This window comes from Equus asinus, chromosome 17, assembly GCF_041296235.1.
Source record: "Equus asinus isolate D_3611 breed Donkey chromosome 17, EquAss-T2T_v2, whole genome shotgun sequence".
NCBI classification, from domain to species: domain Eukaryota; kingdom Metazoa; phylum Chordata; class Mammalia; order Perissodactyla; family Equidae; genus Equus; species Equus asinus.
Window position 1 is genome coordinate 49712214 of NC_091806.1, and position 70364 is coordinate 49782577.

Consider the following 70364-nt stretch of genomic DNA (forward strand, 5'->3'; position numbering starts at 1 on the left):
GGTGGAGGAGAATAGGTGAGGAAGAGGGGAGGAGGAGGAGGAGGAGGAGGAGGAGGAGGAGGAGGAACAGGGAAGTCGCGGAGGAGGTAGAGGAGGAGGATGCAGAGGATAGCGGGGGAGGATGGATGATCTGCAGGATGGAGGAGAGGGAGGATGGAGGAGGAGGAGGAAGAGGAGGAGGAGGTAAGTAGGGGAGGGGGGTGGAAGGGGGAGTAAGGTGGAGGAGGATGGAGCTGGAGGAGGAGGATGGTTGACCAACATGGAGGAATACATGGAGGAGGAGGAGGAGGAGGAGGGTTAGGGGGTGGATGTACGAGGGGAGTCGAGGAGGAGGAGCAGGAGGAGAGAGGAGTGATGGGTGAGGAGGGGGTGGATGCAGTGGGTGGATGGGGATGATTGAGTAGCAGCAGGAGGCTGGAAGAGGATGGAGAAGGAAGACGCAGGAGGAGGAAGGAGGACGTAGCTGGAAGGGCAGGAGGAGAAGGAGGATGGGGGAGATGGGAGGAGGAGGAGGAGGACTGAGGAGTGATGAGAGAGCGTGGGGAGGACCAAAAGGAGGAGGATGAGGTGGATAGTGGAGGAGGTGGAGGAGGAGAGGGTGGAGCAGGGCAGTAGGGACAGGAGGAGTATGAAAGAGGTTGGAGTCCATTTAAAACGAGGAGGAGGAGGATGACTGGGAAGCATGGAGGAGGAAGATCAAGGGGTAGGAGAGAAATGGTGGATGGACATGGAGGAGGAGAGGAGGAGGATGGAGAACGTGGGAGGAGGAGGATCAAGGAGTGATGAGAGAGGATGGGGAGGGCGGCCCAGGAGGTGGACGAGATGGACGGAGGTGGCGGATGAGACGGTGCCGAAGGAGAACCAGGAGAAAGAGGATGTGAAGCTGGAGGAAGCAGACGGGAAGGCTGGAGGACATGAAGGAGGGTGGGGAAGGATGGAGGAGAACGGAGCAGGGGGCGCGTGTTGGAGAAGGAGAGGGAGAGGCAGAGGGAGAGGAGGAGGGCAGATGAGAAAGGGCAGGCGGAGGAGGGTGGAGGAGGATGCAGGGGCAGGGTGAAGGAGGATGGAGCAGGAGGAGAGAGGAAGAGCAGAGGCCCCAGGCAGGCCCAGAGCAGACAGTGAGAGGCCAGGGTGGGGTCCCAGTGGAGGTCGTAGCCCTGTGAGGCCTGGGTCGGTCGTCAGACTGGAAACCGCGGGGAAGCTGGATGAGGCTGGTGTGGGAACGTGCTGTACTGAGTTTGAGTTCCAGACGGAAGGTGTGCAACATGGACGCCGGTCGGCTCCACGTACAGCCAACAGGCAGGGGGGAGCGGAGGAGGGAAGGATGGCCAGGGTTCTGGGGACGGGGCTCATCCCGCAGGGGACCGTGGTCATGTGCGCCCGGGTGCTTTGCCGACCATGTTACTGCTCTCCCTCCTGACCCGTCCCTGCGTGGTGACGGGACCCTCCGCCTGGGGCCCTTGACCTTCAGGGGTTAAGGGCTAACTCGGGCCCAGCTCTGCTGACCCGCACGCTGACCCGGGGGCCCATTGTCGGGTGGAACGGCAGCGCCCCCAAGTTCCCCCCGCTGCCCGGCAACCTGTCTGCTCTTGTCCCTAGCAGTTGGAGGCACTCGTGCCCTCTGTGAGCGGCTCTGCCGTCTCGCACTGCCCACCTCGACGCGAGTGTCGAGTTCGTGGAGGAGGCGCAGCTCGCGCCCGCGACTGGTCAGTCAGGTGAGCGTGACTTTGGGGACAGTGGCCGCCAGGGGTGGTGCCACGGGCCTCCCTTGGCTGTAGGCGAGGTGACACCGACCCCCGAGCCCCGATGGAGAGCCGGGCTCAGACAGCCGTCCCCGGTCCATGGGGTGAGGGTGCTGCTCGCATTGCCCCTGCCCGTGGGAGGAGGCTGAGGTCAGAGGTTGGACAGCTGGGCCCGAGGTGGAGGAGGGAGAGGAGGAGGAGGAGAGGAAGAGGGAGGTGAATAGATGAGGGAGGGGCGGGTGGGGAACGATGGAGGAGGAGGAGGGGATTGCAGGTGGAGGAGGGGTAGGATGAGGAGGAGGGAGAGAGAGGAGGAGGGAGGAGGATAGAGGAGAAAAGAGGAGGAGGGTGGTGGAGGAGGAGAACAGGAGGAGATTATGGGGTAGATGGGTGAGCAGGAGAGGGATGCCGGAGGAGGAGGGGGAGGGAAGAAGAGAGCAGGGATGATGCAGATGGAGGAGCCGAAGGAAAGGGTGGAGGAGAATAGGTGAGGAAGAGGGGAGGAGGAGGAGGAGGAGGAGGAGGAGGAGGAGGAGGAGGAACAGGGCAGTCGCGGAGGAGGTAGAGGAGGAGGATGCAGAGGATAGCGGGGGAGGATGGATGATCTGCAGGATGGAGGAGAGGGAGGATGGAGGAGGAGGAGGAAGAGGAGGAGGAGGTAAGTAGGGGAGGGGGGTGGAAGGGGGAGTAAGGTGGAGGAGGATGGAGCTGGAGGAGGAGGATGGTTGACCAACATGGAGGAATACATGGAGGAGGAGGAGGAGGAGGGTTAGGGGGTGGATGTACGAGGGGAGTCGAGGAGGAGGAGCAGGAGGAGAGAGGAGTGATGGGTGAGGAGGGGGTGGATGCAGTGGGTGGATGGGGATGATTGAGTAGCAGCAGGAGGCTGGAAGAGGATGGAGAAGGAAGACGCAGGAGGAGGAAGGAGGACGTAGCTGGAAGGGCAGGAGGAGAAGGAGGATGGGGGAGATGGGAGGAGGAGGAGGAGGACTGAGGAGTGATGAGAGAGCGTGGGGAGGACCAAAAGGAGGAGGATGAGGTGGATAGTGGAGGAGGTGGAGGAGGAGAGGGTGGAGCAGGGCAGTAGGGACAGGAGGAGTATGAAAGAGGTTGGAGTCCATTTAAAACGAGGAGGAGGAGGATGACTGGGAAGCATGGAGGAGGAAGATCAAGGGGTAGGAGAGAAATGGTGGATGGACATGGAGGAGGAGAGGAGGAGGATGGAGAACGTGGGAGGAGGAGGATCAAGGAGTGATGAGAGAGGATGGGGAGGGCGGCCCAGGAGGTGGACGAGATGGACGGAGGTGGCGGATGAGACGGTGCCGAAGGAGAACCAGGAGAAAGAGGATGTGAAGCTGGAGGAAGCAGACGGGAAGGCTGGAGGACATGAAGGAGGGTGGGGAAGGATGGAGGAGAACGGAGCAGGGGGCGCGTGTTGGAGAAGGAGAGGGAGAGGCAGAGGGAGAGGAGGAGGGCAGATGAGAAAGGGCAGGCGGAGGAGGGTGGAGGAGGATGCAGGGGCAGGGTGAAGGAGGATGGAGCAGGAGGAGAGAGGAAGAGCAGAGGCCCCAGGCAGGCCCAGAGCAGACAGTGAGAGGCCAGGGTGGGGTCCCAGTGGAGGTCGTAGCCCTGTGAGGCCTGGGTCGGTCGTCAGACTGGAAACCGCGGGGAAGCTGGATGAGGCTGGTGTGGGAACGTGCTGTACTGAGTTTGAGTTCCAGACGGAAGGTGTGCAACATGGACGCCGGTCGGCTCCACGTACAGCCAACAGGCAGGGGGGAGCGGAGGAGGGAAGGATGGCCAGGGTTCTGGGGACGGGGCTCATCCCGCAGGGGACCGTGGTCATGTGCGCCCGGGTGCTTTGCCGACCATGTTACTGCTCTCCCTCCTGACCCGTCCCTGCGTGGTGACGGGACCCTCCGCCTGGGGCCCTTGACCTTCAGGGGTTAAGGGCTAACTCGGGCCCAGCTCCGCTGACCCGCACGCTGACCCGGGGGCCCCATTGTCGGGTGGAACGGCAGCGCCCCCAAGTTCCCCCCGCTGCCCGGCAACCTGTCTGCTCTTGTCCCTAGCAGTTGGAGGCACTCGTGCCCTCTGTGAGCGGCTCTGCCGTCTCGCACTGCCCACCTCGACGCGAGTGTCGAGTTCGTGGAGGAGGCGCAGCTCGCGCCCGCGACTGGTCAGTCAGGTGAGCGTGACTTTGGGGACAGTGGCCGCCAGGGGTGGTGCCACGGGCCTCCCTTGGCTGTAGGCGAGGTGACACCGACCCCCGAGCCCCGATGGAGAGCCGGGCTCAGACAGCCGTCCCCGGTCCATGGGGTGAGGGTGCTGCTCGCATTGCCCCTGCCCGTGGGAGGAGGCTGAGGTCAGAGGTTGGACAGCTGGGCCCGAGGTGGAGGAGGGAGAGGAGGAGGAGGAGAGGAAGAGGGAGGTGAATAGATGAGGGAGGGGCGGGTGGGGAACGATGGAGGAGGAGGAGGGGATTGCAGGTGGAGGAGGGGTAGGATGAGGAGGAGGGAGAGAGAGGAGGAGGGAGGAGGATAGAGGAGAAAAGAGGAGGAGGGTGGTGGAGGAGGAGAACAGGAGGAGATTATGGGGTAGATGGGTGAGCAGGAGAGGGATGCCGGAGGAGGAGGGGGAGGGAAGAAGAGAGCAGGGATGATGCAGATGGAGGAGCCGAAGGAAAGGGTGGAGGAGAATAGGTGAGGAAGAGGGGAGGAGGAGGAGGAGGAGGAGGAGGAGGAACAGGGCAGTCGCGGAGGAGGTAGAGGAGGAGGATGCAGAGGATAGCGGGGGAGGATGGATGATCTGCAGGATGGAGGAGAGGGAGGATGGAGGAGGAGGAGGAAGAGGAGGAGGAGGTAAGTAGGGGAGGGGGGTGGAAGGGGGAGTAAGGTGGAGGAGGATGGAGCTGGAGGAGGAGGATGGTTGACCAACATGGAGGAATACATGGAGGAGGAGGAGGAGGAGGAGGGTTAGGGGGTGGATGTACGAGGGGAGTCGAGGAGGAGGAGCAGGAGGAGAGAGGAGTGATGGGTGAGGAGGGGGTGGATGCAGTGGGTGGATGGGGATGATTGAGTAGCAGCAGGAGGCTGGAAGAGGATGGAGAAGGAAGACGCAGGAGGAGGAAGGAGGACGTAGCTGGAAGGGCAGGAGGAGAAGGAGGATGGGGGAGATGGGAGGAGGAGGAGGAGGACTGAGGAGTGATGAGAGAGCGTGGGGAGGACCAAAAGGAGGAGGATGAGGTGGATAGTGGAGGAGGTGGAGGAGGAGAGGGTGGAGCAGGGCAGTAGGGACAGGAGGAGTATGAAAGAGGTTGGAGTCCATTTAAAACGAGGAGGAGGAGGATGACTGGGAAGCATGGAGGAGGAAGATCAAGGGGTAGGAGAGAAATGGTGGATGGACATGGAGGAGGAGAGGAGGAGGATGGAGAACGTGGGAGGAGGAGGATCAAGGAGTGATGAGAGAGGATGGGGAGGGCGGCCCAGGAGGTGGACGAGATGGACGGAGGTGGCGGATGAGACGGTGCCGAAGGAGAACCAGGAGAAAGAGGATGTGAAGCTGGAGGAAGCAGACGGGAAGGCTGGAGGACATGAAGGAGGGTGGGGAAGGATGGAGGAGAACGGAGCAGGGGGCGCGTGTTGGAGAAGGAGAGGGAGAGGCAGAGGGAGAGGAGGAGGGCAGATGAGAAAGGGCAGGCGGAGGAGGGTGGAGGAGGATGCAGGGGCAGGGTGAAGGAGGATGGAGCAGGAGGAGAGAGGAAGAGCAGAGGCCCCAGGCAGGCCCAGAGCAGACAGTGAGAGGCCAGGGTGGGGTCCCAGTGGAGGTCGTAGCCCTGTGAGGCCTGGGTCGGTCGTCAGACTGGAAACCGCGGGGAAGCTGGATGAGGCTGGTGCGGGAACGTGCTGTACTGAGTTTGAGTTCCAGACGGAAGGTGTGCAACATGGACGCCGGTCGGCTCCACGTACAGCCAACAGGCAGGGGGGAGCGGAGGAGGGAAGGATGGCCAGGGTTCTGGGGACGGGGCTCATCCCGCAGGGGACCGTGGTCATGTGCGCCCGGGTGCTTTGCCGACCATGTTACTGCTCTCCCTCCTGACCCGTCCCTGCGTGGTGACGGGACCCTCCGCCTGGGGCCCTTGACCTTCAGGGGTTAAGGGCTAACTCGGGCCCAGCTCCGCTGACCCGCACGCTGACCCGGGGGCCCCATTGTCGGGTGGAACGGCAGCGCCCCCAAGTTCCCCCCGCTGCCCGGCAACCTGTCTGCTCTTGTCCCTAGCAGTTGGAGGCACTCGTGCCCTCTGTGAGCGGCTCTGCCGTCTCGCACTGCCCACCTCGACGCGAGTGTCGAGTTCGTGGAGGAGGCGCAGCTCGCGCCCGCGACTGGTCAGTCAGGTGAGCGTGACTTTGGGGACAGTGGCCGCCAGGGGTGGTGCCACGGGCCTCCCTTGGCTGTAGGCGAGGTGACACCGACCCCCGAGCCCCGATGGAGAGCCGGGCTCAGACAGCCGTCCCCGGTCCATGGGGTGAGGGTGCTGCTCGCATTGCCCCTGCCCGTGGGAGGAGGCTGAGGTCAGAGGTTGGACAGCTGGGCCCGAGGTGGAGGAGGGAGAGGAGGAGGAGGAGAGGAAGAGGGAGGTGAATAGATGAGGGAGGGGCGGGTGGGGAACGATGGAGGAGGAGGAGGGGATTGCAGGTGGAGGAGGGGTAGGATGAGGAGGAGGGAGAGAGAGGAGGAGGGAGGAGGATAGAGGAGAAAAGAGGAGGAGGGTGGTGGAGGAGGAGAACAGGAGGAGATTATGGGGTAGATGGGTGAGCAGGAGAGGGATGCCGGAGGAGGAGGGGGAGGGAAGAAGAGAGCAGGGATGATGCAGATGGAGGAGCCGAAGGAAAGGGTGGAGGAGAATAGGTGAGGAAGAGGGGAGGAGGAGGAGGAGGAGGAGGAGGAGGAGGAGGAGGAGGAACAGGGCAGTCGCGGAGGAGGTAGAGGAGGAGGATGCAGAGGATAGCGGGGGAGGATGGATGATCTGCAGGATGGAGGAGAGGGAGGATGGAGGAGGAGGAGGAAGAGGAGGAGGAGGTAAGTAGGGGAGGGGGGTGGAAGGGGGAGTAAGGTGGAGGAGGATGGAGCTGGAGGAGGAGGATGGTTGACCAACATGGAGGAATACATGGAGGAGGAGGAGGAGGAGGAGGGTTAGGGGGTGGATGTACGAGGGGAGTCGAGGAGGAGGAGCAGGAGGAGAGAGGAGTGATGGGTGAGGAGGGGGTGGATGCAGTGGGTGGATGGGGATGATTGAGTAGCAGCAGGAGGCTGGAAGAGGATGGAGAAGGAAGACGCAGGAGGAGGAAGGAGGACGTAGCTGGAAGGGCAGGAGGAGAAGGAGGATGGGGGAGATGGGAGGAGGAGGAGGAGGACTGAGGAGTGATGAGAGAGCGTGGGGAGGACCAAAAGGAGGAGGATGAGGTGGATAGTGGAGGAGGTGGAGGAGGAGAGGGTGGAGCAGGGCAGTAGGGACAGGAGGAGTATGAAAGAGGTTGGAGTCCATTTAAAACGAGGAGGAGGAGGATGACTGGGAAGCATGGAGGAGGAAGATCAAGGGGTAGGAGAGAAATGGTGGATGGACATGGAGGAGGAGAGGAGGAGGATGGAGAACGTGGGAGGAGGAGGATCAAGGAGTGATGAGAGAGGATGGGGAGGGCGGCCCAGGAGGTGGACGAGATGGACGGAGGTGGCGGATGAGACGGTGCCGAAGGAGAACCAGGAGAAAGAGGATGTGAAGCTGGAGGAAGCAGACGGGAAGGCTGGAGGACATGAAGGAGGGTGGGGAAGGATGGAGGAGAACGGAGCAGGGGGCGCGTGTTGGAGAAGGAGAGGGAGAGGCAGAGGGAGAGGAGGAGGGCAGATGAGAAAGGGCAGGCGGAGGAGGGTGGAGGAGGATGCAGGGGCAGGGTGAAGGAGGATGGAGCAGGAGGAGAGAGGAAGAGCAGAGGCCCCAGGCAGGCCCAGAGCAGACAGTGAGAGGCCAGGGTGGGGTCCCAGTGGAGGTCGTAGCCCTGTGAGGCCTGGGTCGGTCGTCAGACTGGAAACCGCGGGGAAGCTGGATGAGGCTGGTGCGGGAACGTGCTGTACTGAGTTTGAGTTCCAGACGGAAGGTGTGCAACATGGACGCCGGTCGGCTCCACGTACAGCCAACAGGCAGGGGGGAGCGGAGGAGGGAAGGATGGCCAGGGTTCTGGGGACGGGGCTCATCCCGCAGGGGACCGTGGTCATGTGCGCCCGGGTGCTTTGCCGACCATGTTACTGCTCTCCCTCCTGACCCGTCCCTGCGTGGTGACGGGACCCTCCGCCTGGGGCCCTTGACCTTCAGGGGTTAAGGGCTAACTCGGGCCCAGCTCCGCTGACCCGCACGCTGACCCGGGGGCCCCATTGTCGGGTGGAACGGCAGCGCCCCCAAGTTCCCCCCGCTGCCCGGCAACCTGTCTGCTCTTGTCCCTAGCAGTTGGAGGCACTCGTGCCCTCTGTGAGCGGCTCTGCCGTCTCGCACTGCCCACCTCGACGCGAGTGTCGAGTTCGTGGAGGAGGCGCAGCTCGCGCCCGCGACTGGTCAGTCAGGTGAGCGTGACTTTGGGGACAGTGGCCGCCAGGGGTGGTGCCACGGGCCTCCCTTGGCTGTAGGCGAGGTGACACCGACCCCCGAGCCCCGATGGAGAGCCGGGCTCAGACAGCCGTCCCCGGTCCATGGGGTGAGGGTGCTGCTCGCATTGCCCCTGCCCGTGGGAGGAGGCTGAGGTCAGAGGTTGGACAGCTGGGCCCGAGGTGGAGGAGGGAGAGGAGGAGGAGGAGAGGAAGAGGGAGGTGAATAGATGAGGGAGGGGCGGGTGGGGAACGATGGAGGAGGAGGAGGGGATTGCAGGTGGAGGAGGGGTAGGATGAGGAGGAGGGAGAGAGAGGAGGAGGGAGGAGGATAGAGGAGAAAAGAGGAGGAGGGTGGTGGAGGAGGAGAACAGGAGGAGATTATGGGGTAGATGGGTGAGCAGGAGAGGGATGCCGGAGGAGGAGGGGGAGGGAAGAAGAGAGCAGGGATGATGCAGATGGAGGAGCCGAAGGAAAGGGTGGAGGAGAATAGGTGAGGAAGAGGGGAGGAGGAGGAGGAGGAGGAGGAGGAGGAGGAGGAGGAACAGGGCAGTCGCGGAGGAGGTAGAGGAGGAGGATGCAGAGGATAGCGGGGGAGGATGGATGATCTGCAGGATGGAGGAGAGGGAGGATGGAGGAGGAGGAGGAAGAGGAGGAGGAGGTAAGTAGGGGAGGGGGGTGGAAGGGGGAGTAAGGTGGAGGAGGATGGAGCTGGAGGAGGAGGATGGTTGACCAACATGGAGGAATACATGGAGGAGGAGGAGGAGGAGGAGGGTTAGGGGGTGGATGTACGAGGGGAGTCGAGGAGGAGGAGCAGGAGGAGAGAGGAGTGATGGGTGAGGAGGGGGTGGATGCAGTGGGTGGATGGGGATGATTGAGTAGCAGCAGGAGGCTGGAAGAGGATGGAGAAGGAAGACGCAGGAGGAGGAAGGAGGACGTAGCTGGAAGGGCAGGAGGAGAAGGAGGATGGGGGAGATGGGAGGAGGAGGAGGAGGACTGAGGAGTGATGAGAGAGCGTGGGGAGGACCAAAAGGAGGAGGATGAGGTGGATAGTGGAGGAGGTGGAGGAGGAGAGGGTGGAGCAGGGCAGTAGGGACAGGAGGAGTATGAAAGAGGTTGGAGTCCATTTAAAACGAGGAGGAGGAGGATGACTGGGAAGCATGGAGGAGGAAGATCAAGGGGTAGGAGAGAAATGGTGGATGGACATGGAGGAGGAGAGGAGGAGGATGGAGAACGTGGGAGGAGGAGGATCAAGGAGTGATGAGAGAGGATGGGGAGGGCGGCCCAGGAGGTGGACGAGATGGACGGAGGTGGCGGATGAGACGGTGCCGAAGGAGAACCAGGAGAAAGAGGATGTGAAGCTGGAGGAAGCAGACGGGAAGGCTGGAGGACATGAAGGAGGGTGGGGAAGGATGGAGGAGAACGGAGCAGGGGGCGCGTGTTGGAGAAGGAGAGGGAGAGGCAGAGGGAGAGGAGGAGGGCAGATGAGAAAGGGCAGGCGGAGGAGGGTGGAGGAGGATGCAGGGGCAGGGTGAAGGAGGATGGAGCAGGAGGAGAGAGGAAGAGCAGAGGCCCCAGGCAGGCCCAGAGCAGACAGTGAGAGGCCAGGGTGGGGTCCCAGTGGAGGTCGTAGCCCTGTGAGGCCTGGGTCGGTCGTCAGACTGGAAACCGCGGGGAAGCTGGATGAGGCTGGTGTGGGAACGTGCTGTACTGAGTTTGAGTTCCAGACGGAAGGTGTGCAACATGGACGCCGGTCGGCTCCACGTACAGCCAACAGGCAGGGGGGAGCGGAGGAGGGAAGGATGGCCAGGGTTCTGGGGACGGGGCTCATCCCGCAGGGGACCGTGGTCATGTGCGCCCGGGTGCTTTGCCGACCATGTTACTGCTCTCCCTCCTGACCCGTCCCTGCGTGGTGACGGGACCCTCCGCCTGGGGCCCTTGACCTTCAGGGGTTAAGGGCTAACTCGGGCCCAGCTCCGCTGACCCGCACGCTGACCCGGGGGCCCCATTGTCGGGTGGAACGGCAGCGCCCCCAAGTTCCCCCCGCTGCCCGGCAACCTGTCTGCTCTTGTCCCTAGCAGTTGGAGGCACTCGTGCCCTCTGTGAGCGGCTCTGCCGTCTCGCACTGCCCACCTCGACGCGAGTGTCGAGTTCGTGGAGGAGGCGCAGCTCGCGCCCGCGACTGGTCAGTCAGGTGAGCGTGACTTTGGGGACAGTGGCCGCCAGGGGTGGTGCCACGGGCCTCCCTTGGCTGTAGGCGAGGTGACACCGACCCCCGAGCCCCGATGGAGAGCCGGGCTCAGACAGCCGTCCCCGGTCCATGGGGTGAGGGTGCTGCTCGCATTGCCCCTGCCCGTGGGAGGAGGCTGAGGTCAGAGGTTGGACAGCTGGGCCCGAGGTGGAGGAGGGAGAGGAGGAGGAGGAGAGGAAGAGGGAGGTGAATAGATGAGGGAGGGGCGGGTGGGGAACGATGGAGGAGGAGGAGGGGATTGCAGGTGGAGGAGGGGTAGGATGAGGAGGAGGGAGAGAGAGGAGGAGGGAGGAGGATAGAGGAGAAAAGAGGAGGAGGGTGGTGGAGGAGGAGAACAGGAGGAGATTATGGGGTAGATGGGTGAGCAGGAGAGGGATGCCGGAGGAGGAGGGGGAGGGAAGAAGAGAGCAGGGATGATGCAGATGGAGGAGCCGAAGGAAAGGGTGGAGGAGAATAGGTGAGGAAGAGGGGAGGAGGAGGAGGAGGAGGAGGAGGAGGAGGAGGAGGAGGAACAGGGCAGTCGCGGAGGAGGTAGAGGAGGAGGATGCAGAGGATAGCGGGGGAGGATGGATGATCTGCAGGATGGAGGAGAGGGAGGATGGAGGAGGAGGAGGAAGAGGAGGAGGAGGTAAGTAGGGGAGGGGGGTGGAAGGGGGAGTAAGGTGGAGGAGGATGGAGCTGGAGGAGGAGGATGGTTGACCAACATGGAGGAATACATGGAGGAGGAGGAGGAGGAGGAGGGTTAGGGGGTGGATGTACGAGGGGAGTCGAGGAGGAGGAGCAGGAGGAGAGAGGAGTGATGGGTGAGGAGGGGGTGGATGCAGTGGGTGGATGGGGATGATTGAGTAGCAGCAGGAGGCTGGAAGAGGATGGAGAAGGAAGACGCAGGAGGAGGAAGGAGGACGTAGCTGGAAGGGCAGGAGGAGAAGGAGGATGGGGGAGATGGGAGGAGGAGGAGGAGGACTGAGGAGTGATGAGAGAGCGTGGGGAGGACCAAAAGGAGGAGGATGAGGTGGATAGTGGAGGAGGTGGAGGAGGAGAGGGTGGAGCAGGGCAGTAGGGACAGGAGGAGTATGAAAGAGGTTGGAGTCCATTTAAAACGAGGAGGAGGAGGATGACTGGGAAGCATGGAGGAGGAAGATCAAGGGGTAGGAGAGAAATGGTGGATGGACATGGAGGAGGAGAGGAGGAGGATGGAGAACGTGGGAGGAGGAGGATCAAGGAGTGATGAGAGAGGATGGGGAGGGCGGCCCAGGAGGTGGACGAGATGGACGGAGGTGGCGGATGAGACGGTGCCGAAGGAGAACCAGGAGAAAGAGGATGTGAAGCTGGAGGAAGCAGACGGGAAGGCTGGAGGACATGAAGGAGGGTGGGGAAGGATGGAGGAGAACGGAGCAGGGGGCGCGTGTTGGAGAAGGAGAGGGAGAGGCAGAGGGAGAGGAGGAGGGCAGATGAGAAAGGGCAGGCGGAGGAGGGTGGAGGAGGATGCAGGGGCAGGGTGAAGGAGGATGGAGCAGGAGGAGAGAGGAAGAGCAGAGGCCCCAGGCAGGCCCAGAGCAGACAGTGAGAGGCCAGGGTGGGGTCCCAGTGGAGGTCGTAGCCCTGTGAGGCCTGGGTCGGTCGTCAGACTGGAAACCGCGGGGAAGCTGGATGAGGCTGGTGTGGGAACGTGCTGTACTGAGTTTGAGTTCCAGACGGAAGGTGTGCAACATGGACGCCGGTCGGCTCCACGTACAGCCAACAGGCAGGGGGGAGCGGAGGAGGGAAGGATGGCCAGGGTTCTGGGGACGGGGCTCATCCCGCAGGGGACCGTGGTCATGTGCGCCCGGGTGCTTTGCCGACCATGTTACTGCTCTCCCTCCTGACCCGTCCCTGCGTGGTGACGGGACCCTCCGCCTGGGGCCCTTGACCTTCAGGGGTTAAGGGCTAACTCGGGCCCAGCTCCGCTGACCCGCACGCTGACCCGGGGGCCCCATTGTCGGGTGGAACGGCAGCGCCCCCAAGTTCCCCCCGCTGCCCGGCAACCTGTCTGCTCTTGTCCCTAGCAGTTGGAGGCACTCGTGCCCTCTGTGAGCGGCTCTGCCGTCTCGCACTGCCCACCTCGACGCGAGTGTCGAGTTCGTGGAGGAGGCGCAGCTCGCGCCCGCGACTGGTCAGTCAGGTGAGCGTGACTTTGGGGACAGTGGCCGCCAGGGGTGGTGCCACGGGCCTCCCTTGGCTGTAGGCGAGGTGACACCGACCCCCGAGCCCCGATGGAGAGCCGGGCTCAGACAGCCGTCCCCGGTCCATGGGGTGAGGGTGCTGCTCGCATTGCCCCTGCCCGTGGGAGGAGGCTGAGGTCAGAGGTTGGACAGCTGGGCCCGAGGTGGAGGAGGGAGAGGAGGAGGAGGAGAGGAAGAGGGAGGTGAATAGATGAGGGAGGGGCGGGTGGGGAACGATGGAGGAGGAGGAGGGGATTGCAGGTGGAGGAGGGGTAGGATGAGGAGGAGGGAGAGAGAGGAGGAGGGAGGAGGATAGAGGAGAAAAGAGGAGGAGGGTGGTGGAGGAGGAGAACAGGAGGAGATTATGGGGTAGATGGGTGAGCAGGAGAGGGATGCCGGAGGAGGAGGGGGAGGGAAGAAGAGAGCAGGGATGATGCAGATGGAGGAGCCGAAGGAAAGGGTGGAGGAGAATAGGTGAGGAAGAGGGGAGGAGGAGGAGGAGGAGGAGGAGGAGGAGGAGGAGGAGGAACAGGGCAGTCGCGGAGGAGGTAGAGGAGGAGGATGCAGAGGATAGCGGGGGAGGATGGATGATCTGCAGGATGGAGGAGAGGGAGGATGGAGGAGGAGGAGGAAGAGGAGGAGGAGGTAAGTAGGGGAGGGGGGTGGAAGGGGGAGTAAGGTGGAGGAGGATGGAGCTGGAGGAGGAGGATGGTTGACCAACATGGAGGAATACATGGAGGAGGAGGAGGAGGAGGAGGGTTAGGGGGTGGATGTACGAGGGGAGTCGAGGAGGAGGAGCAGGAGGAGAGAGGAGTGATGGGTGAGGAGGGGGTGGATGCAGTGGGTGGATGGGGATGATTGAGTAGCAGCAGGAGGCTGGAAGAGGATGGAGAAGGAAGAAGCAGGAGGAGGAAGGAGGACGTAGCTGGAAGGGCAGGAGGAGAAGGAGGATGGGGGAGATGGAGAGGACTGAGGAGTGATGAGAGAGCGTGGGGAAGACCAAAAGGAGGAGGATGAGGTGGATAGTGGAGGAGGTGGAGGAGGAGAGGGTGGAGCAGGGCAGTAGGGACAGGAGGAGTATGAAAGAGGTTGGAGTCCATTTAAAACGAGGAGGAGGAGGATGACTGGGAAGCATGGAGGAGGAAGATCAAGGGGTAGGAGAGAAATGGTGGATGGACATGGAGGAGGAGAGGAGGAGGATGGAGAACGTGGGAGGAGGAGGATCAAGGAGTGATGAGAGAGGATGGGGAGGGCGGCCCAGGAGGTGGACGAGATGGACGGAGGTGGCGGATGAGACGGTGCCGAAGGAGAACCAGGAGAAAGAGGATGTGAAGCTGGAGGAAGCAGACGGGAAGGCTGGAGGACATGAAGGAGGGTGGGGAAGGATGGAGGAGAACGGAGCAGGGGGCGCGTGTTGGAGAAGGAGAGGGAGAGGCAGAGGGAGAGGAGGAGGGCAGATGAGAAAGGGCAGGCGGAGGAGGGTGGAGGAGGATGCAGGGGCAGGGTGAAGGAGGATGGAGCAGGAGGAGAGAGGAAGAGCAGAGGCCCCAGGCAGGCCCAGAGCAGACAGTGAGAGGCCAGGGTGGGGTCCCAGTGGAGGTCGTAGCCCTGTGAGGCCTGGGTCGGTCGTCAGACTGGAAACCGCGGGGAAGCTGGATGAGGCTGGTGTGGGAACGTGCTGTACTGAGTTTGAGTTCCAGACGGAAGGTGTGCAACATGGACGCCGGTCGGCTCCACGTACAGCCAACAGGCAGGGGGGAGCGGAGGAGGGAAGGATGGCCAGGGTTCTGGGGACGGGGCTCATCCCGCAGGGGACCGTGGTCATGTGCGCCCGGGTGCTTTGCCGACCATGTTACTGCTCTCCCTCCTGACCCGTCCCTGCGTGGTGACGGGACCCTCCGCCTGGGGCCCTTGACCTTCAGGGGTTAAGGGCTAACTCGGGCCCAGCTCCGCTGACCCGCACGCTGACCCGGGGGCCCCATTGTCGGGTGGAACGGCAGCGCCCCCAAGTTCCCCCCGCTGCCCGGCAACCTGTCTGCTCTTGTCCCTAGCAGTTGGAGGCACTCGTGCCCTCTGTGAGCGGCTCTGCCGTCTCGCACTGCCCACCTCGACGCGAGTGTCGAGTTCGTGGAGGAGGCGCAGCTCGCGCCCGCGACTGGTCAGTCAGGTGAGCGTGACTTTGGGGACAGTGGCCGCCAGGGGTGGTGCCACGGGCCTCCCTTGGCTGTAGGCGAGGTGACACCGACCCCCGAGCCCCGATGGAGAGCCGGGCTCAGACAGCCGTCCCCGGTCCATGGGGTGAGGGTGCTGCTCGCATTGCCCCTGCCCGTGGGAGGAGGCTGAGGTCAGAGGTTGGACAGCTGGGCCCGAGGTGGAGGAGGGAGAGGAGGAGGAGGAGAGGAAGAGGGAGGTGAATAGATGAGGGAGGGGCGGGTGGGGAACGATGGAGGAGGAGGAGGGGATTGCAGGTGGAGGAGGGGTAGGATGAGGAGGAGGGAGAGAGAGGAGGAGGGAGGAGGATAGAGGAGAAAAGAGGAGGAGGGTGGTGGAGGAGGAGAACAGGAGGAGATTATGGGGTAGATGGGTGAGCAGGAGAGGGATGCCGGAGGAGGAGGGGGAGGGAAGAAGAGAGCAGGGATGATGCAGATGGAGGAGCCGAAGGAAAGGGTGGAGGAGAATAGGTGAGGAAGAGGGGAGGAGGAGGAGGAGGAGGAGGAGGAGGAGGAGGAGGAGGAACAGGGCAGTCGCGGAGGAGGTAGAGGAGGAGGATGCAGAGGATAGCAGGGGAGGATGGATGATCTGCAGGATGGAGGAGAGGGAGGATGGAGGAGGAGGAGGAAGAGGAGGAGGAGGTAAGTAGGGGAGGGGGGTGGAAGGGGGAGTAAGGTGGAGGAGGATGGAGCTGGAGGAGGAGGATGGTTGACCAACATGGAGGAATACATGGAGGAGGAGGAGGAGGAGGAGGGTTAGGGGGTGGATGTACGAGGGGAGTCGAGGAGGAGGAGCAGGAGGAGAGAGGAGTGATGGGTGAGGAGGGGGTGGATGCAGTGGGTGGATGGGGATGATTGAGTAGCAGCAGGAGGCTGGAAGAGGATGGAGAAGGAAGAAGCAGGAGGAGGAAGGAGGACGTAGCTGGAAGGGCAGGAGGAGAAGGAGGATGGGGGAGATGGAGAGGACTGAGGAGTGATGAGAGAGCGTGGGGAAGACCAAAAGGAGGAGGATGAGGTGGATAGTGGAGGAGGTGGAGGAGGAGAGGGTGGAGCAGGGCAGTAGGGACAGGAGGAGTATGAAAGAGGTTGGAGTCCATTTAAAACGAGGAGGAGGAGGATGACTGGGAAGCATGGAGGAGGAAGATCAAGGGGTAGGAGAGAAATGGTGGATGGACATGGAGGAGGAGAGGAGGAGGATGGAGAACGTGGGAGGAGGAGGATCAAGGAGTGATGAGAGAGGATGGGGAGGGCGGCCCAGGAGGTGGACGAGATGGACGGAGGTGGCGGATGAGACGGTGCCGAAGGAGAACCAGGAGAAAGAGGATGTGAAGCTGGAGGAAGCAGACGGGAAGGCTGGAGGACATGAAGGAGGGTGGGGAAGGATGGAGGAGAACGGAGCAGGGGGCGCGTGTTGGAGAAGGAGAGGGAGAGGCAGAGGGAGAGGAGGAGGGCAGATGAGAAAGGGCAGGCGGAGGAGGGTGGAGGAGGATGCAGGGGCAGGGTGAAGGAGGATGGAGCAGGAGGAGAGAGGAAGAGCAGAGGCCCCAGGCAGGCCCAGAGCAGACAGTGAGAGGCCAGGGTGGGGTCCCAGTGGAGGTCGTAGCCCTGTGAGGCCTGGGTCGGTCGTCAGACTGGAAACCGCGGGGAAGCTGGATGAGGCTGGTGTGGGAACGTGCTGTACTGAGTTTGAGTTCCAGACGGAAGGTGTGCAACATGGACGCCGGTCGGCTCCACGTACAGCCAACAGGCAGGGGGGAGCGGAGGAGGGAAGGATGGCCAGGGTTCTGGGGACGGGGCTCATCCCGCAGGGGACCGTGGTCATGTGCGCCCGGGTGCTTTGCCGACCATGTTACTGCTCTCCCTCCTGACCCGTCCCTGCGTGGTGACGGGACCCTCCGCCTGGGGCCCTTGACCTTCAGGGGTTAAGGGCTAACTCGGGCCCAGCTCCGCTGACCCGCACGCTGACCCGGGGGCCCCATTGTCGGGTGGAACGACAGCGCCCCCAAGTTCACACCAAACCCCAGACAAGGTCACATCAAACCCCGAGTCCTGATGCATTGCCGTGCTCAGACAGCCTTCCATGGCTTTCGTGTGAGGTGCTGCCCGCGCCGCCCCTGTCCTTGGCAGCAGTTGATGTAGAGCCGGGACACTAGCCAAGCCCACCTGCTCTCTCTGACCTCTGCCCTGTGTGATGCTAGTGTTGAGGCCTTCCACTGTACAGCCTCTCGTTAATCTGGACACACATCCCGCTGATGATCATCTGTCCTGCAGGGTGGGGCTTCGGCACGAGGCCTCCCCCAATGTCACCTTGTCCCTGCTTCTCTAGAGGCTTATCGCCCTGGCCCCTGGTTCTGTAAGCTTACAGGCCCTCCTGTCCAAGCTGCTGTTTTCCTTCCATGTGAGGGGGAAATGGAGCCCCTCCTTCTGGTGCCCAGTCAGATCCGGGAACCCGGGGTCCCTCCACTTGAGAGAAGGTCTCACAGGCACAGAGGTGGCTGGAGGTCAGACATGTGATCCTTTCCCCAAACCCAATCTCCTATCGCCTAACTGGCTGGTGGTGTTGTCTAAGCTCGTTCACCAGCCAGAACCAGTTACTGTTTAGTGGATGGCATCAATGTGGGAGTTTTGTGTCCTGTGAAGGACCGGGTGTGACCTGGTCTGTGGAAGCTCCCAGAGGCTCGAGCCAGGGGCCTCTGGCCTCCAGACCCCCACAGTGGGTACATCCCGGGTTGGTGTGGCCCAGGGAGGAGCTACGAGGGCAGGAGCAAAGGGGCTTCTGTGGCCAGGAGCGCCCCTGACGGCTCTCTCAGTCTCCATGCTATTTCCCAGCTCCCCTGTCGCGGTCCCAGGGCTGAGCCAGTGGGAGCCCAGCTCTGAGAGCAGCTTTTCCTAACGTCACCAACCATCAGACTCAGCTGTTAAAGTAGGCAGTTGAGTGGTTTTCAGAGTATTTAAGAGCTGTGCAACCTTCACCACTATTTCCACGACGTTTCAGGGCCCCATAAAGAACTCTCTTGCCTGTGAGCAGGTACCCCCATTCTCCCTCCACGAGCCCCTGGCGACCACCGACCCCTCTCTGTCTCTGTGGGTCTGACTATTCTGCACATCTCACGTGAGTGGAATCCTGTAACATGGGTCTTTTTTGTCTGGCTTCTTTTGCTCAGCACCGTGTCCATCGTGCTGTAGCAGGAGCAGGATTTCACTCCTTTCTGTGGTGGGTAAGACTCCATTGCACAGAGTGGAGCCCATTGTGTCTGTTCCTTCATCCGTGCATGGACGCTCACATTGTTTCCACCTATTTGCAACTGTGAGAAGGTCTTCATGAACACGCGTGTGCAAATATTGGCTTGAGGACCCGTGTTCACTTCCCTTGGGCGAGTGCCTAGGAGTGGAATTGCTGGGTCACGTGGTAACTCTACGTGTAACTTCTGAGGAACCACGAAACCGGTCTCCGCAGCAGCTGCACCATTTGACATTCCCACCAGCAACGCGGAGGCTCCAGGTCCTCCCCCACCCCCACTCGTTCTGTCCATCTGTTGGTGAGAGCCGGTCCAGTGGGCGGGAAGTGGGGTCTCATGGTTTCCGTCTGCATTTCCCTGGGGGCCAGTGCCGTTGAGCACCTCCTCACGGGCTTGTCGGCCGTTTGTACATCACGTTGGAGAAATGTCCCTCCGACCTTTGTCCTCTTTCGAATTGGGCTATTTGTCGTTTGTTGGGGAGTTTTATATATTCTGCACAGCAGGCCCTGATCAGACAGGTGATTGGCAGACATCTTCGTTCCTCGTGCGGGCTATCTCTGCTCTCCTCGATGGTGTCGTCTGAAGCACAGCAGTTTGCGTGTTGCTGACGTCCCGTTGACTCATCTGCTCTTGTGTTGCTTGTGCTTTTGGTGTCTCAGAGCACAGTCGGATTCCCAGTGCGCCTGCGGGAATCATCAGCCAGCAGCCGCACGCTCCTTTGCTCAGTGCCAACCTGGGCCCGGAGCACGCACACCGGGCTGCCGGTCAGCAGGTCATCTGAGCCCCTGGGTCCACCTTCTCCCTCCTCATAAGCTGAAGAGAACGCTGATCTCATGAGGACAGAAGTCCCAGGGGGCTGGGAGGGTAGCCCCTAAGCGGGAGTGCGAGAAAGTGTGAGTGTGAACCTGTGTTCCACCAAGCCGGATGCCGCCCGCCCTGCCTGCGGGTTTGCCCGCTCTCTGATCAGACAGACCGGGGGGCTGGCAGCGGGGCACACAGGTTGCTCTCTGAAGCTCTGAGTGCAGTGCTACATTTGGATTTTTTTGTCTTGCATATTAGACATGAAGGAAGACCCAGAGACCCTGCTGGCCCTGGAAAGAGCAAAAATAATTGCCCAGTATGATCAGGTGAGGCCCAGGAGGAGATCCGAGCTCTAGGAATAGGTACGGCCCAGGCGGGGGACCCCATGGCTGGCAGGAGCAGGTGAGGTCCAGGCGAGAATCATAGGGAGCAGAGGCAGGTGAGGCCCAGGTGGGGATCCCACAGCAAGAGCAGTGATGTCCCAGATGAGGATCACAGCTCCAGGAGCAGGTGGGACCCAGGGTGGGAATCATACAGCAGGAGCAGGTGGGTCCCAGGTGGGATCACACTGCAGGAGCAGGTGGGGCCCAGGTGGGGATCACACTGCAGGAGCAGGTGGGGCCCAGGGGGGATCACACAGCAGGAATAGGTAGGGCCCAGGGGGGATCACACAGCAGGAGCACTGATGTCCCAGATAAGGATCATAGCTCAAGGAGCAGGTGGGGCCCAGGTGGGATCACACAGCAGGAGCAGGTGGACCCAGGTGGGATCACACTGTAGGAGCACTGATGTCCCAGATAAGGATCACAGCTCCAGGAGCAGGTGGGGCCCAGTTGAGATCACACAGCAGGAACAGTCATGTCCCAGATGAGGATCACAGTTCCAGGAGCAGATGGGGCCCAGGTGGGATCACAGCTCCAGGAGCAGGTGGGCCCCAGGTTGGATCACACAGCAGGAGCAGGGGAGGCTGTCAGGCTGCTCCCATTCGGGAAGATGCATCCTCATCCCTCAGGTTGTGCCCATTGTCACAGGTTCCAGAGCTCCCTCAGGACATGGGAGGGAGGAGTCACCCTGTGCCCTCCTGCCCTAGATCCCTGGCTCTGGTGTGCCCTCACCACATTGCCCCCTCTGGGTTGCAGGGACGCCAAGCAGGGGTTCCAGTGGATCCTCAGGAAGACCCTGAGCTCCCCCTTTTCAAGGTCACCGACCGCCTCGGTTTCCTGCAGTGAGTTACCTGGACGCCCGTTCTTTTCATCTCAGGGATGGTTTCTGTTGGTGGAAACATCTCTCTGGAGGCAGGACCCATCTCCCCAGCTCAGAGCCTCGTCCTCTGGTGCCCACTGCAGTCCAGGGTCTACAGTCGGCTCCAGCTGAGAGACCAGAAGGGGCCTCAGAGCGGTGGGCAGGGGTGGAGCAGGGCCCTGGCCGGGCTGGGACACTCAGCAGTGTGGCCTCCACGCCTGCATGAGGGAGGGCGTGATGGTGTCCACCTCCTACAGTCAGAGTGCATGTCCAGCCTGGCCAGCAGTGGCTCCACAGGGTGTGACCACAGAGTGAGGGGCGCCTGGCCCAGCCTGTGGCAGCTGTCCAGCAGGTCTCCAAGGGCACAGGTGGTTCCAGTGTAGCGGCCACATGGGCACAGGCACAAGGGGCAGCGAGGGATGTGGCCTCTGGCGTTGACAGGATGGGCAGGGGGCGCATTCAGATAGGACCTGGCCTGGGAACCTCCTGGGAAGGGGACAGAGGCAGGCAGAGTTGGAAGGCAGCTGAAGACAGCCTGACCCCCGGTCTGGGGCTGGGAGGAGATTGGGGATGGAGGCCGGGCCTTGGTGGCGACAGAGAGGAGAGGAGGCTGGAGGGAGATGGGACTGGGTGGGGCATGTGCCCCTGGACGGAGCCAGCCTGGGACAGGACCGAAGGTGCTGGGCTCCTGGGATGGGGCCTCCTCTCTGGGGGAGGACAGCCCAGAGCAGGGCAAGGCCCGGGGGAGGCGCTCACCTGAGACGCCTGAGCCAGGGCCTCTGTCAGCCCCGAGTTCTCTGCGGTGCTCTCTGGAGACACCACCAGTCAGACCTGCAGGGGAGAAGCCAGCGAGGAGGTGCCTGATCAGGAGAGGAGGGAAGGGAGGGTGTGGAGCATGGAGAGTGGAGGAGCAGCCTGGCAGGTGGAGGGAGGACAGAGAGGAGGCGCCGTGGGAGTGCAGCATGAAGGTGGAGGGTGCAGCAGGCCATGTGGTGACACTGCCTGGAAGGGCCAGAGGCTGCAGACATGGTGTGGGGCCAATCTGGCTGCCCGCGGGCCTCAGTCACTGCCCATCACCCAGTGGACAACCAGCCGTTTGGACCCATCAGGGGCGGGTCCTGCTCAGAGGTTCTGACAGCACAAGCATTAAAAGGTGGGCCCGAGTAGCTGAAGTGACGACAAGAAACGGGTGACATCAGGGATAGGAGGGTGGGCGGCTGGGGAGGGAGAGGCAGGCTGGACGCTGGACAGGCAGACTCTGTGGGAGGCGTGCGGACCTCAGCAGGATGGCCACGGGGGCACCCTGGCTCACCCGGTGGTTCTCAGGCCAGCCCGACTCCAGGACAATGGCAGGTCACCTCCTGTGGGGCTGCTGTCTGGGCGCAGCCCACCCCCGCGCCAGCACTGGTCCTTCTCAGGCACCCAAGGAGGGCTCTGCCTCCAGCCACAGGCACCTGGCCGCCCTGCCCTCCTCTGCCCTGTGTCTGGGCTCCCTCCTAGGTCAGCCCTCCCTCCGCAGAATCCAGGGCCCAGACTTGGGGACTGGGGGCGGACCCTGTCCTTCTATGGCCCCTGGCCTGGTGCAGGGCCTCAGGGCTCTGCTTCTCTTGCCTTCCAGTGAGAAGGAGCTGCCCAGCCTCACCACCCAGGAGGCGAAGGTAAGAGCCTGTCCTTGCTGCGCAGGCGGGAGGTGGCCGTGGGTGCGGGGCCGCGGTTCCTGCCACCCCCAACCCCAGAACTGTCCTGAGGGGATGTGGTTTACCGAACCTACCTGTCCCAGAACCTCACACCCAGCTTAGGGCTCACTGCCTGCTAGCTGCCAGGACCCCACCTCAAGGCTGGGACCAGGGCAGGCCCGGGGGTCTGTGGGAGAGGGTCGGCGCCTTTTCTGGCCCCTTTGAGTTCCCTCATGTCAGGGCACCTGATGTGACCTGATGCACTAGGGCCCCTCTAGGAAGCAGGCAGCTGGGCTCTCACCACCATTTCTCATTTTCCAGCACAAACGCCGAGACATCAGGCGAGCCGACAAGTGGCTGAAGATGCTGAGGGACTGGGGGCAGTACCAAGGCAGCAAGAAGGTAGGACCTGAGCGCTTGGCAGGCTGCACCCTGTCCTGAGCCCAAAGGACCACGGGCCTGTGTCCCCAGGGCAGCCCACAGCCTCCCTGCCCACCCCACAGGGTCACCTCACCTGGAGAGAATCTGAGGCCAGAGCCGAGGCCACCCCAGGGCAGGGCCCCGTAGGGAGGGATAAGCCGGGACCGCTGTCCACCTTGTCCCCTGAGGCCTCGTCCACTCCTAGTTGTGGGAGACGGGGCCCAGGTCTAGGTAGACCCACTGTCTCCCGAGAAACTGTGACCGAACTCAGTGGGTTTGTCTCTTGGTGAGTGCGGAGCCGAAAAGCCCACCAAAGCAGAAGTAGGGGAGAAAGGTTTCTCGCTTGCACGAGCGCTGGAGAACAGCGGGGACTCCCAGAGCAGCGTCTCCCGAGCTCGGTGCCCGTGGAGACGTTATACACAAGAGCGGAGGAGAACAGGTTTATTTGTAACAACTGTGGCCATTTAGGGCGTGCAGAGCAGGTAAACTCGCTCCTGCTGCATCGCCTGCTCCAAAAGCGGCTGCTTGGCCCTCCCAGTGAGAGAATTTAAGACGTTAATGAGAGAAAGTGGCTGTAGGATGCTTGGTGCTGAACCGTTGGCAGGGGTCTTGCTGCAAATACGTGAGTGTCTCTGCGAGACAGCAACGTCTGCCAAACGGGGACATCAGCTTCTGCAAAGCAGAGCACAGAGCTGCCTCTTGTCTGAAAGACGTTTGAGGGACTGTGTCAGTTGTTGCCCAGACCCTCCATAACCCTTTCTGGGCCTGGTTCCTGGTCACAGAACCACGGAACCAGAGGCCAGAATTTTCCAGATGCCTCCCACTCCATCTCGTGCGCGGGGTCGCCCTGCGGCCTGGTCACCAGAGCTTTCTGCTTCCCGTAGATGCACAAGCGGGTCTTTAAGGGGATCCCCCCGCAGGTGCGGGGTCGAGTGTGGTCGCTGCTGTTGGACCTGGAGAAGGTGAAGGCGGAGAATAAAGGCAAATACGAGGTACGGCCCTTCCACATTCGGCAGAGGCAGCGCCCACAGGCCCGGCCTTTCAGGAGCTGGGGGAGCCGGCGGGTGGTCATGCGCCATGGGACCCTCTCACCTGGCCTCAGCTCTTTCCTGGCCCGTACTGGACTCACGGGCCCAGGACACTCCCGCCAGGAAGGCCCTGCCCGTCCCCCCACTGCCTGGGCCTCCATTACCTTCAGCTTGACCCAGTGCAAACACTGGAGCCAGAGACAGACAGACGCCACATGAATCCGACTACGGCCCACAGCCCTGAGTAGGGGACAGTCACACAGCAAAGGACAGAAACCAGGGAAAGAGCAAGGAAGCACACCCATAGGACCCACAAAATGAGAAAAGCAACCAAGCCCACGAAATCACAGACAGGAGTGCCGTTGGGTAGAAAGGAAGAGACTTAATGGGACCAGGAACTGGTCTTTTCCTGTCCCCCCAGCGGGGACCCGGCACCTGGCTGGTTCCCAAGGCTCAGCCCTGTCTCCACCCGAGGGTCCCCCAGGTCACATGGCCCAGGGAGGGGGCTCTGTGCACACTTGACTATGCAGGGCAGCGATGTGCCCAGACTGAGTGGGACGGGCGCAGCAAAGCCTGGACAAGAGGAGATGCAGCCCGAGGGGGTGTGATGGGGTCACAGTTCAGCAAGCAGCCGGGAATTATGTGGTGAATATGTCCACACGTGTGCATCCGCTGACGACTGTGGAACAACAGCCAGCATCGTGCTCAATCGTGAGACCCTCCAAGGGCCCCACAGACCAGGACGAGAGGAGGCTGTAGTTGTCAAGCAGGCAGCGTGTCCCTGTGGTCCCGCAGGAGACAGGGAAGGAGGTGTGGAGAGAAGAGGCGGGATGAGTTTGGCTGTGGAGTCCTGTTCCAGCGGGGGCTGAGCCCAGACCCCTCCCGCCGCCCCGTGCAGGGCCAGGCGAGGCCAGCTCCTTCCCGGGAGCGGAGGGGCAGCACTGACATCGCACCCGCCTGCTCCCGCATCCGGGCCCCCAGGCTCCCTGCACAGTTGCCCAGACTCCCCCGAGCCCCTGACAGCCGAGTCCGCTTCTGAACTCGTGACCAGGAGCCCGCCAGATGCAGCCGGATTCGGGTGAAAACCCAGACAAACTGCCCCACAGCTGCCGCTGCCCGTGTGTAGAGACACGAGGGACTCAGCTGAGAGCCCAGTTGGCCACAGGAGAGGGGACTGAAGGAGCAGGTGGTCACTCCGCACAGCACACACGGTTGTAGTTTGTATTACACAGTGTGCCACGGACATCAGGGAAACCATCGTCTTATTGACCAGCTACTGTGTAAATGTTCTAAGAAAAATGTTCTGTTCACCATAGCACCAAAACTTTAGACCCAAGGACATGAAAATTGGAACGACAAATTATGTAACAGACCATGAGAAGCCCCCCAAAACAGTGTTTTATTTTCTAAAAAACAGACATTAACGAACTATGTATTCAACCTTAAAATTTTTTTAAAAATTAGGAAAAGAATAAGAGGGAGTTTAAAAATGCAAAATGAAATAGAAACCCAAAAGATGTAGAAAAGATAAATAAAACCAGGAACTGGTCCTTTGAAAAACCAGTTTTACAGCTAAACTTCTCCCGGGCCTGAGTAAGGGAGAGAGGGGAGGGTGCGGGGCGTTCAGGGAAGCGGGCCTGGCCGCAGGCAGGACGGGCTCAAAGAACTACAGGGAGGGCCGTGCCCGGCTGGGGCGGCCTTTGAACAGAGGATTTCCCAGCAGCATCAGCCCGTGTGGAGGGAGGAGAGAAGCCTGAGGTGAAGGAGAAGCGGAGCCGAGCCAAGAGCGCAGTCCGTGGAGGCCGCTGCTCCCGGTACAGTGGACGCGGCTCCTCGGCCCGGGCTCAGGTCGGGCGAAAGGGAAGCTCCATCTTCGTGACGCTTCGGCCCCACTTCAGAGCCTCGTGCAGAGTGCCCGGGGAAGACCTTCCATCCATCACACACTCGCCGTGGATGCACGAGTCTAGATATGATCCTCACAGGGGAGACGTACAGGATCTTAAAGGAATGACCCCATGACCCAGGACAGTGCCTTCCAGAGCCAGCCCGTGGGGACCAAACCGCATGTTGGACACGTAAAAGGGGAAAGTCATCCATGACATCAGCGGATTCAGAAAGCCAGTGAATACAGTTCAGCAGCCACTTCTCCGTTGGTAAAAATCATGAGAAATAGAAGAATAGAAATAAACTGAGTATTTCTAAAATTGTTGAAGAAAAACCAACAGCAAATATTCTGAGGGGCCGGAAATGCTGGAGCCATTTCCATCCACATCAGAAGAACGAACCAGAGCCATCTGCTGTCACCACTGATTCAGAATTGCTCTGGCAGTTTTAACTCATACAGTCAGACAAGAAAATAAAAAAAAAACCATCACACAGATGAAGAAGAAACAAAATGACCTTCGCTTGCAGGTGATCTGATCACGGACAGAAACTCAAGACATTCTGCAGACGCCTACGAGTCAGAATGAGTAACTGATGTAGAAAGTCGGTGGGTCCAGGGGGAGATGCAGAAGTCAAGCGTTCCCTCCACTTGAGCACAAGGAGCTTTAAAGTGGGAAACACGCGGCTCAGGGAGGCCTGCATGGAACCCCAAGGATGCTTCTCTGCCTCCCTAACCAGGGGGCTGAAAGTGGGGGTGTCAGGGCCGTGGGGCTCCGTGCGCCCCCTGGGCAGTTTTAAGATCAGGGCAATGGGAGCGGGTGCCACAGACGGGCCTGGAGCCCCCGCAGCCCTCTAGTCACCCAGCGCCCTGAGGGTTGGCCAGGTGGGCTGGTGCTGGATCCCTGTGTGGTGAACAGAATTAGCTAGCGGGTGAAGGTAGAGGGTGCAGAGAGAGTGGCCTCGTCTCGCTGTCTGGCTGCAGAACTCAGGCGGGTGTCAGGGAGCTGAGGCCGAGCCGCCCTCCCGCCTCCCAAGGGCCCTGAGCAGCCGGTGCCCTGGGAGCAGGTTCCAGGGAGCTGCCTCCCGGGGGCGAGCTCAGAGCCCAGGCAGGCGCTGTCACCCTGGACGGGCCCCCGTGCAGGGCAGGGAAGAGCGGTCAGGGGCCTGGACCTGCCTATTTGATGGGTGGGGGTCTGGGCTTGGAGGAGCCCATGGGCTGACCATCGGGGTTCCCTCCCCGGGGCTGCTGGGCATCACGTGGGCCTCACGGGCGTGGTGGGCACTTGGGACCCTCCCTGGCTTCAGAGATGAGGTTCCTGCGGAAAAACTCAGGTTCCAGCCAGGAGCGCTCGCTCTGCTCAGGGTGCAGCTGGTGGCAGGGAGTGTTCCGTGTCTCTGATGCCGGCTCCTCCTGGTTCCCCCACAGAGAATGAAGGAGCAGGCCAGGCTGTTCTCACGTGACATCAAACAGATTGACCTGGATGTGAACCGAACATTCCGGAACCATATCATGTACTGGGACCGCTATGGCATCAAGTGAGGCCACTGGGCAGGCAGGGTCCCCAGGGGGACATGGGGGATCCCAGGGGAGAAGGGGGTCCCAGATGGGATGCAGGGGTCCTGTAGGAGAAGGGAGGTGACAACAGCAAACAAAATAATGTTGCATGGTGAAAGATGGAACTTTGACGTACACAAACTAAAAGACCAAGAATGAAGATAAAAACTCATCAGACTGTCCCCCTGAGGTATCTGCATTTCATCGCGTGTAGACTTCACCCCAAAATGTTGTTAAACACGGAGGCGCCCTGAAGACGTCAGCTTCTTAGCTGACTTCTTAACCACACCTGTTCTGTCGTCGGTGTTTGTCACAGAACGAACCCGACGGCATCAGCACCGCCCCCTGTCGTCCTTTCCTAGGCAGCAAGCCCTGTTCCATGTGCTCGCAGCCTATTCTGTTTACAACACCGTGAGTATCCCGCCCCCAGGCCCAGGATCCCACACTGTCCTTGCCTCTTAAAATCGAGTGTCCGTGACCAGACAGGAGGCACGCGTCAGGCCTCCAGCTCACAGGGTCACAGAGACGCAGCGAGGGGCTCTCTCCCCTGACGCTGAGGCGGACGGGACTGGACGCAGACTCCACTTCCAGGACCAGAAGGGGGCCCTCACCCCCGGCGCTGCCCGGCCCACGAGCTCAGTGGGGCTGCCGGACGCCCGTCTCGGTGGGGCTGTGTCATCAGTCAGTGTGGGGCCTCAGGGGCATCGCTTTTGTCGTCACACTTGAGTTTTGATCCTGAAGCCACCACATTATTCATCAGAAACCAGCAGGGAGGAAGGTCCCCATCAACCCGACTCCCTAAGAGTGAGGCAGACAGGGAGGCGGCTCCAGGGGCGGCTGCTCCCCTTTCCAGAACTTTCCCTCAAGAACCACCAGCTCAGCCGACTCCACGGGTGGCCCACAGCGGGGTATGGCCCAGCCGCCATCCTGCACCTGGTCAGGCTCCAGCCAGCAGTCGTGGCGGGGTCTCCAGATCTCGCGGGTCCCTGTCACCCTGGTGGGCCTCACGGAGGCACCTCTCCCTCGTCTGAGAAAGGGGACCCCAGGGGGACACCCCAGAGCTCGGGCACGGGGCTGCCGTGGTGCTGGCGCCGGAGCTGCTGCAGCAGGTCTCCCGGCCGACATCTCGGGGGCTCCACGTGAGCCTCCCCTCCCCTCTGGGCCCTGAGAGCCTGGGCCGGGCAGGGGTCTGTCCAGGGGCTCCTAGACGCTGAGATGGGAGCACAGGGCAGGGAGAGGCGGCCTCGGGTCATCCTTCCATGCGGTCTGGCTCTTGTAGGAGGTGGGCTACTGCCAGGGCATGAGCGAGGTCGTGGCCGTCCTGCTAATGTTCCTGGGCGAGGAGGACGCCTTCTGGGCGCTGGCCCAGCTCATGGTCAGCGAGAGGCACGCCATGCATGGTAGGTGGGCACTGCGAACATCTGGACATAACTTAGCGCCCAGCAGGGTCTGCCTGCACAGCCCCCCAGCAGCAGGGCTGCCTGGGGACCCCCACCGCATCCACGTCCCCTCAGGGAGGGCACTGCAGCCCCATGCTGCCCTCTCGGTCTGTAGCCATGGCCCCCGGCTCTGTCCTCGTCAGACGATTCTTACATCCCTGCTGGTCCTTCCTCACATCTGCCCCCCGGCCCAGCCTCCTTCCATGCCCACGGCGAGACAAAGCCCAGATGGCAGCGTCTCCCCCTCCTGCAGGCCCCAGCCTGACTCCCGAGCCCAGGAGATGGCCATGCACACCCCATCACCCGCCATGTGGGACCCCCATGGCCCCGCTGTGGGGAGTGGGGAGCCAAGGGGATGCCGGAGCAGGGACATCTGCCTGACCCCCAGCACAGGGCGCCAGCCATGTGAGCCTCCGTGAGGGGCTCCTGTCCCTGGCCACCCCGGGCCTCAGGGCATTCTGCTCCCTGGTAGAGGGTGTCCAGCCAGCATTAGGGAGGCTGTGGGCGCATGTGGGGTCACTGCGGGTGAGAGGAGGCCTTGGGCTCAGCGGGGGCACCTGCCAGCGCCCAACCCCGCTGGGAGCTGGCTCTGATTGGCGGGGCCGGGGGCTTCTCAGGCTTCTTCGTTCCGGGATTCCCGAAACTGCTCAGGTTCCAGGCCCACCATGAGCAGGTCCTCACCAAAGGGCTCCCGAAGCTAAAGCAGCACCTGGTGAGTAGGAGCGTCCCGCCTCGTCCCGGGCGCTGGCCCAGGGTGGGGACTGGGGAGGGGCCAGGCCCCCTGCTGCCTAGAGAGTTTGGACTCATCCTGCTCGTCCGGTGGCCAGGGGCAGCCGGGGCTGAGCGGGGCTTCGGGAGGAGCATCCACTCGACCCCCAGGAGTGGCTGCCAAGGCCCCGCATAGGGAGGTTTGCGCACCAGGCAGGCCCTGAGCCCTCTGCCCTCCCGTAGGACGAGGAGCACATGTGCACCGGCATCTACACGGCCAAGTGGTTCCTGCAATGCTTCATAGACCGGGTGAGGCTGCCAGGGACCCGTCCTGGGACGCTCCCTGCCCCCGGCGTCGGGGAGGGCCGAGCTCAACTTCAGCCCAGACAGGCCAGGCCCTACTGAGGGGTGAATGGGGCCAGGACCCCTCCCGGGGAGCCCAGAGCCCACTCCAGGATGGGCACCTCAGGGCTCCGGGGCCGGGCTGTTTCCACCTGGGCTCTGGAGGGAAGGCCAGGTCAGCCCAGGGTGTGGACGAGCCTTTGTCCCACATTGCAGATAGTGTTGTTCCTTTAAGGTGTGTTCCCCTGGGTGGGGGGCCATCCCTGTTGCCCGCCAGGTCAGCAGTCATGCAGGCCAGCCCCTTAGGTCCCTGTGTGGCCTGGCGGGGAGCACCTTCGTCCAGCAACCATGTCCCCATGGGGATGAGTCCTCCCAGATGAGGAGCTGCGGGACCTTGTCAGACGCAGGGACCAGAGGCACAAGGGGTTCTCACCCCATGCTGGGACCCCAGTGGCTCTGCTAAAGCTGCGCCCTCATGCCTGCTGTCCCCACAGACCCCCTTCTCCCTCACCCTGAAGCTCTGGGACACTTACATCTTGGAGGGTGAGCGTGTGCTCACGGCCATGGCCTACACCGTGCTCAAACTGCACAAAAGTAAGTGAGCCCGTGAAGCCCGAGTGTGCCCGGGGGTGGTGGCCCTTGCTCCAGCCCGGCCAGGGCAGGGCACCCTCTGAGAAGTGATGGGAATGGGGCGGGGCCTTTGTGGGCCAAGCCTCGAGGGCCTCCTGGTCCATGATCCTGCCCGTGGCCCTCCTAGGCACAGCGGGACCCCCAGGGGTGGTGGCCCCTCCAGAACACAGCCGCGTCCACACAAGGTGCCTGGGGGGCAGGGTGAGCCCGTGGCCTGACGCGCACCCCCTTGCCTAGAACGCCTCCTGAAGCTGCCTCTGGAAGGCCTGCGGGAGTTCCTGCAGGACGGGCTGTGCCAGCCCTGGGCCCTGGAGGATGACGCGGTGCTCAGGCACCTCCAGGCCTCGATGGTGGAGCTGCAGAGGATGAAATGTGACCTGCCTCCCCCAGGTGGGCTCACAGGCCCGGTCCCCTCCCGACTCTCCATCTGGGGGCCGTGAAAAGTGGGGAGCCCCCAGGGCCTCCCCCCATCTCCTCTTCTGCTCTGAGAAGCTTCGGCAGCCAGGCTGGGCTGGCTGTGAGGGCAGATGCTGCAGACACGGCATCAGCACCTGGACGGTTGTTCTCGGTGTTGGGCCAGGGCTGCCACCCAGGGAGCCATGAGGACACCACGGGGCCCCACCCTGCACGGGCCAGATGGCCTGATGCAGAAGTTAACCCAATCTGCTCACTTTCAGCCAAACCGGAGGAGTTCCCCACCTTGCCCCTGGGCCTGGAGCGAGCGTCCCCGGAGCCCAGGCCTGTCCTCGCCTCTCCCGGCTGTGAGAAGCTGCCCAGTGAGGCCGGGCTGACCCTCCCCCACCTACCCGTCGAGCACGAGCGGCCAGGACCCTCGCCTGCGCAGGTTGTCCCCGAGGCCGAGGAGCCACAGAATGAGGGGGCCTCCACAGGGCCCACAGCTGCTCACACCTCTCTCGGGGCCCCAGAGGCTCCGGGTCTGGCCTGCCTGCCCCCGGCCCAGGACAGCTCTAGGGATCGGCTGCAGCCACAGCGTTTCACTTCCCTCCCGAACCTCCCAGGGAATCACGAAGCCGCGGACAGGTGGCCCCCAGCCGTGGGCTCTGAGCTGGAACGCTGGGCGTCTCTCCCTTTACTGCCCGCCTGGGCCACCCCCAGGGCCACAGGACAGGCTCAGCCCTGCATCCCCACTGGGGTCCCAGTGACAGGCCCCATCCAGCCTGACGAGGACCAAGCCACAGGGCCCAGGACACCCCTCCTGCCCTGTGACGCCTGCAGCCGATGCCCCTCTCAGGGTGGTGAAGGGCACAGTGGAGATGAAGCCCTGGCAAGGCCCGGCGAGCTACCCCGAGGCCCCGACTGTCCCCTCCACCCCCTGACCTCCATGTCTGCAAGGAAGCTGGAGGCTTGGCACCCTCTAGAGGGGAGTGTGATGGAGAGGGCGATGGCCCTGAAGCGCCCGGCATCCAGCAGCAGCGTGCCCCAGGTCTTCATGCTGGCCTTCCTGGAGGACGGTGCCCCCCTCCCACAGAGGGGCCTGGCCTGGCCCGAACCCAGGTCCTGGGAAGACAGGGGCACCATGAGTGCTCCCCCAGCCGGGATGAAGACAGTGGGGACCGAACCCCCCCATGTCCCTGGCCAGTCCTGGTCTCTGGCCAAAGCAGGGCCAGGTCTCTCTGAGGAGTGTGTGGCCACCTGGGGCCTGGGCATGCCCCACAGGGCCACATCGGTGATCTGAGGCAGCTCTAGGAGCATCAGGCCACCCCAGCAAGGGGGTGGCAGGGGCAGGCGGGCCAGTCCCACCCTCCCGCCCCAGAGGTGGCAGGGACTGCCAGACGCCGGGCCCCCGAGCGGCCACCTGGCAGTGAGCCCGAGGCCGAGCTGATGGCGCTGGGCCTGCTCCAAGAACCCGAGAGCTGCTGCTCCAGGACGGGCCGGAGGACACTGTGGGAGGCCGGTTCCCCCCTCTTAAAGTTCAATAAAGCGTTTTCATGGTTAAAATGCAAGACCAGCCTGTCCTTGCATTGCCTAGAACTCTCTGCAGGATGGACCAGACGCCCTGCGACGCAGAGGATGGTGCAGCCCGGGCCCCCCGACCAGCCTCTGCCAGCTGTCCCCACAGAGGGGCCGAGGGCCAGATGGAGCTGCGGTTCCCGCCATACCTGGTGTGAGGCCACACGCACCGCAGCCCCACAGCCGCGTGGGGTCGCTCAGCTTGCACGCCTGTGCTGCTGGGTGTCTCACACCAGTGTGTAGATAGCGTCCCCACGCCCTGGGAAGAAGAGTCCCCTGCCATAGGCTCAAGCAGAATCCCAGCCCCTTCCCCACCCCTGCACCTCTTCAGTGACTTCTTCCAGATGCCATTTATTCACTCCTTGGTGATGTCACCAAGCAGGGTTCTTGATGCTGTCATGGGTGCAATCCTTCGAGAACTGCATCAGTGTCTTCTTAGCATCTTCCTTAGCTGCAGAAAGAGCCTGGGCCAAGGTCCTCCTCAGGTAGTAGCTTTAAAGGCTGCCAGGACTCAAAGATCCATTGATTAGACCAAAGAGGTGGTGTTTGGAGGCAGAAACACGGCTTTGATATTGGGAAGAAGAGCACCAGTAAAAGGAGGATGTCCGGGAGTATTACCAACAATAAGCAAAATCGGAAAAGGTGCGTTATTCTCCAAACAGCACTTCTGCATTTTGCTGGCGCAGGAATTCAGGAGGGCATCTTGGAAGAGGAGCTGGTCGTCCGCGGCTTCTCATGGCTCCTGTGGTACTGGCAGCCATGCTGACTGATGCGCTTGAAGGCCCTGGAGCTTCCACTCCGTCAGATCACAAAGGGCTTCACCCCGTAGCCTGCAACATCGCCCCCACGCCAGACCGCGACCCTGTCCCAAAAAGTCTTCAAACCTGGCGTTGACGTGGCCTCCTATGGATGGAAGTCCTTCAGGAACCTGCTTCCAGAGTAGGGAGGTTTCATCCATATTGAACATGTTCCCTGGCAGGAAGTTTTCCTCCGCAATCAGCTCATCTAGAGTTTCCCAAAATTCTTGAGCTGCCTTCGCATCGGCACTCGCAGGCTCACTGCTCACTTTCTCATTTTGTGACAAATCACGATTCTTGGCTAGTTTGAACGAACCACCCAGAGTTAGCAGTACGTTCAACATTGTAGGCGGGTCCAGCGTTTCTTTCGACATCACGGACAAGCTTTTCCTTTGGCCACGATCTTCACGGTGGTGAGAGGGGTACGCTTCTGTGCCTGGTCTGCAGTCCAGGTCATTACAACTTTCTCCATGTCTGATATGGGCCCTTCTCAAATTTTCGTCAGCCTCGTGGCCTTCAGTGAAGCAGATCCTTTAAGAGCTTCCGTCGCTTTGTTCTTGCTCTTCAGAGTCGTCGCTGTGGTGGAATGGGACATGGCTGACTGGTGAGCAACAGCCATCACTGCTTGTCCCACTTCGTAGTCCTTAATCCCTTATCCTTTTGTTTCCGGATCAGTCACTCTATGTGGCTTCTTGCGGGCAACAATAGCAGCGGCCTTTGTACACTTAGGGGCTGTGATGGGCAAAACAACACCAGGTGAAATCAGGAGCAAGGGAAATGATGCAGTCCAGACACGCGGTCACCACGAGGTCTCTGAGGCTGCAGCGCAGCCTGGCACACTGTTCTAAGTAACCTTTTCTGTTTAGGTGGAAAGAGCAGACTCTAAAATAACCACAACCAGCATAGTACAGTAAACACAAAACCCATTGAGATAGTCGTTTATCGTCATCATCCAGTCCTAGGCACCGGATGTGCTGCGTGTGCCAGACTCCCACATGACTGGCAGCTCGTGGGTGTGTTTCCACGTGCATCACCCAAACCCGAGCAATGCATCGCGCTACAACAGTGCGCTGGCTGCAGGGCCACCAGGGGATGGGAGTTGTTCAGCCCCGTTACAATCTCACGGGACCACCGTTGCGTATGCAATCTGTCGTGACCGTTACATCTTTATGCAGCAGGTGACTGTGTGTGAGGTTTTCACAGTTGGCTTCTTCCAGGTGGAGGTACACGGTTCAGTGGCTGCCACCCACTGATGTCATAACTTGCTCCTCTAAGATGACAGCAATGCAAAGTGGAGCAAAAGTGTCACTTTAGTGTCATGTCAGTGGACCTCCTTCCACATGAGAATAAGAGAAAGAGAAAACAAGGGTTTTCTTTAACTTTCCCAAAGATTTTCCTCTTCTAACAAGCTTGGTTTGAACATGAAACCTGGTATAAAAACAGGGGTATAGCTCTTCCCGTCATTGGATGAAGCAAATGGAAACGGAAATTTCCTGCTTCCAGATTCATGAGGCCACCGTCCAGCGCCAAATGCTGTTTTCCTGTGGCTCATGCGAACTGAGACCATTATGTTCCACAAATTGTGTGAAATGTGTCAGAACAATACATTGTTTAGATGCAACGTTAATACAAGTTTCAAAGTGCTCTCTATAAATGCTTCAAATGCCTACTTCTATAGGACTTACCCATGCTGTCCAACACGGGACCCCCAGAAATTTTGAAATGCAATTAAATAACAGTAGTAAGAACCCCAACTTTCTGGTAGAACAGAGAATGTTGCAGCAGGAAAATCTACTATAAAAACTAGAAACATCCAGATACAGTACAATCACCACATTTTAAAGGCAACAAGAGGATGTGCAAGCAAATCCAACTAGAGAGACAACAGCTCAAGAGAAGAGAGAACTTTAATGAAATGACCTTAGAAAAGAAAGTAGCAGCTCTCTTTTCTCCTAGAGACATTTGGAGGTTCTGGGTGAGAAATGAGGACCAGAGAGCCCTTGCTGGGAAAAAAGAGAAACAGTGCAGCTTTTAGAAATCCCACCAGGCTGAAATAACACTTGTGGAAACGCGAGGGCCTCAGACGCAGAGCTGATTTTGTTTATGGAGCGTTCGCTGAGGTCTGGGCTCTTCGGGAAGCTGCAGAGTCACAGGAAACGCTCCTGACAGGAGAGAACAGTGGCCTGCAGTCTCAGGGTGTGTGGGAAACAGAGACCCGCTGGGGAGGGAGCTGCTCCAAGCAGACAGCGGGTCCACCTCATGAGGAAAGTGTGCCAGAAACGGAAGCTCCACAGTAGGAGACTGGAAGTCAGGGGTTAAAACTTTGAAGGGTCCAGTTAGATGTCCCACTTCCTTAAGAGCCTGCCAGCCTCTCAACCAAATCCCGGGAGGTTTACAATCAAAGAACAGAGGCCAACCAGGGACAGGAGTTTTACTGAAATGGCAACCCAGCCTTGACCCTGCACAGTCTCAGACTGAACTGAGGTGATGAAGCCTTACTTACCTGCCCAACAGAAATCTTAATCATCTCTGGTGGAGAAGGATGTCACCCAAAGAACCTACAGTATTTTTTACACACACTTTCCACTTTTTAATTAAAAAATTACATGTGAAGAGATAATAAAACATATTTCTTACTGATTATAAGATTATAAAGAGAAACAACAAAAAATAGAAGCAGAACGACAGATGATCCAGAAATTGGAGTTATTGGGCAAGAACATTAGCTGTGACTCAGATTAAAGAAAACGGAAAGTGCACAAAATACGTGAAAGGATGGAGACGTTTGCTCTTTAGTAAATAAGAATCTAAAAAGCTCACTGCACATTCTTGAATAGAAAAATGTAACGTGTAATGAAGAACTCACTGAATGGGTTTAACAGGAGGTCAGAAAAATAAGAACATGAGACTGGTGAACTGGAAGACGAGTCCAGAGCAAGCGACCACGCTGTCAGGCCACTCCTTCGCTCTGTGGCGTCTACGCCTTTGTCCTCCCAGAAGCCAAGCTGTCCTTAGCCACATCATGTCAATGCTACCTCTACCCAAGCATCCTCAGAAGACAATCCACTTATCACCCACACCAGACCTCACTTATTCCCAGGCCATGGGCTGCATCCTTTGACTCTTCACTTATGGGTAATGATGCGCCTTGCCTTTCTCAGAAACACTTTAAGGCAACCTCACCACAGCGGACATAGAATATTTAAGGCCTGTTTCCAAGAACACTCTTTAGTAAGAGCTCTGAGCAGCCAGGGACAAAATCCAGGTTGTATGGCTGGGACACTGGAGCTGGGCCAACCCCCCATCCCTCAGGGACCCTTGGTCTCTTCCCAGAAGTACAGAGGCCTCACCCCCAGCAGAAGGCGATGTGCTCTCTGGCCCTCGGCTGTGCCCTCTAGGAGCTTGGTGCACGCCCTCTGGATGCTGCCCCATCCGCATCCTAACTCAGTTTGCAACCAATGCCTATGCTTCCTCCACTCAAGCCTCTGCTCCCCTCCTCTTGTCTCTTTATCTAACGTCTCAATACTCACAACCAAACCAGCTTGACCTCCAGCAGGTGCCCCAGCCAACCAGAGAGAGATGAGTATCTATGGTCTAGAACATGTTCCAGGTCCTATTAAATGGAATTTAATTTAATTATTAAATGAATTTTAATATTATTTATAAATATTATTTGTATATTATTTATAATATTATTTTAAATAGTATTGTTAAATGGAATTTAATTATCCCATATTAAATGCAATTTAATACCAAGGCTCATTAAAATCAACACTAAACAAATACATTTTCAACAATATTGGCAGGAACATGGACTAGTGCATTTTACACACTACTCATGAAACTGGAAGGGGCCTGCTGAGGTCTCAGAACACCAGCACTCGGGCAGATGGGATTATATGGAGAAAAGACTGAGTCTCAAGTTCATCTCAGGAAAATCCTTTCTTCAGCGCTTCCTCCTGAGTCATCTCAGCAGAAATTGAGCCCTGTGACAAAGGGGTGGAGTGAGACCCAAGGGGGTCTTTCTGATCCCACCCTGGGTCTCGTGCTTCCATAGGTAGCGAGGACCAGCACCAGCGGCCTCGGGAGCAAGGTGGTGTGAAGCTCGGAGCAGCTGAAGGCGAAACCGTCCTCTCCCAGAGAGGACCTCCAGCCTCCCGCAGAGGTGAAGCGACCTCCCTTTGTGGGGCTGACGGCGGGACAAGAAGTGAGGACATTTGTCACCTACCTCCTCCATTGTTTCTCTTGATTTTCATCCCAGATATTCTGAGTCCTTATTTGTGGTAGAGAAGGAATAAAGTCCCAAACTGCTCCCTCCAAGACCTGAGGCCTTCACTGTACAAAACACAAAAACAGACAAAAACTCCAAGAGACTCCATGTAAACTGACTCCCTGTCCTGTACGCTGGGGGTATTTGTCACACATAACCTCACGCAGAGATCTCTGGAGCACAGATGTAACCTCCGTTGGTTTCCAGAATAAGGGAATTGATGCCCAGAGAGGCGTGAATGATACCAGCCTCTGATTCAGGAGGACTGACTCGGTTAGACACAGACGTCCTCAGATTCGACATTTGGGGGTTTCATAGAAAAGCTTCTTACCCCAGGGGCTCCGTAAAGTCGGAAGTTCCACAGGCCCCCTCCCCAATCCCAGCTGTGCAGGAGGCGGAGACAGCGCCACCAAAGGAAACAGCACACTCGCCAGTGTTTTCTTCTTTGGGGGCATCTCGTGATACATTAGCAACATCTTGAACATAATGCCCCGTTTCCACAAGGTATTCAAGTTTTCTTTGGGTTCGATGCTGGCTCAGAGTCGACACATCTGTGAGGCAGGTCAGTAGAATTATAGGCTTTTATTTCTACGATTCTTCAACAGTTTTTGGTGGTCCCTGTGGACCATTATACTTTGTTCCTCAATTAACTACCAATTCCTGGGACACTGAGTCTTGTACAGATTTTTTCTAATAAGATTTCCTGTTTAATAATCTAGTTAAACAGGAAAAAGACAGCGAGAGAGGGAGAAATTGGAGCAAGAAGAGAGTATTGATTTATTTCGCAGAAATACAAGTGTAAAGATCAAAAATGTGCTGTGTTTTGTATCAGTTCTTTATGATATGTCCTTTTGATGATTATCGTGCTACTACCACAAATGGTTTATAAAAGGGACTTTTCTGAATTTCGCACAATTATATTGGTTCACTGGGGACGCCAGTGTTCAGCTTTAGTAGATAACGCAAAAATGTTCTCCAGAGTGGTGGTGCCTGTCTCTCCCCCTGCCCGCCTCCCCAGCAGCCATGCAGGAGACAGCCAGTCGCTCCGTGTTCTCGGCATCACGTGCTGCCGTCTGGATGCTCCAGTGAACCAAGTCCTGCCAGCGCACGGGCGGCACGGTCTGGCTTCAGTCTGCATCACGCTGATGATGATGGGAGTTCAGTCCCTCTTATCCGCTTACTGGCCACTTGGCTCTTCTCTCTGGTATCAAGTCTATTCAGCTTTCCCCTCCTTCGTGGTGGCCTGTCTGCTGTTCTTACTGATTGTCAAGATTCCTTATGTGCTGCACACAGCCCTTCAGTGGGCAAGAAGATACTTGTGAGTATCTTCTGTTCTGTGGGTTCTGTCTCCAGATCCCAGGGGGGCTAACCCGTCCCACCAGCCTGTCTGCCTTTAGAAGTTGTTAGTTTCCAGGGGCTTTCTCTTCCCCCACTTCTGTGGCTGCCCCGCTTTGCCAGAGAAACACAGCTTGTCTCCGGGGCTGGTCCAGGTGTGCCGTGCTCGCTGGTGTGCAACAAAGCAGCGATTTTTGTAGATTGCCCAGCTCTGTTGTAGTGCTCGGGTGGGAGCAACATGTTCTGTGTCTTTCTCATCCTCAGTGAAAGCAGGACTGTATATCTGCATGTGGGTGCATGTGTATAAATTAATATACACATACATTTAAATCTCTCCGAAAATTGTTGGCTATCTAAGATAAAAAGAATAACCACGCATGGTGGGGGTTTCAGTGAATGAAGATGTGAAATATGACAAGTGGACAGTGGGCGGTGCAATAACGGGCAGGGTCGGAAGATTCCTGCACTGAACTCGTGGAGACTTTCTCTGACTAGAGACGGGATCAGGAGGAGGCGCACTGTGCCCTCCGCGCGGGTTCCGGAGAGCAGAGTCCGGGTCACGTCAGCATCCTGGGCTCCAGCACATCTCTCTCCACAGCTTCCCGAGGTGTTGGTGTGGGCCACTTGCCAACTAGATTTCAGGAAAGGTTTCCTGAGAGCGAGGAAGCTGGACTAACCCATGAGGGAACGGAGGCCAGAAAGAGTTTTTAAATTACAAGAAACAAAAGATGAGATGACTCCAGATGACGCTGGAAAATGCTGTGAGAGTGGAGACTGCTGTGCTGCTCCAGAACTCAGAAACGTAAAGGAAATACAGAGACACTTGGTCAATTTCTAGGTTTCTTTAGCAAATTTAAGGACACAAATGAGGGAAATAAGTAATAGTATAGTATAATTTAAGAAAATAAATTCAATGGTAGAATAAAAATGGAAGAGAGTTCATTCAGTTCTATGACATAGAGGTTTGAGGATTTTTAAGAATATAGAGAAAAAGAAAAATGCGTAGTAACATAGATACTAAACATCATAGGTGATAGACACAAAGCATAAAAGATGGATTTAACATGGGGATAATTGATGCTCATGAAAAGGATAACAGAGGGGCTGGCCCCGTGGCCGAGTGGTTAAGTTCGCGCGCTCCGCTGCAGGCGGCCCAGTGTTTTGTCAGTTCGAATCCTGGGCGCGGACATGGCACTGCTCATCAAACCACGCTGAGGCAGCTTCCCACATGCCACAACTAGAAGGACCCACAACTATGTACCGGGGGGCTTTGGGGAGAAAAAGGAAAAAAAAAATAAAATCTTTAAAAAAAAAAAAAAGGATAACAGAAAGGTACAAACACTCTGTCTCTGTCTTGGTTTCTGTGTCTGTCTCTGTCTCTCTTTCTGTACACACAGACACACACTCACACACACACACCATTTCCTTTGGAACCATGAAATATTTGCATTATCATATTTAAAAATTAAAATAATAGCAACCTCTAAAAATTAAAGTAAATAAAACAGTGAATCTGACGGCATCCATTTGGTGACATAACCATGAAGACAGAAGCTACTTCAAGTGATTTTAATACAATAGCTTGAACTTCCTTCCTTACTACAGTGCAACTGGTGGATAAAAGAACCACAAAACTATTAAACTCCTTCACTAATCATTTTTGGTGTGGCAGTTGCGTGGTTGTGCAGACACTGTTGTGAGTGTGAAGCGGAATAAGATCAGGGTCCCTGGGCTGTTCTCATTCCACCGTCCGCCGTGTTCTCAGTGTGGGAGGTGGGCATGGGGACGCAACACGCCTGTGGTACGTGGACAAGCACATCCTCCGTCATCAGTTGGGGTTCTAATCAAGATAAGGCAGTGGGTGTTGGACTAACTATAAATAATTACAAATTGGGTGATATTTACGAAAAGGCCATTTTCAGGCCTTTGCACCAGACTTCAAAGGTCTGTTTCTCTAGAGAAGAACGACACGCACAGTGAGCTTCACAACCACAGTGGCTTCTGCCTTTAAGGCTGGAAGACGCTGACGTGCTGAGCAGGCAGAGCTGTCCTTAGAAACACGTCAGCCCCCCAGCTGTGACATCAGAAAGACCTCGCATCACGCAAACAGGCTGCTGCAGCAGGAGGCACTCTAGACCTGGGCCCCAGAGCCTGAAAATGCCTGGACAGAGTAAACGCGACCTGCTGCCGGGACAGGACACAGCACCCTTTACTCTCTGGTCTCCCTGTTACACCTTTGGAAAGTAGTCCATGGTTCTTGAATATTCTGGGATTTTCCTTTCTGAATACTTTTCTTACTATTCTGTTCATTCCTTTTTCTCTTTGCATTTCAGTGTGGGAACTTTCTAGTGACCTGTCCTCAAGCTTACTGACTCTCTCCCTGCCCTTTCCAGTCCACTGACGAGCCCTTGGAAGGCATTCTTTATTCCTGTCACAGCGCTTTTAGGTTCTAGCATTTCCTTTGGATTCTTTCTTAGAGTTTCCATCTCTGCTTACATTTCATGTCTGTTCTTCACACATGTTTCGTTGTCTAATTTTCTATTAGTGTCCCTAACATATAAGTAACAGTTATTTTATTTTCCTGTCTGATAATTCCAGAATATGAGCATATCTGAGTCTGGTTGTGATGCTCACATTGTCTCTATAGATAGTTTCTCTTGCCTTTGAGCATGTCTTGTAATTTTCTGTTGAAAGCAGTCATCTGTTGGATAACAAGAACTGAGATGAATAGACCATCGGATGAGATTTCATGCTCTTCTGGCTATGAGTTTGGCTGTTTAGTGTCTGCTGTAGCTGTAGGTGCCAGAGGTTTCTCCAAGTCCCTGTTTCTGTCTCGCCTGTTGACGTTGGGCTTCCCTAGGTACTGCTCCTCAGGGAGAGTGCACATCACGGCTGTCAGCTCCACTGCACTGTTGTTGAACTGGAGGCCCTGTGTGTGGGGCTACTGCCTGGGGGAGGGGGCCGCTTTCTGCAAGACTGGTTAAATCTCAGTCACTCGTGGTCCTGTGTCCCTGGGCTGTGACCCTCACAGTGTTTCTTAGCTTCCCCCTTGGGTGAGACTCAAAGGCTGGAGGTGCTGGAGTGGGAGAGATGCCGTTCCCCAGGGGGTCTGGTAAGGTCTTCCCTGGAGAGTGGGCCTTGGTTATGGGGAAGGTGCTGGGTGTATTTCACAAGGATTACTCTTCCCTTTCCCCTTTCTGACCCACGTGGGGGTCTTTCTCAGATCTTCTGCAAGAGCCTGGTGGGGTTCCTGGAGGTAAAGCCCAGAAAAGTATGAGGGCCCCTCAGACTGTGTCTCCCAGGACTTTCTCCCTCCCAGCCAGCCCACACTCAGCCTCTGGAAAACCACCCCAATCGCCAGTGGAGTGCTCCCATCAGCATGACGTCAGCAGCTTCTCTTCCAGGTAAGCAGATCTCAGCTGTGCCTGGATCTTCCTGTCTCTCCAGCCTTTGGGGTGACAGTTTGCTCTGTGACTTCAGCTTCTGACGGATCCAAGAAAAGTCATTGATTTTCAGTTTGTCCAGCTTTTTCTTGTTGTAAGGACAAGAATGACAACCTCCACACTCTCTATATGTAGGAACTGAAAGTGGAAGTCCATACAGCACTTTGAAAAGGAATAAAATAAAATGTAGACAACATCACATCAGTTATATTCAGGATAAAATAAAAAATTACTGGACATAGGAAAGGCAGGCAAATCTGTGCAACAGCCCAGAGAGAAAAAGTTCAATAGAAAGAGAACATGCGATGACACAGGTATTGATGAGCAGACGAGGGCCATAAAACAGCCATTACAAATATATTCAACATCTTAGAGGGAAGATGGGCATGAAGAGTGAACACAGAAAATCTCAACAGAACAATGGTAATTACAGAAAAGCAGCAGCTGAGAGTCCGGATTTGAAAATACATGTCTGAAGTTAAACTTTATTGGATGGATTTAACAGCAGAATGGGGACCATGGGATAAACGATCAGAGAACTTGAAAACAGGATCATAAAACCTGCACAAACTAAAGAGAAAAATGAATGAAAAAAAAATAAACAAAGCCTTAGGGAATTGTGGAACATTATGAAACAGTTGAACATATAAATAATGGTAGTCCCAGAAGAGAAGAGAAAGAGAAGGAGTGAAGAAAAAATGAGAGAGAAAGAGAGAGAGAGACATGAGGACAAGGAAGCAAAGGAAAGTACTTTCTCTTACTAGGAAATAACTTTGGTGTGGTTTCTGCCATACTGAACAGACATGAAATAAATAGACACAAAGCATAATAAAATTTTTCAAGAATTTCTGGACAAACCATGAGCACGGATTTAAAAAAAAAAAAACCTTTGGCTTTTTGAGGCTTAAAGGAAACTTCAGTCCCTCAAAGGAGAGGCAGGAAGAACGCGGTGAAGACCTGTGAGCCTGAGTGGAGCTTCTGTCCTGACACACGGTGCAGCTCTGCGATAACTGTTGGTTATAATCATTGGGTGATGGTTGGAAGGGCCTCCACACGGGTGGACCCAGGATCGTGGGGCGTATGTGGGGGAGCGGATGCAGGAGTTGTTTCCAAGTCACGAAATCAGAGTCCATTTAGGGATCTTCCATCCCCCTGCAGGAGCCTTCACTGGCTCCCCCGGGATGTCATGACTGACGTGGTTCCGTGATGGCCGTCTGTCTGCGTCAGTCCCCTGTCCGCAGGGGAGATGCCACTGCAGTCACACTGCTGCTGCCTCAGAAGTTGGAGTGTGGAAGGGTTGGACAACTTAATTTTTTTATATTAGTTTATGGATTTCCAGGTGAGAATCTGTATCTGGACCTAATGGAAGAAGGTACATCCCGTTTAGGTACCCAGAAATCCAGAACCTAGATCTAGTTGAAATGATGACAGAACTGGGGTTTTTTTCCTGGAGAGGAAAAAGTGACGATGTAGATATGATGATGATGATGATGATGATGACGACGACGATACATATGTGATGTATACACACATAACTCAAGTGCAGACTCTTGCAGAGGCTTCCTCTGTAGCCCGGAGTGCCTTGTCATCCTGGGCCACTGAGAGGCTGCACAGGAAAGGGGCAGCCCAGGTGTCTGTTCACCCACCTGGGGCTCTTGAATGATCATAACATAAATGTCTGTTGTTGGGGAGCATCATGAACTCTGGGGTTACTTGTTATAGGAGCTACTATTATCTTAACTAACCATCTTCACCTCTTCTCATTCTGTACACTCTGGTGATAGAATACTTATATGCCACCAATATTTTTAAATAATCACATTTAATTTATTCCAGATCTCTCCATATTCTTTTTTTTATTAGCTTTTTTCCTTTTCTGGAAGATTGGCCCTGAGCTAACATCTCTTGCCAATCTTCTGCTCTCTTTTTTTTTTTCTCCCCAAAGCCTCAGTACATAGCTATGTACCCTGGTTGTAAGTCATTCTAGTTCTCTGTGTGGGGTGCCACCCCGGCAAGGCTTGATGAGCGACGTGTAGGTCTGCGCCCAGGGTCTGAACCGGCAAACCCCCGGCCGCCGAAGCACAGCACACGAACTTACCTGCTATGCCACTGGGCTGGCCCCTCCATATTCTCTTAATATGCCTATTCTACTGACTTCGGGAAATCCCACATTTGTATATCAAGGGCACCTAACACCATGCACACGTATTCAAAAAGAAATGGTTAAATCTCTCGCTGACTGATGACTCCTGTCCAGTGTCCCACTTTCAGTCATGGCTCAGTGATTCTCCCTTATTCTCAAGCCAGAAAAAGGGGATGCCCTCCTCACAGGGGATCCATAACTTTTCATATTAATACCCCACTGGCAGCAGATCCCACCGCTTCCCCACGTGTCCATGTCGTCGCTCCCCCCTCTCACGAGCACTGTCGTGAAGTCGTCTCTCAGTCTCTCTCCGGGAGTGTCCTCTGCCCCCATCAGTCTCCTCTCGGTGCTGCGGTTTGAAAGGGCCGATGATCAAGCGCTTCCGTCTTTCTACTGCAGAACCAGTCCACGTGCAGAGGCAGCCAGACACCTAGACGGCTGATATCTTCTTTGTGACCAGTCAGTTGAAGGACATGACGCAGTGTGAGGGCAGGTGGTCTGAGGAGCGCTTCCCGCCCCTCAGCCGCAGCGGGAACCCGCATCTGCACAGCGGGGTGCACGCGCAGGATGGCCGCCTCGCTCTGGAAATCAGTATCAGGAACTTTAACAGTCCTCTCTGCCCAGGTGACGTGCAGGGCAGTGGCTGTCACCCCCCAGTCACCCAACTCACTCCCCCACCCTCGGGAGTCTGGGGTGGGGCAAGACCCCAGGGGTTGCTTTAGGGGGGTTCCTTCTGCATGGGGGCAGGAGAAGGAAACTATAAGCGTGTCCCCTGGTTTTCCAAGGACTTTGCCTCCGTGACAGTTTGGGCTCAACATGAACCTGGTGGTAAGTCCGGGATGAAGCTCTTCCCTCGTTAGATGAGGCAACAGGAAATGGGGTCTCCTGCTGCCACATTTCAGGGGCCACTCGTCCAACACCAAGTGCAGCTCTTCTGTGGTGCCTCCGAGGAAAGCCTCGAGGCGGAGACCATTGTAGCTCCCGAGACTCTGACATCAGTCGGGACAGCGGAGGATTCACAGGGAAGTTTAAATGTGGTAACCGGGCCCCCACAAATGACTTCCCGTTGCACACTGGGCCTGCTTCTGCCCGACGGAGGTTAGCAGGGTTTTCAGGAGCTTAGAGAACATTCTGGGACCCTTAGGCAGGAGGCAGTAGCTCTCAGCAGGCAAGGCTCATGTTTCAATGTGGGAAAAAGCCAAATAATCAGACCTCCCACTGACAAAGCCACAGAGAGAAGAGGAAGGAGAGAACTCGCTGAACGAAACTTCCAGACAGAGGAGAACTCTTCTGAGCTGTCGGCCTTAAGATGACAGCGTGATTTCCTCTGGGGACATTTGTAGATTCTGGATGAGAAATAAGGACCAGGCTCGATCTGGGAAGAGACTTCTGCTGAGAGAAGGAAAACCAGTGCAGCTTTGAGCAGCCACCCGAAGCTGAAGTGACCAGTCGGGCACGTGGGGCACTGAGGACACAGCCAGATTTCCGCGTGGAGCAGCTGCCAAGTTCTGGGCCCGCCGAGTCCCCACAGAGGCAGGGAAAGGAGAGCGAGGCCCTCCACCAGGAGGGGTGAAGTATTTGGCATCTCATGGATCTTAGGACCAAAGACCAGGCTGGGGAGGGAATGAGGCATGCCACAGCTGGACCCCATCAAGATTTTGCTAGAATGTGGAGCCGTGTGGGGTGAGAGAACACAAATCTGTGCCAGGAGCCCTGAGGGTAAACACCCCAGGACTGAGGACTGAAGGGGGTGTCTGCCAGGCTCTGGTACAAACCCGGGGAGGGCCACCCCCAAAGAGCAGGGGTGGACCGAGAGAGAAGGGGTCTTCCTAAGACGCCTCCAGCCCCGTCCAGCTCAACCTCTCGTCTCCACACGTGGCCTGCTGGCACCCAACTTGACTACAGTTTGTCTTGTGTTTCTATCGTGCCTTGAGGCTGAGCTCTCCGTAGAACACTCTTGGTAAGGGCTCTGAGCCCCAGGAAGAAGATCCAGCCTGTGAGGCTGAGACACTGGGTCTAGAACATCCCTCATGCTTCAGGGACCCTGAGCTCTTCCAGGAATAAGTGAAGGGGCCTCACTTCCAGCCCCTGCTCCGCGGGGGCCTCTCTGATAACTGGAGCCCGGCTCAGTTCTTAACGCACAGCCGCTCCACCTGCGAGCCAGGCTGGCAAGAGCTCCACCACCTGGGCTCGGGCTGTGGGCTGGGAGGGCCAAGGCGGGCCAGCCCCAGGTCACATAGGATGCAGCTTTCACAGAAGCGATTACAAAGAACAGGCGTCAAACTGGGCCAACTTAGGTAAAGTAAGTTCGTGCTGAGGGCCAGCAGAAGCAACAGGAAACAGCACATTTCATCAAATATCAGTAAAAATACGGACTAATGGGGTCCATACAATATTAATGAACCCAGAGTGGCCAGGTAATAAAGAAACAGACTCTCTGAGTTTTAAGTACCTCAGCGCCTTGCTCCCTGCATCAGCTTTATGGCAGAAGATACTCCGAGCATCTTCTCGTTGCCTCCTGGGAAACGCCTTTCTCCGGCACTTCACCCCATTACGTGTGTGCGCTGGGGTGAGCCGTGTGATAAAGGGAAGGAGCGCAGCCTCCCCGGTGCTCCCGGGGCCCTTCTGGAGCTTTGCTCCCAGGACCGTCGTCAGGAATTAGCTCCGGCCGGCATGGTGGCAATATGATTTGAAGCGTCACGGCATGAAAACGGCCGGGATCATCTTTCCCCAGGGATTTCTCGAGGCTCCAAGAGGCGGGCGCGGCCCTTCCAGGAGATGAGAAGGCCGGAAGGTGAGGACCCGGGTTTGTTCTCTCTGCTTTTCTGTTCTCCTGTCTATGCCGGGCGTCCCCTTCCTAACCGTAGAGAGGGGCTCACTTCCCAGGGGCTCCCTCGCTGAACTGAGGCCTCTGTTCTCAGCATCGCCAAGACTTAATGGAAAATGAAGCTCCCGGGTGGAAGGCTGTGCAGAACAAAGGAGGCGCTGAAAACCGCCCCCTGCCCAGTTCTCTAGTCTCCACACACTGACAGTGTGTGCTAACGCATCCCACAGGTGGTCCTGGAGCACGGATTGGTCCTCATTGACTTTCAGAATGAAGGACTTAAGGCTCAGACAGGTGTTGGCAAACCCAACTCTGAAATCTGAAGGATTAAGTGGAGGGTTCTTATGCATCCCCCGGACCTGCATTGATTTAAGCGTCTGATGCTTCCTTCCTTTTCCCCCTCAAGGGTGACAGGCTCCTTACACCGTCCCCCAGGAAACAATCGCTGTGTCGATGATCTCATTCATCATCATGACTTGTCCACAAATTCCAGCTCTTTGATTCTCATCATATACACATCCAGGCTTCCCGGGTAGCTATAAAAATAAAGGGTCCAGGATATTGAAAATTATAATTGGGGAAACGTAGAAAATGATACCCTATGTTTTTGGGCATACATTCTCAATGAGGCGATATCATCCTCAAAGGGGCAAAAATGGGGTTTGGGGGCAGGGGACAAAAAAACTTACTCTTTATGTGTGACTCTCAAATATACACATAATATATAAACAGATATATCATATATTTGTGGTATTAAAGTGTCTGATGGAAACAGTTGGATAAAAAGTCCCTTAGGGGACCACTGTCATCACCACAACCACCATCATCCTCACCACCATCATCCTCACCATCATCACCACCTTCACCATCGTCATTTTAAGGAAAGGTGAAGGAACGCTGCCTTCGAGTGATTTCCCAAGGAGATCATTCCTGCGGGATAACACTCTGCCAGCGTTACCTCCCCTCTCAGTTTCCTGCCGAGGTTAATGGGGAAATGGCCATTTGTTCCTCTCCAGGGACTTCAGTGGTGACATCACCGATACCCTCAGAGCAGGCAGTCACGAGGAACGGCATCCAATAGTCTTGACGCCTGTATCTGTCTTAGTGCTGAAGAGCTGATGCATCTCCAAGGTGAGTCTGTAGAATCGCGTTCCTTTCCTTTCTATGAGTCACAAATATGTAGCCACCATGGACCAATGTGGAAAAAGGGGCATTTTTATTGACAAAGGGCATTTTTTAAATCTTTATTGATAACTAAATACCAGAAACTCTATTCTTTTTCTCTATTAAAGAGAAGACTTCTGGAACAGCGGCTGCAACTGGAGTCACTCTTTTATTCAACTCCAATCTGATTCACCTTCAAGTCTCATCAATCTTTTCCGACAGGCTAACTGGGAAATTGAATGCCGAGGGCCTGGGAATCACCATGCATGTGCATTTTTCCATCGGATGATGGCAACTCTCCCACCTCAGCCCCCCTAAGGATGCAGCACTCATCCTACTTACTCTTTCACGAGGGATGGGGACCCCCAAAATTTTTCCTGGCACTATCCAATAGCCTCTCCCCCTTTGTCATCAGTAAAGGAGAAGTATTCCCTCAGACCCTGAAGATACATATTTCATCTACTTAACTTATTCCTGATGAAATACCAACAGGGTGACTTGTGGGGAAAATGGATGAGAAGTGTCATCATGATTTGGTCTTGATGCTCTTGCTCTGAGCACTGCGGCCTCTGTGTGACCAAGACGTCACAGTGAGCAGACAGTTCATTCCCTGTAATTAGAAGATTCCCTGTCGCTGTGAAGACCCGTCTGAAGGCACATGGGGGGTTTCTGTTGGTAACTTTTAGATAAGTGTTTACATTTTGCAGACTGTGTATTTGGAATGGAGCATTTTTCTCGTAGTTTCCAGGGTCTCGTTCATTCAAGGGCTGGTGAATGTGCGAAGGACTCGAGTTTCAGAACTGAGGGAGAGGTCTTGACTTCGAAATTTGTCCTCCACACCCCAGCCCTGGAGTTTGGTCCTACGCATTCTGTAAGGGCTTGGTGGTCTTCTAGTCGATTTCTGTCCTGTGGACTGTATGGCGAACATGGCTGGAAGCCTCTTGGACACTGGGGTGCTTCTCAAATCCTGACTGTGATGTTCCCTATGCTTTCTACTAGGAAAGATGTAACCGCTTGGTGTCAAGCAGGTGATCACCACCCCCTTTCCCAGTCTGCCTGTTTCTTCTCATCCCGTGGGAAACCAGGGTTCCAGCCTTGTTTGTGTCTATCCCAGTAACTACTCTGCTCCATTAGGAGATGCTAATGGATTTCCTTTAGGAGCAGGGCGTCTCCTCCTACTCTTGTCTGTTCTTTTGCCGTGGAGGTTGAAGATGACGCTCCAACTTCATGAACCAATGTTATATTCTTAATTGTTCCAAGTACATTTCTGCCCCTTTCTTGAATTCATCAGGAATACTTTTAGTATGTCAACATTAAATTCAATTATTTCTGTGAATTTCTGCTAGATATCTATTATGTTGTGAAGAGGTGGCTGGCTAATAGAAATTATTTTATTTTTATTGTATTCATTCAGATAATCACATGGTGAATAATAGGAAGAGTTTTTCCTTATTACAGTTGAACTAACCTTGCTTTCTTGAGATAACTTTAACCTACTTAACAATGGTGTTTTGCTCTTGTTAATGCGCTGCTGGATTTCAGTCATTAGTATTTTTTTAAATTTTATTGAGGTCATATTGGCTTAGAACTGTGTACATTTCAGGTGTGCATTTTTATATTTCAGTTCCTCTATAGACCGCATCACATTCGCCATCAACAGTCTAGTTTTTATCCATCACCATACATATGTGCCCCTTTACCCCTTTGGCCCTCTCCCGATCCCTTTCTCCTCTGATAAGCATTAATCCTTATCTATGTGTGTGTTTATCTTCCACAGATGAGTGAAATCATATGGTATTTGTCTTTCTCTGTCTGACTTATTTGCTTAGCATAATATACTCAAGGTCCGTACGTGTTGTCACAAATGGTAGAATTTTGTCTTTTTTCTGGCTGAGTGGTATTCCATTGTATATACATATATCACATCTTCTTTTACCATTCATCCATTGATGGGCACTTGGGTTGCTTCCACATCTTGGCTATTGTGAATAAGGCTGTGATGAACATAGGCATGCATAAATCTTTTTGAATTATTGATTTCATGTTCTTTGGGTAAATACCAATTAGTGGAATAGCTGAATCATATGGTAGTTCTATTTTTAATTTTTGGGAAATCTCCATAGTGTTTTCCATAGTGGCTACACCAGTTTGCATTCCCATCAGCAGTGTATGAGGGTTCCCTTTTCTCCACATCCTCTCCAACACTTGCTATTTCTTGTCCTGTTAATTGTGGCCATTGTGATGCATGTGAGGTGATAGGTCGTTGGAGTTTTTATTGCATTTCCCAAATAATTAGTGATATTAAATATCTTTTCATGTGCCTGTTGGCTATCCGTATAACTTCTTTGGAAAAATGTCTGTTCATATCCTCTGCCCATTTTTGATTGGGCTGTTAATTTTATTGTTGTTGAGTTGTATGAGTTCTTTATATATTTTGGAAATTAACCCCTTGTCAGATATATGATTTGCAAATATTTTCTCCCAGTTGGTAGGTTTTCTTTTGGTTTCCCTTGCCTGAGTAGACATGGTATTTGGAAAGATACCACTAAGACTGCTGTCAAAGAGTGTACTGCCTATATTTTCTTCTAAGAGTTTTATGATTTCAGGTCTTTCAAGTCTTTAATCCATTTTGAGTTAATTTTTGTGAATGGTGTAAGATAATGCCTACTTTCATTCTTTTGTGTGTGGCTGTCCAGTTTTCCCAGCACCGTTTATTGAAGAGAACTTCCTTTCTCTATTGTATGTTCTTGTCTCCTTTGTTGAAGATCACTGTCTATAGATGAGTGGTTTTAATTCTGGGCTCTCAATTCTGTTCCACTGATCTGTGTGTCTGTTATTCTGCCAGTACCATGCTATTTTGATTACTGTAACTTTGTTGTATATTTTGAGTTCACCTCCAACTTTGTTCTTTTTTCTCAGGATTGTTTTGGCTATTTTGGGTCTTTTGTTGTTTCATGTAAATGTTAGGATTCTTTGTTCTAGTTCTGTGAAGAATGATTGGGATTTTGAATCGAATGGCATTAAATCTGTAGATTTCTTTAGATAATATGGACATTTTAATCATGTTTATCTTCCAATCCATGAGCACAGAATATCTGTCCAATTCTTGATGTCTTCTTCAATTTATTTCAATAATGTCTTATAGTTCTCAGTGCATAGGTCTTTCACCTCCTTGGTTAAAATTATTCCTAGGTATTTTATTTCGTTGTTGCTGTTGTGATCGTAAATGGTATTGTATTCTGGAATTCTCTTTCTGCTAGTTCGTTATTAGCGTATAGAAATGCAAGTGCTTCTTGTATGTTTTGTACCCTGCAGCTTTACTGTATTCACTGATTATTTCTAATAGTTTTGGGTGGATTCTTTAGTGTTTTCTATATAGAGACTCACGTCATCCACAAATGGTGACAGTTTTACCTCTGCCTTTCCGGTTTGGATCCCTTTTATTTCTTTTTCTTGACTAATTCCCCTGGCTAAAACTTCCAGTACTATGTTGAATAAGAATGGTGAGAGTGGGCATACTTGTCTTGTTCCTGTTCTCATACTTGTCTTGTTTCAGTTTTTAACACAATTGAGCATGATGTTGGCTGTGGGTTTGTCATATACGGCCTTTAGTATGTTGAGGTACTTTCCTTCTATTTCCATTTCTTTGAGATTTTTTATCATAAATGGATGTTGGATCTTGTCAAATGCTTTCTCTCTGTCTATTGAGAGGATCATGTGATTTTTATTCTTCATTTTGTTAATGTGGTGTATCACATTGATTGATTTGAGGATGTTGAACCATCCCAGCATCCCTGGAATAAATCCCACTTGATTGCGGTGTACGATCATCTTACTGTATTGCTGTATTTGATTTGCTAATATTTTGTTGAGGATTTTTGCAACTATATTCATCAGCAATATTGGCCTGTAATTTTCCCTTTTTGTGTGGGCCTTGTCTCGTTTTGGTACCAGGGTAATGTTGGCCTCGTGAAATGAGTTAGGAAGCATCCCATCCTCTTCAATTTTTTGGAGTAGCTTGAGAAGGATAGGAATTAAATCTTCTTTGAATGTTTTGTAGAATTCACCAGAGAAGCCATCAGGTTCTGGGCTTTTGTTTCTTGGGAGGTTTTTCATTACTATTTCAATCTCTTTCCTGTTGACTGGTCTATTCAGATTCTCTATTTCTTCTTGATTCAGTTTTGAGAGGTTGTATGAATCTAGAAATTTATCCATCTTTTCTAGGTTATCCAGTTGTTGGCATCCAGCTTTTTACAGTATTCTCTTATGATCTTTGTATTTCTGTGGTGTCCATTGTGATTTCTCCTCTTTCATTTCTGATTTAACTTACTTGAGTCTTCTTTTCTTCTTAGCAATTCAGTCTAAGGGCTTGTCAATTTCTTTTATTTTTCTCAAAGAACCAGATCTTAGTTTCATTGATCCTTTTAGTTGTTTTGTTTATTTCTGCCCTTATCTTTATTATTTCCTTTCCTCTCTTGACTTTGGGCTTTGTTTGTTCTTCTTTTTCTGGTTCTGTTAGGTGTAGTGTAAGTTTGTTTATTTGAGATTTCTCTTGTTTCTTAAGGTAGGCCTGTACTGCCATAAATTTCCCTCTTAGTACCACTTTTATGTATCCCATAAGTTGTGGAATGTTGCGTTTTCATTTCCATTTGTCTCCAGGTATTTTTTGGATTCCTCCTTGGATTTCTTCATTGATCCAATAGTTGTTCAGTAGCATGTCGTTTAGTCTCCACATGTTTGTGGCTTTCCCAGCTTTTTTCATGTAGCTGATTTCTAGTTTCATAGCATTGTGTTCGGAAAAGATGTTTGATATGATTTCAATCTTAAATTCATTGAAGCTTGCCTTGTCTCCCAACATATGATCCATCTTTGAGAATGTTCCACATATGCATACACTTGAGAAGAAAGTATATTCTGCTGTTTTGCAATGGAATGTTCTCTATATATCTATTAAGGCCATCTGGTCTAGTGTTTCTTTTAATGTCGGTATTTCCTTGTTGACTTTCTGTCTGGATGATCTATCCGTTGGTGTAAGTGGGGTGTTGAGGTCCCCTACTGTTATTGTGTTGCTGTCAATTTCTCCCTTTAGGTATGTTAGTAGCTGTTTTATCTACTTTGGTGTTCCTGTGCTATGTGCATATATATTAGTATTAGGCCTTCTTGGTGGAATGTCCCTTTCATCATTATATAGTGCCTATCTTTGTCTCTTGTTATCTTTTTTATCTTGAAGCGTGCTTTGTCTGATACAGGTATGGCTAAACTCTCTTTTTCTTGCCATTTGCTTAGAGTATCATCTTGATCCCTTCACTTGGAGCTTGTGTTTGCCTTTAGAGCTGAGATGTGCTTCCTGGAGGCAGCATATCATTGGTCTTGTTTTGTAATCTATCCAGCCACCCTGTGTCTTTTGATGGGTGAAGTCAACCCATTTACATTGAGTTATTATTGATATTTGAGGGCTTAATACTGCCATTTTATCTTTTGTTTTCCAATTGTTCTATATTTCCACTGTTTCTTTTTCCTTGTATTTCTGTCTGCCATTTCAGTTTGGTGGCTTTCTGTCATGTTTTTCTCAGTTTTCTCTTTATGATTTGTGACTCTGCTCTGACTTTTTGTTTTGTGGTTACCATGAGGTTTTTAGACAAGATCTCATAGGTGAGATAGTCCTTTTTCTGATAGCCTCTTATCTCCATTAGCCTGTGCAGGTTCCATCCCTTTTCTCTTCCCCTTCTGTGTTGTTGTTGTCACAAATTATTCTTCTTTTGTGTGAGTTTGTGACCAAATTGAAGTAGTTATAGTTATTTTGATGCTTTCTTTCCCTTTATCCTCTATGTTATAATTAAGTCTTTACTAACTCATTCTGATAGAGAGCTGCAATTTTCTGACTCTGTCTGCCTATTTATTTCCTTGCACAAAGCTTTGTAAACCTTTGCCTTTTTGTTTCAGGTTAGAGGGCTCCTTTCAACATTTCTTGTAAGGCAGGTATCGTGGCAATGAACCCCTCAGCCCTGTTTGTCTGAAGAAGCTTTTCATTCTCCATCATATCTGAAGAATAATTTTGCTGGACAGAGTATTCTTAGCTGACAGGTTTTGTCTTTCAGTATTTTGAATATATCATTTCACTCTCTCTTAGCCTTAGGGTTTCTGCTGAGAAATCTTCTAAAAGCCTGATGGGGGTTCTTTGTACGTTATTTTCTTCTCTCTTTCTCCCCTTAATATTTTTGCTTTCTCATTGTCTTTTGACAGTTTTAATATTATATGCCTTGGACAAGGTCTTTTTGTCTTCAGGTAGTTAGGAGTTCTCTTAGCTTCATATATTTGCATGTCCAGTTCCTTCCACAGGTTTGGGAAGTTCTCAGCTATTCCTCCTTTGAATAAGCTCTCTGCTCCTTTCTCCTCCTCTTCTCCTTCTGGGATGCCTATAATCCTTATGTTACTTTTCCTAATTGAATTGGATGCTTCTCAAAGAATTTTTTAATTTAAAAAAAATCTTAGTTCTCTCTCCTCCTCCACCTGAATCCCTTCTAGGTTTCTGGCTTTGAGCTCACTAATTCTCTCCTCCATATGGTCTGCTCTGTTTTTAATGCTTTCTACATTATTTTTCATCTCATTAATTGTGTCCTTCATCTCCACAATTTCCGTTTTATTATTTTTTTTAGAGCTTCAATCTCTTTGGTGAAGTACTCCTGCTTTTCACTAATTTTATTCCTGAGCTCATAGAACTGTCTTTCTGAGTTTTGTAACTTGTTGAGTTTCTTTATGACAGCTATTTTGAATTCTCTGTCAGTTAGCGTGTAACCTTCTGTGACTTCAAGTTTGGTTTCTGGAGAGTTGTCATTCTCCTTACATTCTGCCACATTACTGTAGTTCTTCATGATTTCTGATGAACTGACCCTCTGTTGGTGCATTCATGGTAGGAACCACCTTTCTTATTTGGGTGCAGCTTTGGTTACTTTGGTTCTGAGCTGCTTCGGATAGTATTTGAGAGCCTACACTTTCCAGCCTCCACTGCATCTACCAGAGGCATCGTCAGGGCCCTCCACGTCCACTTGTGACTTTGGGATTGCTGGTGCCTTGCTGTTTACAATGCCACTACAGTTCCAGGTGTCGCCAACAGGGTCACCAGGCTGTGAGCACTTCTGCTGCTTCTAGGGCCACCTGGGTCTCGTGTTCTCCTACTGGCTCTCCATGGGCTCTCCAGGCTCAGATGCTGCTGCCCCACGTCCCAGCTGCACTGCTGGTCCTGGGTTCTCTGGGAGGCTGAATGCACAGTTGCCAGGCGTGCTGGTTTTACAGGTGTCAGTGTCGCTACCAGGGGCCAGGGGACCCGGGGACTTGTATGCAGCCCCCACTGCTGGTGGAGCTGATGTCAGAGGTGCCACCCCTGGGGGCTAGATCACTGGTTCTGCTGTGATTCCTGATACCTCTGGTCAAAGTTTCCACCTGCCACCAATGGGGTGGGGACAGGGGTTATTTTTTCTGCTCTCACCCCGTCTGCTATCAGTCATGACAGCCAGGGTGTCCACCGCCACCTCTGCTCACGGTAGCACGAGCTGAAGCATGAGCATCTGCTCCCTGGATCGCTGCTGCCAGGGCAGGGGAGGGGGCTGCTCCTCCAGTTCCACTGCCTCCTGGGGGTCCAGTCCACCCAGCTTCAGATGTATAGATGCACAGCTCTCTTAGGCGTCCTGTTGTGCTGTGTAGTGAATTCTCTGTTGGTTGGTGGATGTCTGTGTGGTTATAACTTAGAGGGGAGAGAAAAAAGGAACAACTCACTCCACTATGATACTCAGTTGTTAGTACTTTATATGTGGTCTTTGAGCATGTCTTCATATGTAAACTTGGCTCATGTTTCTTCTCCCGTCCCTTCTTTCCTTCCTGTCTTGTCTCCCAGCTTCCTTCCTTACTTTCTTTTTTTTGGTATATTTTGTTTTTTTATTTCTGTTTCTGATCTTAACCTCCCATACCAGCCTTAAAAAGTTATTTGGAAAGCTTTTGATATTTTCTCTAGGTTTTGGACTTGTTTGATGTAGAAGTAAAATTTCTTTAAAATTTTGGTAACGTGCAAACATACACATGTTTTGAAACGTACTTTTGTGGGAGAGGTTGACTTTGGTGGGAGAGCTTGGCTTCTTTTTTTACATATTTCTGTCATTTTTCTTTAAATACTACTTTTTAATTTTCTTTTATTTTTTACATAACCATTTATTCCAATATAATTCACATACCATACAGTTTATCCATTTAACATGCACAATTCAATGGTTTTTAATTGAGTTGTGCACAGAGATGTTCAAGCATCACCACAATCAGTTTCAGAACACTGTCGTCACCCCGAAAGGAAACCCTGTGCCTGTCAGCAGTCATTCTCCACTTCCTTCAGCTGCATCAGACCTAGGCAATCACTAACCGACTTTCTGTCTCAAAGACTTGCCCACTTGGGATCTTTCATGTAAGTGGAATCATATAATATGTCGTCTTTTGAGAAAGGCTTTTTGCAGTTGTATATCTTCAAGGTTCATCCACGTCATAGCACGTATCAGTACTTCAATCTTTTTTGTCAAATCTTCCATTTTACGGGCGTGCCACATCTTCTTGATCCATTCATCCGTTGATGGACATTTAGGTTGTTTCTACTTTTGGGCTATATTAATAATGATGCTATGGACATTCCTTATAAGTTTTTATGTGGACATATTTTTATTTCTCTTGAGCATATAGTTAGAAGCAGAATTTCTGGGTCATATGGTGACTCCATATTGAACCTTTTGAAGAACTGCCAGCCTGTTTTCTAAAGCAGCTGCATCATTTGACATTCCCATCAGTAGTGCCTGAAGCTTCCAATTTCTCCACATCCTAACCAGCACTTATTTATCTATCTTTATTATTTATTTTTTTAATTTTAGCCATTCTAGTGAATGTGAGGTGGTACCTTATTTTGGTTCTAATTTGCATTTCCCTGATGGCTAATGATGTTGAGCACCTTTTCCTTTGCTTATAGGCTATTTGTGTATCTTCTTTGGCTAAATGTCTATTCAGAACCTTTTCCCATTTTGAAATTTGGTTATCTTTTTATTGGTTAGTTATAATAGCATTTTACATATTCTAGACACAAGTTTCTTATGATGTGTATAATTTGCAAATATTTTTTCTAGTCTGTTGGTTATCTTTTCACTTTCCTGCTGGTATATTTTGAAGCACAAAATTTGTAATTTTGATGAAGTCCAAGTTACCTGTATTTTCTTTTGTTGCTGTGCTTTTGGTCCATATCTAAGATGGTTTTGCCAACCCAAGGTCAGGAAGATTTGTTTCTATATTTTCTTCTAAAAGTTTTGCATTTTCAGCCCTTACACTGAAGTCTATGATCCATTCTGAGTTGATTTTGGTGTATAGTGTGCGGAAAGCAATACAACTTCATTCTTTTGTGTGTGGATATCCACTTACTCCAGCACCATTTGCTGAAAAGACAATTCTTTCCCATTGACTTGTGTTGGCACTTTTTTTTGAACATCAACGGGCTGTAAAAGTTAGCGTTTATTTCTAGACTTTAAATTCTATTCCATTGATCTGTATATCTCTCCTTGTGACCATAACACACAGTCTTGATGACTGTAGCTTTGCAGTAAGTTTTGAAATCAAGAAATGTGATGTAAATACTCCAACTTCATTCTTCTTTTTCGGGATTGTTTTAGCCATTTTAGGTCCCTTGAATTTCCACATGGATATTAGAGTTAACTTAGCAATTTCTGCCAAGAATTCAGCTGGGAGTCTAACAGGGACTGCATTGACTCTCACGTCATTTAAGAGCGTACCACCATCTTGACAACGTTAAATCCTCTGATTCATGAGCGTGGGATGTTTTACAATTTATGAAGGTATTTGAAAACTTCTCTCAAAAGTGATTCTTTAGTTTTCCAAGTATAAGCTTTCCACTCTTTTCCTAAATTTACTTCTAAGTATTTCATTTGTTTTTGTACTATTATAAATGGAATTATTTCTTAATTTCATTTTTGAATTGTTCATTATTAGTTTATAGATATACAACTGATTTTTGTGTATTTATCTTGTACTCTGTAACTTTGCTGATGTTTAACATTTTTATAATTTATATTTTAGTATTTTTGTAACCACAAAAGTAAGACAATAAATATTCGTCAGTAAGACAATGCTGCATATTTCTGAGAAGTCATTCCAATAGTGTATTTTGCATCAATAAAATGACCTTTCTATCAATTATATAATAGTATGCATAAAGGCTTGTAACATAATATCAAGAATGATAATTAATAAATATGTTATCAGAAGTATATTATCAATAATTTATTAAAAGTAAAATTATCACAATAGCGTGGATTTATTATGAGCCATTTAGTAACATGGAGATAAAAATTGTTAATGCAACATTATTTCTTCTTTCAAAACTATTTTTCTGAATTTGGAAAAGGCTGTGAAAACATCAGGAAAAAGGGAAACAGAGAGTGAGAAAAAGAAATAAATTTTGATCTCCTCCTCAGCTGATCTTTTTTTTTTTTTTGAAAGATTAGCCCTTAGCTAACTACTGCCAATCCTCCTCTTTTTGCTGAGAAAGACTGGCCATGAGCTAACATCCATGCCCATCTTCCTCTATCTATACGTGGGACACTTACCACAGCATGGCTTTTGCCAAGCGGTGCCATGTCCGCACCCGGGATCCGAACTGGTGAACCCCAGGCCGCCAAAGCAGAATGTGCACACTTAACTGCTGTGCCACTGGGCCGGCCCCTCAGTTGATCTTTGTCTCAGTCACTGAACTGAGGATTCAGTGAACAGTGAATATGTATTTCTAATCAATGAATAAACAATGCTTTCTAGATCTGACCAGTAAGAAATAGCAGGATTTTCACTCTCCAGCGCTGATGCGGGTGGAAGGAAACAGCCTCAGACCTCGGGGCGCCAGGCGGTGGGCATTGCCGATTCCCCTCACAGCAGGCCACTCAGCCCTCCCTCAAGACTGCTCCTGGATCTTCCTCCTCTTCTGTCCTTCCAGTGGGAAAGAGGGTTCTGGGAATATAAGTCAGACCAGGGCGTGACTTGCTTTGAACACTGTCACCCCTTTACATCGTTCCCAGAACGAAACCCTCCCCGGCTTCTACGAACTCCCTCCCTGACTCCTCGGTGCTGTCCTCTGTCCTCCCTCTGCTGTCATATTTGGATCCTTTAAGACATGTTAGTCATCTCAAACAAGGGTGTCTCTTGCTCATGTCGAATCCTGTGCCTGAAACAGGTGTCCTGGGTAACGGATGTCACGGGCAGCCCCTCCCCTAAACGCTCTGCTCTTTCATTCCAAAAACACTTTTTTTTTTTTTAGCAATTAAAATCTCTCTGGCTCTACTCTAGGCACAGAGGTTGAGTCCATCAGAGGACAAAACAGACAAAGACCCTGCCTGCCTTGTGCTTCCGTTCTTAAAGGAGACATCTAGACCGGTCAATAACCGGGAAGAGTAAGTACCGATGTAGCATCTTAAAAGATAACCATGGGCAAGAACACACGAGAAGGAGACAAATCAAGATGTGGGGGTGGTAATGTGGGGCCCAAGGGCTGCAATGATAAAGGGGGTGCAGAGAGAAGGGCTCGTGTGTCAAAGACTTGAAAGATGCGAGAGTCAGTCTTTCCTCTGCCGGGAAGACAGAGCACCAGCAGAGGCTGAGCCACTGCCCTAACTAGCCAACGCCCTAACGAGGGCCTGGGGCAGGATGAGAGAGGGCAGAGCATGAGGCATGAGTGAAGGCAGGCAATGGGGGACGCGGTTTATGCCGACCCTTAGGACTTTGTGGCATCTTCAACTCTGAGTGAAATAGGAGACATCGGAAGCTTCTGAGCGGAGATGCTATATGACATGGTGAAGTTCTCAGTGGATCATTTGGGCTCCTTCACTGAGCATGGACCAGGTCTGGGGGAGAGGTGTTGTGCAAGCAGGAGGACCCATCAGAAGACCACTGCCATGATCAGGAAAGAAGATGGAGCTCTCTGCCAGCAGGAATCATGGGGGTGGGGAACCGCCATCAGGTGTGGTGTGAGCCTGGCAGGCAGACCCAGCATGATTCCTCATAGGCTGGATGTGGAGTGAGACAGCGAGGGGGTCAAAGATAACTCTCTGGCTTCTGGACTTGGCAAATTGAAGTACCAAACTGCCCTCGACCCACATGGGGCAAGTGCCAGTCTGGGGAGTGTGGAAGACATTGTTGCGAGACAGTCGTTGCACAGGTTGGGTGTGAGGCTCTGCTGGATTTCAGGTAGAGTCGTCATCTAGGCAATGAGATCACTGAGTCTGACGTTTCGGCGGCACATCAGAGCTGGAAACGCACACATGGGATTCACTGAGATAGAGATGGTCCTTCAGATCATGTGCCTGGATGATCTCAGCAAGGGAGCGGGTGTAGACGGAGCAGCGGAGCAAGGATGGAGTCTTGTGCACTGCGGCACTGAGAGGCTGGGCGGAGGAGGGGGAGGGAAGGAGACAAGGAGGGCAACCAGTGAGGCGGGAGGGAGAACAGCGGCGGGGGGGGGGGGGGGGGGGGGGTGGTGATGCTCTAGAAGCTAAGTGGAGAATTTTTGTCAAAGGGGATGTGTGATAAACTGTGCCGAAAACTGCTGAAGAGTCGGGTCACTCCCTCCTCTTTGTTCCTGGACGTTATTTATAACTCCTCTGCACCTAATCACAACCTTTTCCACTCCTTTTGTTTATTTGCTTGTGTTACTGTCTGCATCCTCCTCCAGAATGTGTGGTACGTGACAGTGCCAGATGTGTGGCCTTGTCATCTGCGCCGTCCAAGTCTTTTAACACAATTCTTGTCACATAAAATGTCCTCAAGACGTATTAGTTAAAAGGATGAATAAATAAATGAATGAGGGAAGGACGTGTTTAGACACATTCCCGTCCTCTCATAGGTCTTGTGTGTTCACATTCTTTTCTTCGCAGGGAGTCCTTACTCTACAGATGTCTTCTGAGCTCAGCCTCGACCACAATGAGCGGTCCTTGCACATCCACTTACGACTTCAAACCAAATGGCACCTTCAGTGGCGATCCTGAGAAAACCCAGGCTTCGAAGATCCTCTCTCCTCTTGCAGTCTTCATCTCCCTCTGGGGGCTGGTGGGGAATGGTCTGGTTCTTGGCCTCCTCGTGTTCTCTGTCAAGTGGGACCACTTCACTGTCTTTATTTTCCATTTGTCATTGGCAGACTTTATCTACCTTTCGTGTCAGACAGTGGTGTTGGTGAAAATAATGTTAGATGCCTTTCACAACATTTGGTTTGATGCCTGGCCCCTGGAAGTATTCACATACACTTCCTACACAGTGGGCCTCTGTCTCCTGGCTGCCATCAGCATGGGGCGCTGCCTGGCTGTCCTCTTTCCCGTCTGGTACAGATTCCACTTGCCCAAGCACACGTCCACCATGCTGTGCATCCTGATCTGGGTCTCGTCCATTGCACTAAACGTGGTGAGGTTCCTCTCCTGTTGTCACACTCATCCGTTCGTGCCTTGCAATGTGTGCCTTGAAATCTTTGCTGTGTTTGTTTGTGCTCTTCCTTCTGCAATAATAATGTGCATTCTGACTACACTGTTCAGAATCAAGTATAGCTCCCGGCTTCGTCCGCCCGTCAAGCTTTATGTCGTCCTTCTGCTTTCTGTCCTCTTCCTTCCCTGTAGCTGTGCCGTTGTTATTCAAGTCCACACTGACCCCTATTCTAACGCACCCTATTTGTTTTGGCTTTGGATCCTGCTCTCCTGTGTAAACAGCTCTGCCAACCCCTTCATTTATTACTTTGTAGGGAGATTTGGGAAGCAAAGGCATCAGGAACATTTGAGGGAGATTTTCCAGAGGACTCTGGGGGAAGAGGCGGATCCGAGAGGAGACACATCGAGTGGGGAAGTTAATAGTTCAATCTGAGTAACCGGAAGGGACATAGTCAGGGCACCTTTGAAATTACACAGCTCTACTCTGCATGAGTTTCTGATATACTCAGCCCCAATCCCGTATCTTTGTCCTCCGCCTCTTCTCTCACAGCCAGGAAACCACCTTTATTCACCATCCATCTGTGCCAGGATGTCTGGAGCTCATGGGTACAGGGTGAGCCTATCTCGTTTTGGATGGTCCTTCTCTCTGCTCCATTCCTCGGGTGTTTTCTTCTCTACACAATGTGAGCTAAATCTTACCAAACTCACGATTAGTCCACGTGGTCCAGGGTCCTCGGGGTGCAAAGAGCAAGGGAGAAGAAGCATCCTCGCTCCCATGTTTGAATCCTGCTTTGATAAAACTATTCCTATAAACTTACATGAGCCACAGCGCCATTCTGAGGCTCAGCGCTCTAATCAAAAAGGTTTACGGGGGGCCGGCCCAGTGGCACAGCAGTTAAGTTTGCATGTTCCGCTTCGGCGGCCCAGGGTTCGCCGGTTCGGATTCCGGGTGCGGACATGGCACCGCTTGGCACGCCATGCTGTGGTAGGCGTCCCACATATAAAGCAGAGGGAGATGGGCACAGATGTTAGCTCAGGGCCAGTCTTCCTCAGCAAAAAGAGGAGGATTGGCAGCAGATGTTAGCTCAGGGCTAATCTTCCTCAACAAAAAAAAGGTTGACGGGAATTCTAGTCCTCCTTTTTTGGAATAAAATAGGAGATGACACGTGAAAAGGAAGAGGTCCATCATTCTAAGTGAGTAAGTACTGAACCCTGGAGTCAGACCGCCTTTTCCTCTCCTGATCCGAGTCCTGCTGCTGTGAGCGATCTGCTGTCTGCGCCCTGTCTTTCCTTGGTTTTATTCATCACTGGCTCAAATACCGACTTCGAGTTCACCGACACGTTTATTTATTGTCAGTGTGAAAAGAAACACGACTGTGCACTGGGGAAATGCCTTCTGAGTGTCTAGAATTGGACTGAGGTTCGGGAACAGCACGACCCTCGCTTTCACTGAAACGGCAAATAAAGTTGCATTCCTCTGGGCGGTTTGTCTCTGTTCTCAAATATTCGATATGGCCGTGTTCCCAGGTTGGTCATTGAGAGAAGCTGGTGGGAGAGAAGTTTTTTGTACTATTTCAAATTTGTAAATATTTTGAACTTAAAGCCTCTCTATCTAACTTGATAGAGATTTACCTGACTTCTCTGGCTCTTTGGAACCCACTTACAAAGAAAATATAGAAAGAATCATCCTTAAAACATATTTCTGCCATCTCTATGTTATTTCCTTTGGCCAGAACCCGATCATATTTCTGAACACGGTGGATGGGTAATGAAAGCGTAGGTCCTGGGAGCATGGAAGATCTAATCTGTTCACGGGTGGCGTATATTAAGGATCTACAGAGGGACCATTATCACATGAAACCATCAAAGGCACATGTCACAAGTGCCAATCTCAGCAGTCAGTTCTCTTTCTAAGGCGCTCAGTGTAATGACCCTCCGTGTGAGTCTGCGAGGGCTGCCATAACAGAACACCACAGACCGGGGGCCTAAACACCAGAAATTTATGTTTTACAATTCTGGAGGCTGGAAGTCCAAGATCAAGGTGTCAGCAGGGTTGATTCTTTCCGAGGCCTCTCTCCTTGGCGCATAGACGGCCATCCTCCGCCTGTGCCCACACATGGTCGTCCCTCTGTGCGTGTGGGTGTCAAATCCTCTTTTCTTATAAGGACACCAGTCTATTGGATGAGGACCCCTCCCTTATGACCTCATTTTAACTTCTTTACCTCTTTAAAAGTCCTGTCTCCAAATACAATCGCACTGGTGGGGCTGGGACTTCAACACATGAATGTGGGGGGGACACGATTCTGTCCACAACACCATTTCTCAGAAAATCTACTGCAAATGGGGTGTTGATATTTGGGTTTGTGTCACCCTTCATCTCTGATCTCGGATGGTTGTCTGAAACATGGCTCTGGCACCCACCCTGTGTCTTCCTTGCCTGCCATGAATCTCCTGTTCCAGGAAAAACTCACTTCTTCCAAAGATGAACAAGCACAAAGCAGCCCGGCCAGGATCTACACACAAAAGCTACAAAAACAACGAATTAGGAAAAGGTGAAACAGACGGCTGGTCTCTCGGCAGTAATATTCCTTCCAAAGGGGAGATGGACTTGTGACAAGTTATTCCACTGGGCAGTGACACAGGAAGTGAAGAAATGACCACTAATCACCAAGAATGCATATCACAGAGACGAGAGCCACAGGTGGAAAAGATTTTGAGACAGCCGAAGGAGCTGAGATCTGGACTGACTAAACAAACAAATAAACAAAAAAGAGCAGGGAATATCACACAAAGAAGGTGAAATTAGAAAAATTCAAAATAAGGATTCATAGGAGATAAAGTGAGACAAAATAAACACAACCAACACAAAAGGTTTAAAAGAATTTTTGCTGGTATGTGAAAATATACCTAAATTCTGTATATTGGCCTTTTTCTGGGGACACGGAAATTCACTCAGTAATTCTCTTAACTCATCTATAGATTCTGTTGGCTTTTCTATGTTTCTACTTTCTCAGCAATTCTGATTTATTGAGTGCCCATATCACATCCCAGGAAATATTGATTCAGAATAGTAAAGTACCTAGAGAGCAGCAAAGGAGAAACATCAAGTTATTAAACAGGATGAGCGTGTGATAGGTGTACAAACAAAGAAACTCTGGAATGACATGAGGACCACCAATCATTATGCTGGGACACAGACATTAAGTGGACAGTCCCAGGAATATATAATATGTCCACTAATACTTATTTCTTTTTCTGAGCTATTTGAGTAAAGGTTGAAATCTAAGGGAGACGTTGATGTCTTCGATTTGAGATCTTCCCTCTTTCTTACATTGGCATTTACTGCTATAAATTTCTAAATTTTCATTTAGTGCCATTCTGCCAATATTGTTGTTTTGTTTCATTTTCATTCAGTTCAAAATACTTTCTAAATCCTCTTTTGACTTCTTCTTTGACACATATATTGTTTAGATGTGTGCTGTTTAATTTCCAAATATTTGTGGATTTTCCATGATGTCTTAGATCTTACACTTTTTGTCCGACTTGGAAAATTTTTGGCCATTATTTCTTCAAATAAGTTTTCTCCCCCCTGCCTCATTCATGGACTTGAACTATGTGTCTATCAGGCAAACTGTTTCTTTCAGCTCATTGATGCCCTTTTTACTTTTCAGAAAGCACTTCTCTGTGTTTTATTTTGTGTGGTTTCTATTGCTATTTCCTCAAGTTCACTAAACTTTCCTTCTGCAATGTCCACTCTACCGTTAATCTCATCTGGGTTATTTTTCATCTCACATGTTGTAATTTTTATCTGTAGAATTTCCATTTGCATCTCTTTGGTATCTTTCATGTTTCTTCTTAAGTCGTGACTATGTGGAGTACTGTTTTATTAGGTTTTAGTGTCCTTATCTGGGAATTCTAACATCTGCAACAATTCTGGGTTGGTTTTGATTGACTGAGTTTTCTCCTTATTATGGGTGTATTTTCCAGCTTCTTTTAATGCTTGACGATAATGCCAGATATTGTGGATTTTATGTTGTTGGGTACTGGAAATTTTATACTTCTCTAAATATTCTTGGTTTTTCCTCGTATAGACTGCTAAGCTATTAGGAAACAGTTTGAATCTTTTGGGTCTTACTTTTCAATTTCATTACATGGGACAAGAGTGGTGTTTAGTTTGGGGCAAATTATTCCCCTCACTGAGGAAAGACCCTTCTGCATCCTCTACCCATGGCCCCTGGACTTAGGAAGGTTTCTACTCTGGCTAGTGCGAGCATGCACTATTCCCGACCCTGTAGACTTGTAGAAAGTCAGTTGGGCACATGTGTGGGTCTTTCCCTCATCTTTCCACCCAGTTCCTTTCTCTGACTCTGGCCAGAGTCCTGCCCTGTGCTGCTGGGGCCCATTGCCCTAGGGATGGGGAATATGGCCTTGGAGTGGGTAGACCAGATCGAGGCTGGATGTGCCCACTCAGTTCCACGTCACAGCTCTTGATGAGCAAGGGACTAAGATTAAAGTTGAGAATCTTTTTGAAAAACAGCTTTCATCACATCTCACCCCTAAGAAAGAAGCTCCTGAGGGGCATTCCAGCATAATTCACACACAGGGAGGCCAGCAACGTGGGCCTTCCCTCAGTTCATCGAACGATGCTTGGCCCTTTATAGACACTTAGGCTGCTGCAACAAAATACCGTAGGTGGGGCGGCTCGCACAGCAGACACTGCACACTCACGGTCTGGAGGCTGGAAGTCCGAGATCAGGGTGTCAGCATGGCCAGGTGCTTGGGGAGGACTCTCTTCCTGCTTTACAGATGGCCGCCTTCTCACTGTGTCCTCACAGGACAGAGAGACAGAAAGGGCAGCTCCTTCCTCTTCCTATAAGGACACTGGTCCCATCATGCAGGCTCCACCTCATGATCTCACGCCCCCCAAGGGCCCCGCCATCTAATACCATCATATTACGTCTTCCACATGTGAATTTCAGGGCACGCAATCATTGAGTTCATAGCGGACTCAAAACAGAGTGTCTCCCCATTCCAGGCATGGAGATGTAGTGGGGTTTCTGTGTCCCACACTTTCAGCTGCATTGTCACCTCTCAGGAACCACAGTGGCAGGTCTATGAGATCTGCCCATCCACTTGGAATGCATCGTGTTCCTCCCTCCATTGTGGGTACCAGCTCTGTGTGTGCATTGATGTCTTAGGACTCAGATGGGGGGTGCCATCAGTTCTGAAGACTCCTTTTTGACCTACGGATTATGTAGAAGTGGGACGTTTAGTCTCCCAGTGTTTGGAGCCTCTCTTTGCACAAACATTCATTAGAGAGATTAGTCTGCAGTTTTCCTGTCCTGTGATGTCATTGCCAGGTTTGAACATCACGCCCACTCTGGGCTCAGAAAACACATTAGGATGAATTCCTTCTTCTGATCTCTGGAAGATTTTGTACCATTGGTGTTATTTCTTCCCAAAAAGATTGGAAGACATCAACAGTGAAATTATTTGGGACTTTCTTAGTGAGACTTTAAATAACATATTCAATTTTAAAACAGATATAGGAATATTCACATTTTCTATTTTTTCTCGTTAGTTTTGATCAATTTTATATCTCTGGGAATTTTCTGAAATGCCTGAATAATTGTCTTACTTGTTATTAATTGATTTAAGAAATATTAATTTCTAGGTTTTTGAAATTTTATTACCTTGGTATAATAGCCTTTTGTTGGTTTATGCATTTTCAAATATTCTCCCAATATTCTGAGGCTTGATTCTTTTTTTTTTTTTTTGAGGTCACAGTAGTTTATAACATTGTGAAATTTTGTTTGTACATTTTTATTTGTCAGTCACCATATAAATGTGCCCCTCCACTCCTCGTGCCCACCTCTCAACCCCCTTCCCCTCTGGTAACCATTAATCTGTTCTCTTTGCCTGTATGTTAGTTTATCTTCCACATATGAGTGAAATCATACGGTATTTGTCTTTCTATGTCTGGTTTATTTCACTTATAACACCCTCAAGGTCCATCCCATGTCATTGCGAATGGGATGATTTATCTTATTTTACAGCTGAATAGTATTCCATTGTATACACATACCACATCTTCTTCATCCAATCATCAGTCGATAGGCACTTGGGTTGCTTCCACTTCTTGGCTATTGTGAATAATGCTGCAACGAACACAGGGGTGCATAAGTCTCTTTGAATTGTTGATTTCAAGTTCTTTGGATAAATACCCAGTAGTGGGATAGCTGGGTCGTATGGTATTTCTATTTTTAATTTTTCTTTTTATGCTTTTTTGGATGAGGAATATTGGCCCTGAGCTAACATCTGTTGCCAACCTTCCTCTTTTTTTTTCTCTCCCCAAAGCCCAGTACATGGTTGTACATCCTAGTTGTAGGTCATTCTAGTTCTTCTATGTGGGACGCCACCACAACATGGCTTGATGAGCGGTGTGTAGGTCCGCGCCCAGGATCCTCACCAGCGAACCCTGGGCTGCCAAAGCAGAAAGCACTAAGTTAACCACTCGGCCACAGGTCCAGTCCCTATTTTTAATTTTTTGAGAAATCTGCATGCTATTTTCCATAGTGGCCACATCAGTTTGCCTTCCCACCAGCAGTGTATGAGGATTCCCTTTTCTCCACATCCTCTCCAACATTTGTTATGTTTTTGTCTTGGTGATTATAGCCATTCTAACGGCTGTAAGGTGATATCTTGGTGTATCTTTGATTTGCATTTCCCTGATGATTAGTGATGTTGAACACCTTTTCATGTGCCTATTGGCCATCTGTACGTCTTCTTTGGAAAAATGTCTGTTCATATCCTCTGCCCATTTTTTGCTCAGGTTGTTTTTTGTTGTTCGGTTGTGTGAGTTCTTTATATATTTTGGAGATTAACCCCTTGTTGGATATATGATTTGCAAATATTGTCTCCCAGTTGGTGGGTTGTCTTTTCCTTTTGTTCCTGGTTTCCTTTGCCTGGCAGGAGCTCTTTAGTCTGATGAAGTCCCACTTGTTTATTTTTTCTTTGGTTTCCCTTGCCTGAGTAGACATGGTATTCAAAAAGATCATTCTAAGACCAATGTCAAAGAGTGTACTGCCTGTTTTCTTCTGGGAATTGTATGGTTTCAGGTCTTACCTTCAAGTCTTTGATCCATTTTGAGTTGATTTTTGTATATGGCGAAAGATAATGGTCTACCTTCATTCTTTTGCATGTGGCTGTCCAGTTTTCCCAACAGCATTTATTAAGGAGATTTTCCTTTTTCCATTGTGTGCTCTTAGCTCCTTTGTTGAAGACTAGCTGTCCAAAAATGTGTGGTTATTTCTGGGCTTTCAATTCTGTTCCATTGATCTGTGTGACTGTTTCAGTACCAGTACCATGCTGCTTTGATTACTATGGCTTAGTAGTATATTGTGAAGTCGGGGATTGTGATCCCTCCAGCTTTGTTCTTTTTTTCAGGATTTTGTTGCTCCATATGAATTTTAGGATTCTTTCTTCTATTTCCATGAAGAATGTCATTGGGATTCTAACCGGGATTGCATTGAATCTGTAGATTGCTTTAGGTAGCATGGACATTTTAACTATATTTATTCTTCCAAACCATATGCATGGAATATCTTTCCATTTCTCTATGTCATCGTCAATTTCTTTCATTATATAGGTCTTTCACATCCTTTGTTAAATCTATTCCTGGATATTTTATTGTTTTATTTTTGTTGCGATTATAAATGGGAGTGTATTCTTGAGTTCTCTTTCTGTTACTTCATTACCAGAGTATAGAAAAGCAACTGATTTTTATAAGTTGATTTTGTACCCTGCAACTTTGCTGTAGTTGTTGATAATTTCTAATAGTTTTCTGATGGATTTTTTAGGGTTTTCTATATATAAAATCATGTCATCTGCAAACAGCGAGAGTTTCACTTCTTCTTTTCCAATATGGATCCCTTTTCTTTTTCTTGCCTAATTGCTCTCACCAAAACCTCCAGTACTATGTTGAATAAGAGTGGCAACAGTGAGCACCCTGGTCTTGTTCCTCTTCTCAGAGGGATGGCTTTCAATTTTTCCCCATTGAGTATGATGTTGGCTGGGGGTTTGTTATATATGGCCTTTATTATGTTGAGGTACTTTCCTTCGATGCCCATTTTATTCAGAGTTTTTATCATAAATGGATGTTGGATCTTGTCAAATGCTTTCTCTGTGTCTATTGAGAGGATCCTGCGGTTTTTATTCCTCATTTTGTTAATGTGGTGTATCACATTTACTGATTGGTGGATATTGAAACATCACTGTGTCCCTGGTATAAACCCCACTTGATCATGGTGTATGATCTTTTTAATGTATTGCTGTATTCAGTTTGCCATTTTTTTGTTGAGGATTTTTCATCTCTGTTCATCAGCAAAATTGGCCTGTAATTTTCCTTCTTTTTGTAGTTCTTGTCTGGCTTTGATATAAGGGTGATGTCAGTCTCATAGAATGTACTAGGAAGTGTTCCATCTTCTTCTATTTTTTAGAATAGGTTGAGAAGTATAGGTGTTAAATCTTCTATGTTTGCTAGAATTCTCCAGAGAAGCCATCTGGTCCTGGACTTTTATTTTTGGGGAGGTTTTTTGATTACTATTTCAACTTCTTTACTTGTGATTGGTCTATTCAGATTCCCTGTGTCTTCTTGGTTCCATTTTTGGAGGTTGTATGAGTCTAAGAATTTATCCATTTCTTCTAGATTGTCCAATTTGTTGGCATATAGTTTTTCATAGTATTCTCATAATCCCTTGTATTTCTGTGGTATCCATCGTAATTTCTCCTCTTTCATTTCTACTTTTATTTATTTGAGACTTCTCTCTTTTTTTCTTAGTGAGCCTAGCTAAGGATTTGTCAATTTTGTTTATCTTCTCAAAGAATCAGCTCTTAGTTTCATTGATCCTTTCTGCTGTTTTTT

General features: G+C 52.5%; 1 protein-coding gene across 1 annotated transcript; it reads left to right on the top strand.

The window, feature by feature from the left end:
• The first annotated feature begins 19337 nt into the window (after positions 1-19337).
• LOC106826502 (USP6 N-terminal-like protein) lies at positions 19338-31944 on the top strand. Its single transcript, XM_044749983.2, has 13 exons — positions 19338-19403; positions 20217-20302; positions 21938-21977; positions 22317-22397; positions 23300-23407; positions 26754-26863; positions 27245-27293; positions 28162-28282; positions 28939-29033; positions 29273-29338; positions 29866-29965; positions 30239-30391; positions 30679-31944. Exons 1-13 carry the CDS (start codon positions 19338-19340, stop codon positions 31695-31697), a joined length of 2094 nt encoding a protein of 697 aa, XP_044605918.2. The 3' UTR covers positions 31698-31944.
• Positions 31945-70364: the final 38420 nt, after the last annotated feature.

Bases quoted from the DNA above. Each gene is read 5' to 3' on its own strand.
- LOC106826502 (XM_044749983.2), top strand. From the start codon at position 19,338: ATGAAGGAAGACCCAGAGACCCTGCTGGCCCTGGAAAGAGCAAAAATA. The intron at 22,398-23,299 runs GTAGGACCTGAG...TGCTTCCCGTAG, and splicing joins AGTACCAAGGCAGCAAGAAG to ATGCACAAGCGGGTCTTTAA. The intron at 27,294-28,161 runs GTGAGTATCCCG...TGGCTCTTGTAG, and splicing joins CCTATTCTGTTTACAACACC to GAGGTGGGCTACTGCCAGGG.